General features: G+C 41.4%; 2 protein-coding genes across 7 annotated transcripts; one reads left to right on the top strand and one right to left on the bottom strand.

Annotated features, from left to right (window-relative positions):
- Positions 1-11,984: 11,984 nt before the first annotated feature.
- Positions 11,985-49,533, top strand: SLC11A2 (solute carrier family 11 member 2). 6 transcript variants are annotated; one of them, XM_039241352.1, is made up of 17 exons: positions 11,985-12,020; positions 27,571-27,642; positions 29,561-29,709; positions 30,264-30,389; positions 31,212-31,331; positions 32,749-32,855; positions 33,391-33,461; positions 33,569-33,636; positions 35,215-35,370; positions 36,029-36,187; positions 36,999-37,085; positions 38,424-38,543; positions 38,701-38,850; positions 39,791-39,864; positions 40,473-40,626; positions 42,404-42,457; positions 48,248-49,533. In XM_039241352.1, exons 2-17 carry the CDS (start codon positions 27,609-27,611, stop codon positions 48,323-48,325), a joined length of 1,707 nt encoding a protein of 568 aa, XP_039097283.1. In that variant the 5' UTR covers positions 11,985-12,020; positions 27,571-27,608; the 3' UTR covers positions 48,326-49,533. The 6 variants fall into 6 exon arrangements, with proteins under 6 accessions (XP_039097283.1, XP_039097286.1, XP_039097284.1 ...); XM_039241355.1 differs by lacking the exon at positions 11,985-12,020 and adding an exon at positions 13,298-13,358; XM_039241353.1 differs by lacking the exon at positions 11,985-12,020 and adding an exon at positions 13,630-13,694.
- Positions 49,534-53,111: 3,578 nt separating this feature from the next.
- Positions 53,112-68,146, bottom strand: HIGD1C (HIG1 hypoxia inducible domain family member 1C). The gene is made up of 3 exons (XM_039241363.1): positions 68,010-68,146; positions 63,366-63,500; positions 53,112-53,529 (listed from the first exon to the last, which is right to left on the bottom strand). Exons 1-3 carry the CDS (start codon positions 68,101-68,103, stop codon positions 53,465-53,467), a joined length of 294 nt encoding a protein of 97 aa, XP_039097294.1. The 5' UTR covers positions 68,104-68,146; the 3' UTR covers positions 53,112-53,464.
- Between the last annotated feature and the right edge of the window lie 3,226 nt (positions 68,147-71,372).

Genomic DNA, 71,372 nt, shown 5'->3' with positions numbered 1-71,372 from the left:
ATTTATAATGTGAACTAGGAAACTTTGTGAAGGTCCACTCCCACTTATACGCAGATTTTTTCAATAAATACAGTACAGTACTGTAAGTGTATTTTCTCTTCTTGGTGATTTTCTAAAATTTTCTTTTCTCTAGTACACTTTATTGTAAGAATATAGGATATAATATATATAACAAACAAAATATGTATTAATTGACTATGTTATTGGTAAGGCTCTGGTCAGTAGTTAAAGTCTGGGGGGAGTCAAAAGTTCTACATGGATTTTTGACTGCATGAGGGATCAAGTATTACCCCAACCCCTGTGTTGGTCAGAGGTCAACTGTAATTGGTTTCATGTGGCATTGAGTTTTGTTTTATTCCCCTCAAATTTGTTTTCAAAATTCATCCATGTAGACCAAGTTCATCAATTTTAGCTGCTATGTGATGTTCCATCACATGAATACACTCCAATTTGTTATTTGTTACTGATAAACATTTATGTTGTTTTCAGTGTTTCATTATTACAAACACTGTCTTGTAGGGAACAGCCTTGAACAGACCTCCTTGTTCTTATGTATGAGAGTTTCTCTTAAGCAGTGTTTTCAGAGTGTTTTTGTTTTGTTTTTTTTTTTAACCATAGCTCAGTAAGAATACATTTTATGCGGCACCTGGGTGGCTTAGTCGGTTAAGCATTCATCTTCGGCTCAGGTCATCATCTCCATGGCTTATGAGTTCAAGCCCACATCAGGCTCTGCACTGACAGCGTGCACGTGCTGCCTCGAAAATAAATAACAATTTTTTTAATGCATTTTAGGGGGACCTGGATGGCTCAGTCGGTTAAGAATCCGACTTCAGCTCAGGTCATGATCTCACGGTGCTTGAGTTGAAGCCCCGTGTCAGGCTCTGTACTTACAGCCCGACAGCCCAGAGCCCGGAGCCTGTTTCAGACTCTGTGTCTCCTTCTCTCTCTGCCCCCCACTGCTTGCTCTCTGTCTCTCTCTGTCAAAATAAATAAACATTAAAAAAATTTTTTAACACATTTTATATCAAGACTCATTTTATATCTGAAATAAAAGTTTAGTGAAATAATACCTACTTAGGCTATCGGCACTCTATTTCCTGTTCTACTCCATTTTTGTAAAATGCTGGACACGACTCATTAAATTGATTTCATGACCCACTACTGGATTGAAAAACACAGTTCCAAGGCAGTAGACTTTCTGGATGGAAGGATGTATAATTTTCAACTTGAGTAAATATTGCCCTCCAAAGTGGTTATATCAATTTTGCAGGACATGTAAGTCCTAGTTTCTCACCAACACTTAACATGATCAGACTTTTAATTATTGCTAATCCAGTAGATGTGCAATGAATCTCTTTGTCAGTTCTCTTTGCATTTCCCTGGGTACTAGAGAGGTAGAATAGATTTTTATATGCATCATTGTTTGAATGTCTTCTGGTAATTATCTGTTCATACCTTATGTCCATTTTCCCATTGGGTTGTTTATTGTCTTTTTTATCATTATTGGTTGATAGGAATCCTTTACAGGTGCTAGATACCAATCTTTTTCTGATATGCATGTACATTGCAGATACCTTCTCCTTATCTCCCCATCTGTTACTTGTATTTTCACCTTGTTTAAGATACCGTTAGAGGGGCTCCCAGCTGGCTCAGTTGGTGGAGCACGTGACTCTTCATCTCAGGATCATGAGTTCAAGCCCCACATTGGGTGTGGAGCCTACTAAAAAATTTATACATATATATATTTATATATATCTTTTTTCTTTTTTTAAATGATTAATGTTTTATTTATTTCTGAGAGAGAGAGAGAGAGAGAGGGAGAGAGACAGTGTGAGCAGCTGAGGGTCAGAGAGAGAAGGAGATACAGAGTCCGAAGCAGGCTCTAGGCTCTGAGCTGTCAGCACAGAGCCCGACGTGGGGCTCGAACCCACAAACCGTGAGACCATGACCTGAGCTGAAATTGGACGCTTAACCAACTGAGCCACCCAGGTACCCTTATATGCCTTTTTATATATATCTTTTGTATCTGAGTTTTTAGTATTTGTTACAGATTTGTTATGGTCAGTTTTATCAAAATTGGCTATTATAACTTCTACTTTTTCATAATTTGGTTTTTTAAATTCTATCCTTGGATCATAAAGATAATCTATATTTTTTTCAGATAATTTTGGAGGTTTTGTTTTATTTTATTCTACAATTTCACGTCTTTAATTCACCTGCAGTTTATTTTTGCCTGTTCCTTTTCTGTCTTCTGAAACTTGTGGGGCTCACCATTTTACTCCAGAACATTTCTCATTCCAGTAATTGTCATTGGCGCTCTAGGCCAAAGACCCTCCTCTGAGTCTTTCTCTTAGCAAGAACAGAATGGAGATATACATGACCTCCAGACTTAGAAAAGTAGCTGTTCGAAGGCCTGTATGGAAGAAACAAGTGACAAAAATGAGGTAAAAATAGTCATCGGAAGGGACCCCTGCAAAAGGTGATGTGCAAGGATGATTCCTCCTTCAGACCAGGAACCCGAGGATCTGGGAAGAACTGTGTTTACAGAGAGATAGAAGAGCGTCTCAGAGCTCTGGCCCTGAAGGAGAGGCTTCTGACAGGCCCTGTATGTCTTACTTTTGAAGCCCTTCCACATCTACCACATCTACTGTTTAATTTCACCTCTTGTCCTTACCTGCAAGTCCTGTGAGCTTTTTCCGTCTTATACTAGAAAACTGTGAGACTAAGGCACATAAAGGCACCCAGAAGTTGTTGGTGGGTCTAAGATGAGAACGCAGGTCTCCTGGCTATCAAATGGAAAGGGTTCAGGTGGAGTTCAGTGGAAACCAGTTTGTGAGAGAAGGCTCATAAAAGAGGAGGGTTAGCATTTCCAGAGGAGCAGCAGTCCAAAATGACAACAGGTAGCCTTTGATTTCTAGTGTAATCACTGCAGTCATAATCATCATCAAAAAGCCTTTATCAGTGCCTGCTTGTAATGGCAATTATAGTAGACACTGAACTACGTTTAGAATATATTTTTCAGGAACATGGTCTAAGAATTCATACTCTGCAAAAATGAATATAAACAGATTAGTGAAGGACATAGCCATCTGACAATTAAAAATACAAGTAGGCCAATCTAGCTACTGTGGATAGTTAAAAATTACCATCAAACATGCCAGAAGTAGTGCCATTTAAGGATAAGTGCATCACTGGATGAAGAACAGTGCCAAGTAGGGATTGCTTACAGGGGTTCCAAGTTCAGGGAAACTGCCCCGAGTCAATTAGGGAGGGCAGGTCTCTTGCTTTCTGACTTCTCTCACTCCCTTCCACCCTTCACACACACATACCCCACCCCAAGCTTTTCTCTTCCAGGCGACATAACCCTTGCTAAGGATTGAGATCAGAGGAATGTTTCCTTTGTGTTCGTCCTTGGCTTTGGATAAGGGACCTTTATCCAGCCGCAGCAGGCACCACCCTCAGGAGCCACTTTGTGCCACCTGGCACGTCTACGGCAATTAGGGCAAAAGGACAGAGGTAAGGAAACCCCTGGAGGGAAATTCTCCCCACCCAGCTTGAGTAGGGTCATCCAGGGTGTCCATCCCATCAGTCTTGAGATCCGCTGTCCTACTTGGCTCATTCTCCCACCAGCACCACTCAGTGAGCCTCCCTTGGGTCCAGTTTCTATGGGACAAAGGAAGCCCCTGCCTCAAGTCTAAGCACATGTGCACACTCAGTGAGATTCACAAATATCCTGCCTTGAAGAATCAATAGTAGAAGGACTTTACAGATTTTGCAGTTTAATATCACTGTTCTGAAAATAGATTTAATGTAGAAAAAATTAATGTGGTCACATGCACATGCAAACATAGGTTAATAAATGTACATGTACTGCTCCAGGGGGAATTTATTGGCTGTGTCTCAGGATCTTTGCACTTGTTGGTCCCTCAGCCTGGAAGTTCTTTCCCAGATGCTAATCCTGTGGTTTGCTTTCCCACTTTGGTGAGATTTCTGCTTCAAAGTCACCCAGTGACATCTTCCCTAACCATCCTTTGTCAAATAACCCTTATCTCCCACCTCTGGCTCTTACTGCTCCTTACCTTACCTTTCACATTTAGTTTTTAATAGAATTTATTACTTCCTCACTTATACTAACTGACTTGTTTGCTTATTATTGGTCTCCCCCACAGAATGTAAATTCTTTGGGAGCAGGAAATTTGTATATCTTGATCATTACAATATCCCAGTGCCTTGAACAGCACTTGCACACAGTAGATCCTCGGTGCTATATTTATTAAATAAATGAAATGAAATGGAACAAACATACATGTTTGTGTGTCCTTACTCCACTATTCTATGGTGAAGTTAAACAGAAGAAACCATGAAGTCTTTCAAAACTAATCCTATTCAGCTTTAGAAACTTGGTCATTCTGAATCTCTGACCCCACCCCTGGAGAAGACTCCCCACCAATCTCTTTTTCAGTCCAGATGACTCCAGTAGGGCGGACCGCACCCCCTAGCTCTAATGGTCAGCTTGTGTCCCACACACCCCTGGGCACTGTTTTCAGCTTGGGACTTGGCTCACGACCCATGCTAGGTCATCAGACAGAGCCCTCCCCAACACTTTTGCTGGAACAATAGGGAAAGAGATACCCTACCTCCAAGCTGTGAGGATCATGTTGGCCCAGAGCAGATGGTGGCCGTTGTGGCCCCACGCAAGGAGAACTTGCTTCAGAATAAAATCATGCTAGCACTGAGACAGAGTTGAGAGAGAGAGAGCTAGAAAAAGACAGATGGACAGTAGCCTTAGCAATATTATCTGAGTCTCCAGATCCAGCCCTGCTTCAAGCTAGATGTGCCTTTGGATTTCCCACTTATGTGAGTAATTCAGTTCCCTTCAAGCACACCAGTCTGAATGGGCTTCTATCAATGACCATCAAACAACAAAATGAAAATCATGTCTTGGGCACATTTAGCTGTATAATTTATGCCACATCAATTTTCACTTTTTTACTGAATGACACCTGCAGGTTTTTACCTAAAACTTTTGAACATTTAAAAAAAATTTTTTTTTAATGCTTTATTTATTTCTAGGAGAGAGAGAGACAGCGTGAGCAGGGGAGGGTCAGAGAGAGAGGGAGTCACAGACTCTGAAACAGACTCCAGGCTCTGTGCTGGCAGTCAGCACAGAGCCCGACACGGGGCCCGAACCCATGAACTGCGAGATCATGACCTAAGCGAAAGTCGGACGCTTAACCGACTAAGCCACCCAGGCACCCCACTTTTGAACATTTTTATAGGTTACAAAATAATCTTGTGTGTGTGCATAAAACTTAATTTTAATACAATTATGTGAGATAGGGTATATCCTTTTAATTGGTTAAAACTGAAGCTCGAGAAATTAAGCAATTCATTCAGCATCACACAGCTAGCAAACAGCAGAGCGAGAACTCTAGTGTGGGTCTTCTGGTTCTAAATCCAAGGCCTGTTCTATAGGTTTCCATCTGCTTTCTTAAGTATTTGTAGAATTTCTTCATGAAATTATTGATTTATTCTTTGTCTCTCTTAATAGAGGAGAAGCTCACTTAAAGATAAGACTTTGCTGTTTGCCTGCAGTCCCTCTTTTCGTTCCTAGGCAGCTCCCTGGAATGAATGAGGTTCAGAGTAGGGGCTTGGTTCTCACTGACTGTAAGGTTAGAGTTGGCCAGTCGGCTTTCTGTCATCAAGGAGCTTGTAATCAGCTGACTGAAATAATACAAGTGGTGCTTTTCCACCTTTTTTTGACTGTTACAGTTAAGAAGCCACACATACACATCATTAAAGTTTTACAAAGCAATAACTCCCTTAGTACTTAAGACATTTTTTGATATTTCCTATTTCATGTTTTAAAAATTCGGATTGTGACCCCACTACATTAACTTCATCATTCAGTAGGATGGAGTGAGACTCAGTTTGAAAAACACTTTTACAGGTCACATGTACATAAAGTCAAATCCAAGCTAAAGTTCAAGATCACAAATGTTTATTGAGGGCTAAAGGATGTGCTAAGTATATTACTCAGTGCAGTGAATGATATATAAATAATGTATGTACAGCTGTCTTTATGATGCTCATAATCTACTGGCAGAAATTAGAGAGTAAGCTCAAATTATTAATAAAGGGGAAAATTTGAGCCAAAAAAAGCCCTCACAAAGATTCAGGAGCAGTAGAAGTCATATCCCATGAGAATCAGGAAAGGCTTTAAGGGAGCAGGTGGCATTTGAGTTAGGTCTTGAAAAATGGATACTAGAGGGGCACCTGGGTGGCTCAGTTGGTTAAGCATTTGACTCTCGATGTCATTTCAAGTCATGATCTCACGGTTTGTGGGATCAAGCCCTGCATCAGGCTCTGTATTGGTAGCTTGGAGCCTCCTTGGGATTCTCTGTCTCTGTCTCTCTCTCTCCCCCTCTGCCCCTCCCCTTCTTGTGCTCTCTCTCCCCAAATAAACAAACTTAAAAACAGATTTTAATAAAAAATACTTTTAAAAAATGGAGACTAGAACTGTGAGTGGAGGTAACAGAAGGAGCCAAAAGCATAGGGTCAGGCAACTCCAGGGTGTGTTCAGGAAAGAAAATATGAGATTCAACTGGAAGGAAGAGTTTGCATGGTGAAGAGGTGGAAGCTGAGGTGGAAAGAGGGCTGGAACCATGGTGTGGGGAATCTTGAATGCCAGATGAAAAGTCTATTCTATATTTAAATGTGATAATGTGTGTAAAATATCCTCCACAAGGCATGAAGTAGTACTCAGTTAATGTGATCTCCTCTTTCCATCTTTACTCTGTAGGCAATAGGAAGTTTCTAAGTGGGGAAGAGAAATAGTCAGATTGGCTGGGGGAAAATTGAGCCTGTTGAGGTCAGAGCTATGGGGGCCTAAGCAGGAAGGCAGCAGTTGAAATAGAAGGGGACAACTGACCTTGTGCAGGTAGGCTACATAATTACCATTATTTTATGTAAGGGAGGATGAGGAGTCCATGATGACCTTCAGTTTTTAAGTCCCAGGAACTGGGAATGTAAGGAAATTGTAAGAACAACCTGGTTTGAATAAAAAGGAGGATAGTTGGGAATACAATAATGTTGACTTTCTAGCTGGACATGAAAGGAGAAAATCCAAGAGGCAGGTGTAGCTCCGGGAAAGAGGGCACAGAGAGTAATGGCCTTTGGGAATCATTGTCAAGAAGGTGAAATGGTGCCATGGCTGTGAAGGGATACTATCACAGCCTTGGACTCCTCTCCGAGGACACACCAGTGAACGTGTATTTGTCGACGAGAAATACAAACCACAAAAGCAATTCAGTGGGGGTAGTGCTATGGGAAAGGGAAGAATATAGCATAGTATGTCGTAGGACTATATAAAAAAACATGTCTCTCTCAGACACTTGGGCTCATGGAAGGCTTTTGGAGGAAGAAGCATTTTTTTAATGCTTTATTTACTTTTGAGAGAGAGAGAGTGTGTGTGTGTAAGCAGGGGAGGGTCAGAGAGAGAGGAAGACACAGAATCCGAAGCTCTGAGCTAGCTGTCACCACAGAGCCTCACACAGGGCTTGAACCCATGAACCGTGGTGTCATGACCTGAGCTCAAGTCGGACACTTAACTGACTGAGCCACCCAGGTGCCCCTGGAGGAAGAAGCATTTAAAGTGAGACCTCAGTGGTGAGTAGGAATAGGCCCAGCTGAAAGATGCCTAGAGCACGGATGTTCCAGCAGGAGCACAGCAAGTGAAAAGGTAGGGAGCCGAGAGAGAACATTGGTGCATTTGGGGAACAAACAGCAGAGGGAACATCCTTCTAAGGTTAGTATCAGAGCCACTTAGCATACCATATCAACACAAAGACTTAATAGCATATTCATGGCTTCCCAGCTGGCTGGACCTGAAATCCAGGTCTATTTTACTCTTAAGAGGTTGTTCTTTCTGTTACTCCAAGCTGTCCCATAGTGTCTCTAATGCTGAGTGGGTCTCAGTATTATTACACTGCAGTTGCAGGAATTGTGTAGACTTAGAGGACTAAGGGTTCAACCTAAGGAAGGCCTACATTTAAGGAGTAGGAAGAAGAAAAGTAGTAATTGAGGAAAGTAGAGGAAGAGCAATCCAAATAGGAGAACTACCCAGAGAGCACAGTATGATGGAATCCAAAGAAACAAGAGTTGGAAGAGGACATTTTGAACGTGGCAAGAGCTGAAGAGTTTGTGGGTTCTGACCGTAGACGGCCAATGATGGTATTGTTTAGCTAACAAGAAAGTAATTACTGGGGTAGCTCTCAAAGGCTGCAAAAATAAAGGAGTGTTCAGGAAGTAGAGTGAGTGCTGATCACTTTTTTAGAAACCTTGATTTTGGGTTGCAGGAAGAAGTAAGAAGGGAAGCCAACTCTGAGGTGGAGGCACTAGGTTTATTAGGAAGTGCTCTTGGGATCACCACGAAGGGAAGCGAAGGAAGCACATCTGCACAGAAGAAGGTGGGCTGTGATGCAGGACACAGGCTCAGCCAACCTTCAGAACGGTTCCTGCTTGGGGTGACAGGGATGAATCTTTACACTCCCACATAAATCAGCCGTTCAGTGTGGCCTGCCTAAGAAAGAGGTATGACATGACAGCTGAGGGCCATTTGCTAGCAATGTGCCCACTTCAAACAGCTGGGGTCACAAGTCCTTCATTCTCAAGGGGAGGGGGGGTCTTGCCTGTGCATTTCAGCGCTTATCACAGGACTAGCCTTACAAGGCTAGCAGATTCAAGAGAGGACTATTTTTAGGATAGTAAGACTCAACTTTGGAAATAGATACATTAATGTAAACATATCCTAATTATTATTCTGTATTGCTTTGCCAGGCAATATGTTAGCCATAGCATATTAAAAAGTGGGCTAGGGGCGCCTGGGTGGCTTAGTCGGTTAAGCATCCGACTTTCACTTAGGTCATGATCTCGCGGTTCGTGGGTTCGAGGCCCGCGTCGGGCCCTGTGCTGACTGCCAGCTCAGAGCCTGGAGCCTATTTCAGAGTCTGTGACTCCCTCTCTCTCTGACCCTCCCCTGCTCACGCTGTCTCTCTCTCTCTCTCTCCTAGAAATAAATAAAACATTAATAAAAAAAATAAAAAATAAATAAAAAATAAAAAGTGGGCTAATACAAGGGATATAGAAATGCTGATGCATAGGAGCACATGTACCCCAATGTTCATAGCAGCACTCTCAACAATAGCTAAAACATGGAAAGAGCCTAAGTGTCCATCAACAGATGAATGGATCAAGAAGATGTGGTTTATCTATACCATGGAATACTACATGGCGATGAGAAACAATGAAATCTGGCCATGTGTAGCAACATGGATGGACCTTGAGGGTGTTATGCTGAGCGAAATAAGTCAGGCAGAGAAGGACAAATATCGTATGTTTGCATGTATAGGAGGATTAGGAGGAACTTAGCTGAGGAAAAAGGGGGAGAAGAAGGGGGGAAATGGTGGGGGAAAGGGAGAGAGGCAAACCATGAGAGACTCTTGAATGCTGACAAAAACTGAGGACTGATGGATGTGGGGGGGAGGGGGGATGGGCATGGAGGAGGGCACTTGTGGGGATGAGCAGTGGGTGTTATGTGGAAACTAATTTGACAATAAACTCTTTGTAAAAATAAAATAAAATAAAATAAATAAATAATATAAATAAAATAAAATAAAATAAGGGAAAAAAAGTGGACTAATATATTTATGAAACACCTCCCATATAGCTGGCCTTTGTTAGCAGGTGTACGAAGATAAGATAATCATCTGTATTGAGAAACTAACAATTTAGTGGGAGAAGGATGCACCAAAAAACTCTGTAAGAGGCTGTGCTTATCTTATTTGTGTTTGTATCTGTACCACCCCATCTATGCCTGGCACACAGTAGATTCTCAATAAGTATACACAGACTGAGCCAGTGCTAGAGTAGAGTAAAAAGTGCGTGGATCAAGGACAGAATATAGGGCTAATGCTGCCTGGAGGAGTCAGGGAATGCACCACAGAGGCAGATATTTTGTGGGAAGCTTAAATAATAATAATGAGTTTTCCAAGTAAGGAAGGGGAGAGGTGGGAGGAGTGAATTCCTGGCAGCTGTTTCAGCGAAAACAAAAGCATGAAAAAGAATACTTGGAGGGTGGGTGGATGGTAAAGCATGGAAGGAAGTCTTCTATTACAATAAAGGGCACAGGTAGTACAAATACGTATTACATCTTAGAGAAATGAGTTGGCTAGTGTGGTAATGTGGATATTCAGGGAATTTACAAGAGATCGTTTTTTGAGCTAGATTTGAATGGAAGGAAATTGTTTTAGGTGTACACAGCAGAGGCAGAATGGTATGGTAGTTGTGCTCGTTCAAGAACAGATTTGTGTTCAAAGCGTAGCTCTACCACTAACTGTGTGTACTCAGGCCAGAAACCTCCCAAAGACTCAGGTTCCTAAATTGCAAAATATAGTTCCTGCCTCACAAATCTGTTGTGAGGATTAACTCATGTTTGTGACATGTTAAAAATGGGGTTTGTTATAGATACATTAAGAGTGCAATTAATGTTGTCAGTGAGAACTGCGGACCTGGAAGGCATGAGTGGAGTATATATACAGGGCCACACTGTTGAGTAAACGAAACAGGAGCTATGGTAGAGTCTCACTTTCGAATCCATTCCTGTTTTTCGAACTCCTAAACTAACATAGGGCTTTTTCGTCCAACATTTTAGTTCATGGATGATTCCATGTGTACTTATTTTCCTGCGAAGGGGGACAGATTGGTGCCCAGCTCAATCTAAGGCAGCTTTGCCTTAGGGAACTTGTCTGAGATAGAAACAAGGACAAGGAGCAGGTCACATTGTAACGATATGACTTTTAGAGTTTGCTGAGATCCAGGGCAGGAGATTTCATAGATCTTCTGACTCTACGGCTGTTCGGCTGTTCGGAGTAGGAAGCAGAGCTACCTGCTAGGAGCCTATGAATTGATTACTCTTTCCTTTCTTTTCCATTCTAAGACATTTCTTTCTATTGCACTTATTCTCATAGGGTTTTTTTTTTTTTTTTGTGGTATTAAGCAGATTTTCTTTAAACGTATCAGAAAACTTTCTGAACACAGCAACTTCTTCCTCCCAGGACCCCACTTCTTTCTTCTCTCTTGCCCTGCCCCCCAAGTCTCCTTTCCACCTCTGCCTCCAGCTGGCCTACTAAACAATTTGCCAGAGGCATAATTTCCTCATTCTTTTATTTCCCCACCTCCCAGATTGAGAAATTCTGGGCTTGCTCTGGCTTTGTTTTTTTACAGTCTCAAGTTTTTGTTTTTTGTTTTTTCTTTTTCCTTTCCATCAGGTACACCAGTCCTTCGTTTGCATGGCTTTGTTGTCAACCTGTGGATCACTGATTTACCAGGCTGAGCCAGCGGGTCCCTCAGATCCCAAGGGACAGACTGGGCGGTGCTTTTACGCACACCGTGAGACTCCTCATAATTGCATCAGTGCTGCACGTACCTATGGAAAATTGTCAGGCTTGGGGTTAATTGGTTTCAGCTCACACCTTACGGGAGCAGAGTCCTGGTACACATGCTGCTGTGGTACAAGTACCCTAGCTTCGCACCAAGGGGAGTGGCATCCTTAAGGAAAGCAATTCCTTTTACTCCACCCCTTTCATCCTCTGCCACTCACAGACTGGCCTCCAGCTCCTGGCCGGTGGATCAAAGATAAAATCTTAGAATAGAAGTTTTCAAACTCAATCAATTGTCCACTAATATCCAGGAGTGGCAGATATACGATGCTTCCCTTTTCATGGCCGGTCAAAGATGAAATGTGATTATGCTTGGAAGGGAGTGGCTTGCCTCTTGAAATTCCCGGCTGTGTCTGGTTTAGCAGCGTGGTGTTGCCCAGAGCAGCCCAAGTGCCCTTATCTAACTAAGGGAGGCGCACTTGTCTGCATATATAGAGTCAGGAGCCGACACTCGGAAGTCTAGTCCAGCCTGCACAATGAAGAAGCAACCTCAGAAGGATGAAGCTCCACACTGTGAGCTCAGTAAGTAGCCAGCAACCGTGCGGAGGCCCAAAGAGGTTGCTCAGCTGAGCAGACCTGGTAGGGTGACATGAACGGCTCCAGCCATTTTACTTTCTAGTTGCAGCAGAAGTTCCCCAAGGACAGGTTCTGGTCTGGAAGGACTCCATCAAAGCCTTTCTGAAACTACCCAGATGTGCCAGAGAGATTCTCAGAACTAATTTGTGCATTTTCTTTTTCTCTCCAGGAGAAGTTCTGTGTGGAAACCAGCCTGTACCAGATTAACTGAGGATGCTCAGTCCAGTTTTTTTGTCCCTGAATTTTTTACTTTGCCCTTGATTTGGAGTTTTCTTTTGGCAGTTCATTCACCTTCCTCCTCTCTTGGACTCCTTTTACTATCTAATAAAATTTTCTCCTAGCATTTTTTTTTTTTACGCGAAGAAGTTGGAGGGGTTTATGCTTCTTTTCCTCTCTAGCTACAATTTGGTTAGATAAGCTTGGTTATCTTTAACGTAAGCTGTAGGGAGGTGTCTAAGAAGGTTTCTGGAAGCTCTAAAGGACATTGTAGAAAACGAGGGTGGCTCCTCACACTGTTTTTCTTCCCTCTAAAGCACCACTAGTCTGGCCATCATCTTCAGGGAAAGACTGGCGTGTGAGGCTGGGGCTGGGGTTGCAGTGGGATCGCTTTTAGGTAGGCAGAGATACAGCTTGGGGGAAGAAGCGAGCCAGGCGAGTAGGATGGAGGAAAACAATTCATTACCGAGGCTTTGGGAGTGAGGCATCTGATGCGGTGGAACTGGCTGCACTAGCTGATGTCTTGCGGTTCCTCCCGGGTGTGGGTTGCTTTCGGTGAAGCAGCAAATACTATGGTGTGGCTCTGGGGACGAGACGAAATGGTCCTGCCAGGTTGGCTAAACTTTACAGAGTGGAGCTGTACCTCGATGAGCCAAGTTTAGAAAAAAGGGGACTTGACTGCCAGTACCTAATGTGAGGCAGCGGGTAACTAAGGTAGGAAACTGATCTGTCCTGGGACTGGGCGCGCCAGCGCCAGGGCCCCCAGGTCCACCCTCAGTGAGCACTACCGGCGCTCGCAATGGCTCCGCGGGAAGCAGCTCCCGCCCAGGCCGCCGCGGCCCCGCCTCCAGCCTGACCCTGCGGTGGGCGGACCCTCGGGACGCCCTCGGCTGGCCACGCGCGCCGGCAGCTACCGGGAATACGAGGAGTCCAGCCAATAGGAATGTGCGACCGCGGTCCTGTCGGCCAATCGCGGGGCGTGTAGGGGGTTGGCCGGCTCGGCGCTAGCTCGCGGGATATGGAGCGGCCAGCGCGAGGGCGTCCTGTCTGGTCCAGGTTGCCGAGCCGGTAAGGCGACTGGCGGGCGAGGTCAGGGGTCACGCGGCCGCACCGCTTTCCCGAGGCCGGCCCGGGAGGGCTCGAGGGTGGGCCAGGGAGCAGGCGCCGGGGCCAGTATGGGGCGTGCGGGGCGCCGTGCGGGGCGGCGAGGGGAGGTGCGGGCAGAGAGGGCCCGAGGTGCGGGGGGCCGGACGGAGCCGCCTTATTCGAAGGAAGACGGAGAGCAGGGGGCCAGAGAGCGAACGCCCGAGGTTGTGGGGGCCTCGCCCCTTCCCCGCAGCGGCCTGGGAGAAATGGCCGAACCCCCGGCTGGACCTGCCGCCGCTCCGGAACCCGTGATCCAGGGTGCGCTGACCCGCTTCACGCCGCGGAGGAGGCGACCGGCGCAGGGCAAGGTCCCGGCGGTCGCTTTCTTATCTGCGGAGCCCTGGGGCTGCGCCCGTTCCTGGGCCTCCCGCCGCCCCTCTTCAACTGTAAAGACCACTTTAGTGCCGCCGACATCCACGGAGCGCCTTCGAGTGAAGGGCCTGGGCAGGCCGCTGAGTACTCGTGTGTAGATTGGTGGTAGGGCTGTTTGTGCCGCCTCCAGGCTCCAGGTACTTGTATAGGGGTCATTGTGGCACACGGTATGTAAGCGGGGTGGATGCCCTCCGACCGTTCGGTTGCTTGTATCCCTGCTTTTAAAGCTGCGATCTTCCGTGCTTGGATTCCTTTCCACACGCCTCCCCCCCCCCCCGGCCCCCATTCCCCGACTCATGTACCAGATGATTTCAAAGAGCCTCATTAGGGAAGACGTTGAAGAACCTGGGCTTGAGTTTTCCTGTGTGTAAACGGAACATGCTTTCATACTGGCGGTTGCTTTCAGAGGAGTGCTGTGAAGTTAGAGGAACGTGGCATACCTTTCAATGGAAGGGAAAAGCAGAAATTCTGTGGAAGGAGAAGCAAGGGCAGATAGGTCTCCAGACACTTTTGCTGGCCATTATTTTAGTGAATATTGGTGAAACCCTGGGACGCTTTACCTTGACCCCTGTGAAATCCAAGGCCCACCAGTTCACACTATGTCTGGGCTGTGTAAGCACGTCTGTGCTTTGAGCAAGCTGCTTAGTCGCCTGGTTCTTTTGTTTCCTGGAACTTAAAATGGGAATTGGTAATATCAGTCTTACAGGGTTGTTGGTGTAAAATAAGTTGATACAGATAAAGTGGCTTCGTTCTTGGCGTGTAGGAATTTTTATTACATGTGCCTTCTTTACCCTAAAGATTCCCGTCTAAACAAGTCTGACTTTATAACTCACCCTTTGCTCAGAGTCCTGTGAGCCTATTGTGAATGAACCCTTAGGCCCTTGTTTTCCATCCATAGTGTCAACGTTGACCTGAAGGCATAGTATAATTTCAGGTGATTAGAGAGGCTTTCTACTGGGTGTTTTAGTTTAATATCATTAAATAAGGTTGGACACTGTCACTATACTAGGTATGGCTGGGATAGCTGTGTTGAGTAAATGAATCCTCAGAACTTTTTGGGCTGTTTTTGTTTTTCATTGGAAAATACTTCATTGACAGCCTTGGCCTGGGCCCAGTTTATTTTGGATCCAGTAACCAAAAAGGCCATGATTGCAGTGTACTTGGCTTCTCATGTTTCCGGGATGACTGTGGGACTTGAAAGGGGAATTTCTGGGCAGCTTGGCAGCACTTCTTGTTAATGAATGGGGAAGCTTGGTATGAATCTAATCTTACTTTACTGTTAGGAAATCCGCAGTGGTTCCTTGGATTACTCTACAGAGCAGCTGTTAGGCAAGTTTACTTCAGTTTTGACTGTTGAAGTGAAGGTTAGGGATAGGGATAGAGGTTAGAGAATGGTATCCATAAAGTAGCATCTTTTGGGTGGGTGCTGTGGAGTGAAAGGCGTCTTTATTCCTTGTCTCCTCCCCGTGTACATAAATACAAGTGTCAGCAGACAGATTTATATCCTCTCCATGAGCTTAAAAATCTCTCTTGTTTTAAAACTTCTTTTTAATGTTTATTTGTTTATTTTGAGAGGGGGGAGGGGCAGAGAGAGAGAGGGAGACAGAATCCTAGGCAGGCTCCACTCCAGAGCTGGGTACAGGGCTCGGACTCACGAACTGTGAGATCATGACCTGAGCCAAACAAAATCAAGAGTCAGACACTGAACCGACTGAGCCACCCAGGTGCCCCTAAAAGTCTCTCTGAAGTTCTCTTGGTGTTATCTGGAAGGTACTGTTTTGTCTTCCGATTCTCCCCTTCCATGAAAGCTCCTGTTTATACAGGTAGCAAAATCACAAAATGAGAAACTCTGAATTTATGAAAAGGAGTATGCTGGCCCGATTTGGCTGAAGTACCGATGGTATGAGTTCAGTTATTTACCTTTGGAATTAGACAGTTTAGTGCTTCCCATACGGCTGAAAGTTGGATGTGGGTTTGGTGAGAGTAGAGGAGTGTCTTCCTCAAACCTCTGTACTTGTGCTTGAATAAGGAGGAAAGGGAGTGACATCTTCAAAGAGTTGAGTATTTGAGGCAGAAAGGGAAGCCTTTTGCCCTAATATCGTTGTCATCCTTACCATCTGAGTCTCTGTGGTCTGAATAAAATATTTTGGAAAAGAAGGCAGGGAGCATTTGAATGTGCAGAATATAAGGATTTGGAAGACCTAGGCCCCTCTTGTCACTCTTCAGATGCCATTTATTCCTTTGATAATTTAACAAGCATATTCAACAATGAACACTTTTTGGCCCCTGGAGACACAAAGAAGAACCCTTCAGGGATCACCAGGGACATCATGGATAAGATACATTGTTTGTATTATAAACTATAATAAAATCAGAATGGAATATAAAACAGTTGGCCGGGAATGATAAAAAATATACTTACTGTCTGGTTCCTCTTCCACTTTTAATTTAAGGCTGAAGTCACAGTTTTTGTGTGTGAGGTCCAAAGTTTCAAGTCTTTACTGGAAACTTGAATTGGGAAGTTGAGGTTCTTAGGTCATCTTGTATGGGTTATTTTTGTTTTGGTCCCATTTATCACTAGGAATCAAGTGACTGTTAAAACTCTTACGTAATGACAGGAGAAGGCTGCAAGTTAATTATTAAAATTTTAAACAGGTTCCACAGAACAGAAGGAGGCAGGTGTGCAGCTGGAGAATCTTGTAGTAAGTGTCTGTACAGTTTATAATACAATAAATTATAATAAATATATAAAATAAATAATTTTTCTTTGCTTTAAGAAAAGACATGTTGAGGAAAATACGTACTCAGGTTGTTAAGACCAGGCTACGTCCGAGGGGCCAGTATGTGTCACTGGAATGAATAATCATTCGTCACATTTACCAGAGAAAAACTACATGCAAGTGTGAGGGCAAAACATTTTTTCTGAGGCATGAGTGAGTATAGACTTATTTAAGAGACTTTCTTATTTCGATATAAAGGGGTCTTTGAAGTTGTTCACAGAGCTTAGAGCTGTGTTGCAGGATAGATGTGTGAGGCGGGGAGGCCAGGTTGGTTCCCCCAAAGGGAAACGCACTGCTGTATACTTCTGGTTAGGAAGAAGTCAGAGGAAGCTCTCGGTATGAGAATTGGGAGGAACAAAGACCCAGCTACAGTCTCCAGAAGTAAGACTTCAGTGACCCTGACATGTGAGCAGCTGAAGCTGGTTAAGCCTCAGCAATGAGGAGAGGAAGTGTTCTGTAGTAGGTAGCAGGCCCTTCTAATCCTGGTCTCTGGCTGGTAGGTGATATTTTTTTTTCTGAAAGATCAGGACTTCTGGGCAGCCTGACCGCCTTTCTCCCAGCTGTTATCATCTTTGACACCCAGGCAGTCACTTTCATTATCTTTCTCCCTGTTTCTTACTCGCTCTCTCCTTGCCGCCTAACATTTTCTCTTTTTCTTCTTCTTTTTTTTTTTTTTTTTTTTTATCATTAGACGTTCCCAGTGTCAGGTTTTTCTTAACTATAAAACAGATTCTCAGAAGTCCAGCTCAAGTGAGAAACGGCAGACTTGTTGAGATGAAATTGTGGTTCTCTGGTAGGCTAAGCAAGATAACCCCAATTTTGAGATTATTACTACGATATACAAAGTCAGTAAAAAGAAAAACAGCCCACACTGGTATCTTAATGGCCCAATGTGCCACAGTGAGAAAGTGACACACACACGCAGAAGCCCTGATGCGTATTAAGCACATTGTACAATGGGAGTACTGTTTGTACTTTATGAACTGGGTGTGTTTCTGTGGCTTTGGCTGAAGACATTCTAATATGAAGACATTCTTTACTTAGGTAGTGAGGATTAGAGTTTCGAGGCCTTTTCTTAAACTAACACCACAGGGACTTTTCATTTTGTTCCTTTGCAGAGGTAGGTGTAATCAGTCTTCAACCTGTCTTTTCTTCATTATTCATTTTATATCAAATTCATTTTCATAAGAGAAAAATAGGGTACACTTATATCTAAACTTTAAAAATTCTAAACTTTATATCCTCGAGAATAATTTAGAAATTCACGAGGTTTTTCATAAAATTAATCACTATAGAGGTGCTGGGTGGCTCAGTCAGTTGACTGCCTGACTTCGGCTCAGGTCATGAGGTCATGGTTTGTGGCTTTGAGCCCCACGTTGGGCTCTGTGCTGGCAGCTCAGAGCCTGGAGCCTGCTTCGGATTCTGTGTCTCCCTCGCTCTCTCTCCCCCTCCCCTGCTCATGCTCTGTCTCTCTCAAGAATAAATAAACAGTAAGAAAATTAATTATTGTAGTTGACATACAGTGTTACATCAGAGTCAGGTGTACAATATAGTGACTTGATGATTCTGTACATTATGGGGCACTTCCGTGGTAAGTGGAGTTACAATTTGTCACCATGTAATGTTATTACAATATTATTGACTATATTCCCAATGCTCTACTTTTCATTTTCATGACTTTTTTATAATTGGAAGTTTGTACTTTTTTTGAGAGAGAGAGACAAAGAGAGAGGGTGGAAGTGAGTGAGGGTTGGTGGGGAGGGAGAGAGAGAGAGAGAAATGGGGCTCACCCGAAGCGGGGGATCATGCTCACCCAATGCAGGGCTCAAGCTCACCAATGCAAGACTCGAACTCAGAAACCATGAGATCGTGACCTGAGCTGAAGTCAGATGCTTAATGGACTGAGCCACCCAGGCACCCAGAAGTTTGTGTCTCTTAATCCCCGTTCCCTATTTTGCCCCTCTTCCCTCCCACCTCCACTCAGGTAATGATCAGTTTGGTCTGTGTATTTAAGAGTTTGTTCATTTGTTTGTTTTGCTTTTTAGATTCCACATAGAAGTGAAATCATATGGTATTTGTCTTTCCCTGTCTGACTTATTTCACTTGGCATAATACCCTCTAGTTCCATACATGTTGTCACAGATGGCAAGATCTCATTCTTTTTTGTGGGTAAGTAACAGCCTGTCATGTGTGTATGTGTGTGTATTTATCACTTCATTATCCATTCATCTATCTATACACACTTGGGCTGCTTCCATATCTTGGCTATTGTAAATCATTTTGTAGTAAACAGTGCACAAGAGTTCTCTTTTCTCCACATCCTCACACTTTCTTGTTTTTTTGATACTCGCCATTCTGACTGGTGTGAGTTGATATCTCATTGTGGTTTTGATTTGCATTTCCCTGATGATTAGTGGTGTTGAGCATCTTTTCATGTGTCTGTTGGTCCCCTATATGTATTTGGGAAAATGTCTATTCAAGCTCTTTGTCCATTTCTCATCAGAATATTTGGGTTATTTGGTTTTCAGTTGTGTAAGTCCTTTATGTATTTTGGATATTAACCCCTATCAGATATATCATTTATAAATATCTTCTCTCTTTCTGTTTTGTTGATGATCTCATTTGCTGTACAAAAGCTTTTTATTTTGGTGTTCCTGGTGGCTTGGTTGATTAAGCATCCAACTTTGGCTCAGGTCATGATCAAGATCATGGTTTGTGAGTTCAAGTCCTGCATCAGGCTCTCTGCTGTCAGTGCGGAGCCTGCCTCGGCTCCTCTGTCCTCCTCTATTCCTTCCCCTCCCCCGCTGGTTCTCCCCTCCCCCCAAATAAACAAACAAACTTAAAAGAAGAAAAAGCTTTTTATTTTGGTATAGTCCCAGTACTTTATTTTTGCTTTTGTTTCCCTTGCCTGAGGAGACATAGCCATAAATATGTTGCTGAGGCTGATGTCCAAGAGATTACTTTCTATGTTTCAGGAGTTTTATGGTTTCAGATCTCACATTTAGGCCTTTAAATCATTTTGAGGGGCGCCTGGGTGGCTCAGTCGGTTAAGTGTCCAACTTCGGCTCAGGTCATGATCTTACAGTTTGTGGGTTAGAGTTGTGCTGAACGCTTGTTCAGAGCCTGGAGACTGCTTCAGATTCTGTGTCTCCTTCTCGCTCTGCCCCTCCCCGCTCAGGGTGTATCTCAGTCTATCTCCCAAAAATAAATAAATGTAAAAAAAAATCATTTTGAGTTTTTTTTGTGTGTGTGTGTGTGGTGTAAGAAAGTGGTCCAGTTTCATTCTTTTGCATGTAGCTGTCCAGTTTTGCCAACACCATTTATTGAAGAAGCGTCTTTTCCTCATTGCATATTCTCACTACTTTTCTCATAGATTAATTGACCATGTAAACATAGGTTTATTTCTGGGCTGTTTATTTTGTTCCATTGACCTTTTATGTCTATTTTTGTGCCAGTACCGTGCTATTCTGGTTACTGTAGCTTTGTACTATAGTTTGAAATCTGAGAGTGTGATACCTTCAGCTTAGTTCTTCTTCCTCTTGAGGTCTTTGGTGGTTCCATACGAATTTTAGGATTATTTATTCTACTTCTATGAAAAATGGCATTTTGATAGGGATTGCCTTGAATCTGTAGATGCTTTGGTTGCTATAGACGTTTTAGCAATATTAATTCTTCCATTTCATGAGCATGGTGAATGTTTCCATTTGTTTGTGTCATCTTCAAATTGTTTCATCAGTGTCTTACAGTTTTCAGAGTTATAGGTCTTTCACCACATTGCTTAAATTTATTCCTAGGTATTTTATTCTTTTTGGAGTGATTCAATAGTGGGATTGTTTTCTTAATTTCCCTTTCTGCAATTTCATTATTAGTATATAGAAATGCAGCAGATTTCTGTATGTTAATTTTGTGTCCTTTCATTTCCTAGTTGTAATAGTTATTTTGCTGGAGTCTTTAGGATTTTCTATATATATAGTATCATGTCATCTACAAATAGTGCCAGTTTTACTTCTTTACCAATTTGAATGCCTTTATTTCTTGTCAGATTGTTGCAGCTATGTCTTCCAATACTATGTTGAATAAAAGTGGCAAGAGTGGACATCCTTGTCTTGTTCCTGATCTTAGAGAAAGGCTTTCAGCTTTTCACTGTTGAGTATGATGATAGCTGTGGATTTGTCATTTATAGTTTTTATTATGTTGAAGTATGTACCTTCTAAACCCACTTTGTTGAGTTTTTACGCTGAATGGATATCCTATTTTGTCAAATGCTTTTTCTGCATCCATTGAGATGATTGTATGGTTTTATCCTTTCTCCTGTTAATGTGATACAGCATATTGATTTGCAAATACTGAACCACCTTTGCTTTCCTGAACTAAATCCCACTTGGTCATGGTGAATGATCCTACTAATGTGTTGTTGACTTTGGTTTGCTAATATTTTGTTGGGGGTTTTCGCATCCGTGTACATCAGGGGTATTGGCCTGTAGTGTTTTGTTTTGTACTCTTTGGTTTTGGTATCAGGGTTATGCTGACCTTGTAGAGTGAATTTGGAAGTTTTCCTTTCTCCTCTATTTTTTGGAATAGTTTGAGAAGAGTAGTTATCAAGTGTTCTTTAAATGTTTGGCAGGATACACCTGTGAACCCACCCGGTCCTGGACCTTGTGTTTGTTTGGAGTTTTGATTACCATTTAATTCCTCTGCTAGTAATTGGTTCACATGGCTTTTCTAAGCTGTTTCTTTCCCTCTCATTCTCAGCGGGGGCAAATCGAGTTTTGGAACTGCTGCGATGGACATTCTCAATGGAATAACTCTGAAAATGCTTTTTTTTGTTCTGGAATGGAAAAAGAAAGTAATAATGTCTTATTTTAAAAAAGTGGCTAGTAATCTTCCTTATTAAAATACATAGGGTTCAGAAAACAATAGGCTCTGTTCGAACCACTCGAATATTTCAGAGTTTTATTGACTCCCAATCGCCCAGGGCAGGAGCTCACCTTCACGAAGAACGTCTTATGCAGCATAGGTGTTAGATTAATAATAATAGCTTAGTGGGAATATCAAGTACTTTAGCCTTAAAGGAGACTTTTGGGGAAAAGGGAATTTTAGAAGGATCTAGAAATGTTTACATTTCTTCAGACAAATTGAATTTTTCTTTTTATCTCAACTCCTTGTTATCCTCCAATAAACAACTTGGGTATCACTTTTTAAAGCCTTGATCTGTGCATCTGGCAGTTTCAACTTTGTCACCAGCATGTTGCTGGCACTGAAAAATTTTCTGAGGGAACCTTCAAGGAGAAAAAGGTGGCTTTGCCAGTCTATTTTATGTTATGTTGTTTTATTTTACTCCTCACTGGGCTTTGGTGGGGTTTCGTGGTGTAGCACGTCTACACCACGTGCAGGTCTAAATCGAGATAGGTATGTTCAGCCCTTCCATGCTTTGCAAAAGCGATTCCTGACTACCTTGGTGTGAATTTTGCCAGTCAGCTTTAAACATTCCTGATCACATGTATTTAATCAATTGCTTCCACATAAACACTTTAGGTTCCCTCTGTGAGAGTGCTTTTCCTTCTTAATGCTGTCTTTGATTTTGTTTTTATAGGGGCAGGAGATTAAAAGGAATGAATTAGAGAAATGTTCAAAAACATTCCTCTCTATTAATTTGAGGGAGACTTTTGCAGTGTTGAACACAGCTCTGAAATCCATGAAATTGTTTTGTTTTGAAGTTTACTTACTTATTTAATGTTTGTTTATTTTTGAGAGAGTGAGCGAGCAAATGCGAACCAGGGGAGGGGTAGAGAGAGACCGAGACATAGAATCCAGAGCAGGCTCCAGGCTCTGAGCCCTGATGTAGGGCTCAAACCCACAAATCGTGAGATCATGACCTGAACTGAAGTTGAATGCTTAACTGATCAGATGGCTTAACCAATTGACCCACCCAGGTGCCCTAAGTTTGTTTATTTTGAGAGAGGGAGTATGTGCACCAGCAGGGGAAGGGCAGAGAGAAAGAGAGAGAGAATCCAAAGCAGGCTCCATAGTTTCAGTGCAGAGCCTGACTTGGGTCTCGAGCTCATGAGCTGTGAGATCATGAGCTGAAATCAAGAGTGGGCGCTTAACTGACTGAGCCACCCAGGCGTCTCTGAAATCAGTGAAATAGTTTTGAGGGCCCCTATTCTCAGCAGGGAAATTTTATAAGAAAAAAGTATTTCAAATTCAAACTTTTTTTTTTAACCATAGGGAAAGAACATTTCTCTCTCTCTTTCTCTCTCTCTCCCTCTCCCCCTCTCCCTCCTTCCTCCCTCTCCCCCTCCCTCTCCCTCGCATACACATGTGTGTATATGTATTTTTTTTTAAGTTTGTGTATTTATTTTGGGAGGGAGAGAGAACCCCAAGCGCCTAGGCTCTGCACTGTCAGTGTGGAGCCCAACTTGGGGCTGGATCTCAGGAACCATGAGATCATGACCCTTAACTTATATGTGTTTTAATGTACAGTATTTCATACTTTTTTGGTGGAAATTTAAAAACAGATTTGGGGGGCACCTGGGTGGTTCAGTCGGTTAAGTCAGTTAAGCACTCAGGTCATGATCTTGCAGTTCGTGGGTTTGAGCCCTGCTTCGGGCTCTGTGCTGCCAGCTCAGAGCCTGGAACCTCCTTCAGATTCTGTGTCTCCCTCTCTCTCTGACACCCCCCTGCTCATGCTGCCTCTCTCTCTCAGAAATAAATAAAGCATTAAAAATTTTTTTTTAAAAACCCAGATTTGGGCTATCTAAATTGTGCTTCAAAAAATGAACTGTTCTTCCAGAGTTCTTGTGAATACTAAGAGAACACATGAAATAATGTTAATTAGATGTTCAGTATTGATTATAGCTAATGTGTTTTGGGGGGATATCCAAATTAAGGAGTCAGGAAACTGCTTCCTGATGTGGCAGCTTCTCATTTTTGCATTCAAATGAAACTCCCAATTCATAATATCAGAGCATGGCTGTTTGGGCACCAAGACAAAGTGGTTGTAAGTTAAACTTAAGACAGTATAGTGTGGGGCACCTGAGTGGCTCAGTTGGTTAAGCGTCCAACTTCGGCTCAGGTCATGATCTCACGGTTTGTGGGTTGGAGCCTCGTGTCGGGCTTTGTTCTGACAGCTCAGAGCCTGGAGCCTGCTTCAGATTCTGTGTCTTCCTCTCTCTCTGACCCTCCCATGCTCATGCTCTCTCTCTCAGAAATAAAAAAAAAAATCCCAAAAAAACCCAGTATAGTGTATGCCCTCCAGGCGGGCAGCTGCAGATGGCTGATTATCCATTATAGAAGTTTTGTCAGAGTTAAGCTACACATCCTGAAAGTATTTGTTTGGAAGCTGAGTGAATCCATAGGACCTTTACGTTCAAAAAAATAAATACAAGGACATGACAAAATGATTTTGTTTTATTTATTTATTGTTTTTTAATTTTTAATGTTTGTTTATTTTTGAGACAGAGAGTGTGAGCAGGGGAGGGGCAGAGAGAGAGGGAGACACAGAATCTGAAATAGGCTCCAGGCTCTGAGCTGTCAACACAGAACCCGATGTGGGGCTCGAACCCATGAACTGCGAGATCATGACCTGAGCTGAAGTCGGACACTTAACCGACTGAGCCACCCAGGTGCCCCGAAATGATTTTAAGTGCAAAATAGTATATGGTGTATATTCAGTGAGAGGTCTTCCTTTCACCCAACCTTATTTGTGCTCCCCCTCTCCTTTATCCTGGGGACACCGTTACTAGATTTTGGTGTGTCCTTGGGAGGTAGTCCATACACGTACATATGTATATTATCATCCCTCCTCTTTTTTTTCTTCTTGCCATATAAATGATTCTATACTGTCTATAAATTGGGTTTTTTACTTGAAAACATGTGTTAGAGATTATCTCTTATCAGTACACTTAGATTTGCTTTATTATAATAGCTGCACGGCATTCCATCCTGTGAACGTACATAGTCTATTTACCCAGTTTTTGACTGATATCTAGATTGTTTTTAGTCTTTTGATATACAAACAGTGTTACAGGAAGTTTCCTTGTACATACTTCTTTGTATGAGTGTCTCTTTAGGATACATTCTTAGAGATAGAATTGCTGGGTCAAGGGTTGTGTACCCTTTTAACATTTTAGACAGAAAATGTAATTTTATTAGCCTTTTTATCTTGTAAAACATTTGTTTAAAAGTAATCTCTGTGCCAGGCGTGGGACTTGAACTCATGACCCCGAGATCAAGAGTCACATGCTCTATTGTTCTACAGACTGAGCCAGCCAGGCACCCCTCTTGTAAACATTCTTACAACTTTTTTTTTTGAAAGAGGGTGGGTATGCACAAGTTGGGGAGGGGTACAGGGTGAGAGAGAATCCCAAGCAGGCTCCACTCTCAGTGAGGAGCCTGACATGGGGCTTTATCTCACGACCCTGGGATTATGACCTGAGCCAAAACCAAGAGTTTGACACTCAACTGACTGAGCCATCCAGGCACCCTATTCTTACAACTTTGGTAAGGAATGGGATAAAACAGTTACAGTACATCTAAGCAGGAGTGCCATTTTTTCTGTTGTTGCTGTTTGACAGGAGGAAACTTGCTGGCTTTGGAAGAAGGTGACACTTTATGGTTGAGGGTGAGCTAGAATATTATCAAAGATATATTAATCATAATTATCAAAGTATTGCTGGATTGATTCTGATTGCTTGTATTTCAACTTGATCTTTTTATTAATATAGTTAAATGACTGAAACGATCTGGTGGTATGGTCCTAGGGAGCACAGCTCTCTTAACATTAACTCACTGCTTCCATAGGAGTCTTAAATTTTCATGGCGATTTAAACACCAGGCTTAATTGACCTTCTCTATTCCCTGCCCTCGTTATGTTCTGTAGACACTGGAAACAGTGGAACTTCTAGTTTGTTGACTGAAAGTTTTGATGAGAAAGATGGAATCTATAATCGCTTTTCCTTTCTTAAAATAATACATTTCTGAGATTTCAGAGAGAAGACCAGACTTCTTATTGGCTCTGTATGTAATTAGTGTAGGAATAATCCCTTAGAATACAAGTAACAATTGTAAAACATTTTATCATGAAATATTTCTGTCTAAAATTATTTAACAGATGTGTTCAACACTTATGTGCCTTAAACAGGGTATCCGTTATCACTATAAAAGTAATCTAGTTTAGTCAGTTCTTAGTGAGTAGGGCCGCATTGGAAGAAACTTGAGTTAGTCTTAATAACAATATATTTATGTATTATAATTATATATTACATATTATATGAATGTTATATATAATTAATATTAATAGTTATTAACAGTATTAACACCAAAATTTATTATATTAATATACTAAAATATTAATATCATTTTAAATAATAATAATGTTCTCAGAGTTGATCAAAGTATAAAGGACTCTTTACCTCATACCAAGTGGCCCAAGACCCTTTTCCTGTAAGAGCCACAGTCCCACAGCTGATTTGCGGTGCCTAATTTATGATGGGTTAGGATAACCTGATAACCTAGCCTCTTAGAATTCTATGTAAAATAAAAAGGCTCTGGATGGGGTCAAGGGGCCGTGTTATGATTGGAATCCAAGTGGCTACTGCTACTCTGAGTGGTTAGCTAGGGAAATCTCATTTAGGTGAGGTGCTAAAGAGGGTTTGAATGTCATCAGTATTACTGGCATCTGTTGGCTAGTGTTTCCCCATATGGTGGCTTAAAACCCGTTATGAGAGACATGGCTAGTTGTCCATTGCAACAAAATACTTGATATTGGTGATAATAGAGGTAAAAGATTGTTTTCCAAATTAGCAACTGGTGGTATGTTTTATATCCGGGAAGATAGATGAAACCTAAAACCCTTCAGGTCTGAATTCTGTAATTCTTTAAAATAGGGACAGAATATGTTGGTAGATAGAGTATTTAAAAAAGAAAGTAGAGGAATGTTTGGACAGGAACAAGGGACAAAAGATGAAGACTTTATACAGTAAAAGATAACTAAGGAAAGGTTTTATAACTTTTCCAGGAGGATAGTTTTTATTGGGATTTAGGCGGGAGTCAGGGTTAACAATAAATATTGGCTTGTCTTTCTGCTAAATTTGAAATAAACTGAGAAATAAATTCCTTAATCAGTAGATCGAAATGTTAAAAAACCAGCCTGATTGGTGGGGTTAACTGGAGAATACTCCGTAGACCAGTGGCCGGATGGACTTGTTACCATCCTCCGCTCTCCCGGTTAAACTTAACCCATCAGGATGCTGGGCTTCTGGGACAGGCACTCATCCCCAGTGCCCCCTACCCCAACCCAGCCTTGCAGGATGGAGAGAGAAGTGCTGGCATCCGGCAGACTCTGCCTAGTCCTCCTGGTACCTCATCTCTCCCTGAGAGCCCAGGAGAGGAGGCCCGTGGTGATTAGTTTGTGCTCCCAGTGGTTGACAGGTGAGGGAATGAGAAATGTTACGGGAGAGGTCTCTCTCTCCTCAGGGAAATATGAGGCCCGGAGATAATGGCCCTCCTCAGCTAGTATGGTGGTAAGGTACTTTTCTCCCCGCTTTCAGAAAATTGAAGCATGAGCTCAATTATAATGTTTCTTAGATCAAAAAGAGTTACAGATCTTTGTCCTTAAAAACTTGTAAAGGCAGGCGGACCAATCTGGTTTTAAGTATTTGAGTTATTCTGGAAGCAAAAGGCAGAAACTGGGGAATTGCCTAGCAGCCTCTCTGTGGATGCTTATTAAAAAGCATTTACCTACTTTCCTGAAATACCTTTTGCTTCAGTTTGGTTTTGAAGTCTCATTAGCAAGACTTTTATATTTTTTATTAAATATCTCAGTCATACTCTGAAAACTGTAACTATTTTCAAGGTTATCTAGTTTAGTAGAATAATTCTTTTCATATAGTATGGGGTCAGTTATGCAGAGTAACAAAACGCTGGTTCTGAACTTTTTAGTTTGTTCTTGCTGATTCCTCTCTTCCTTTTCTCCTTTCCAGAATCCTATTCTAAGAACTTGGACACTCAGGCATCCACCATGGTATTGGGTCCTGAACAGAAGATGCCGGATGGTAATTTACAGCTTTGTGTTATTGTATGATTTTTATTTGGAATTAAGTTTATTTTTATTTTAATTTTTTAAAATGTTTGTTTATTTTTGAGAGCGAGAGACAGAGACAGAGCATGAGCAGGAGGGGCAGAGAGAGAGGGAGACACAGAATCTGAAACAGGCTCCAGGCTCTGAGCTGTCAGCAGAGCCTGATGTGGGACTCAAACCCACAAACCATGAGATCATGACCTGAGCCAAAGGCAGACACTTAACTGACTGAGCCACCCAGGCGCCCCAGAATTAGGTTTAAATCAGTAATGGAAATTGACCATATTTTCCTTCTTGTCTTCTGTGATAACAAAAACTGTCCTTAACTCCTCTTCCCTAGCCAACAGTATCATCACAGAGACCTGCTCCAGTCAGGTCCAATCCAGTCACCATCTGGTAACCTAGAGGCTGTAAATGAAATAGATTTATAACTACAGAGATCTGTCTCCTATCTTACTTGCAGTTCTGAGATGAGCCAAGATTAGTTACAAGTTTGGTTTCTATAGCAGTAATGATTGCGAGGGCAGTATTAATCACAGACCTGGCATTAAATTCTTTAGAATGCTTGGCTCTTCACTGCAAATACTTAACGTAAGTAGCAGTAAAATACCGAGCAAGCACCTTAAACTGTATTTCATTAGAGCTTCTTGAGTGCTGTAATCCTTCCTAATTCTAAATGTCCCCTTTAGAATTTTCATTCCTTTTCTTTAAATTTCTTCATTAATTCAGGGCCACTTCACATCAAGTGGGTCAGCTCCCTATAGAAAGAAAGCTTTTGTTTTTCTAATTGGAGGTTGCAAGGATTTCTTGGAAACCCTAACATTAGAGAGCTCTGTGGCTCAAAGTAGCAGTTTGATGCCTACCAAACTAGGCTTTGTGTCCTTCTGGCAGATTAGCCCTTTTCTCCCAGACCCTCCCCTTCCTAGGGCTTAAGACTAACTGCGAAATTCAGGACTCAGGGAAACACTGATTACCAGTCTAAGATGAGCCCTCCTATCATGAGGGCGCCCACACTCTGTGACCCGAAGCTCTTCACTGGAGACCTTAGTCAGGAGGCAAAGGATTCCTGCTTGGTGGTTTCCCCGCAGGTTCAGATTTTAGCTTGAACTGTGGCAGGAGTTTTCAATTTCCACATTGATTGAAAATCCTGACAGAGTTGTAATGTCCAAGGATGATTCTTATAAATCCTACCAAACAAATGATGAGTTGGTGACAGAACTAGACAGACTTAGTTCTTTTCTTCTAAAAGTTAGGATTTTAGGTTACCAGTCTGGGAGTGTTATATTTTGAGCCCTAGACATCCATGGTTTCAGAAGAAAATGAAATGGTTCTAAAAATTGCCACCTGGGAATAAAGAAGTGTGAAAGTAGGAAAACCATGGCAAGATGAGTGTTAAAACTGATCAAGAGCAGAGTGGGGAAGAGGGGTGAGAAGGAACTTTGTTACTGTAAGCTTTTTTATTTCCCGAATTTCCATCTCTGTGAATATATTGCCTATTAAAGAATTAATTTATTTGGGGGGCGCCTGGGTGGCTCAGTCGTTTAAGCATCCAACTCTTGACTTCAACTCAGGTCATAATCTCACGGTTTGTGAGTTTGAGCCCTGCATTGGGCTCTGTGCTGACAGCGTGGCGCCTACTTGGGATTTTCTCTCTCTTATTCTCTCTCTCTGTGTCTCCCCCCCTCCCCAACACTGGTGTTCTCTCACAAAATAAACTTTTAAAAAAAGGAATTAATTTATTAAAAATATAAATAAAACATTAGAAATACATTGAGTAGAGTCAGGTTGGTCTTGTACTTTTAGGTATTAAAAGATTTAATTTAAAAGTTACTAAGGATGAGTTGTTAGTGTATTTTGTTCATTTTTATTTCTTCTCAAACCTGTTAATTTAGATGATGCTTCTGGAGACCATGGGGACTCTGCCAGCCTTGGTACCCTCAACCCTGCCTATAGTAGCTCGTCTCTTTCCCAATCCACTGGGCACTCCCAGGAGCCCTTCACCACCTATTTTGATGAGAAAATCGCCATTCCTGAAGAGGAGGTTAGTGACACATCTTTGGAGGAAAACTTTATTTAGGGAAAAGTTAGGAGTGAAACATCTGCTGGATAACTCAATGTCAACAGCCTCACCTCTGATTTTGGCAAGCAGTCTCTGAAGACAGCTTCTGTAATCAGAATAAGTAGAAACTGTTCAGGAAAATGAGGGCCTTGAAAACAGTTGCCACTTGTACTAGTGAATGTTTTTTTATCTAGAAGTATGAATTTCATGTTCTTTTTTTTTTTTTTTTTTTTTTTACAGTGTCCCTTTTGGTTAGTGATTGGGCACAGGAACACTGATAGGTTTTAGACTGAGAGGCTGATTGATGGAAAGAACAAGTAAAAGAAAGGGCTCCTATTTGGACAGAGAAGTGGCTAGCTTATTGATACGAAGTGGGTAAGGTAGAAGTTGAGCTTGGATATACCCAGTGTCCGACATCCTAAATCTTTGAATCTTGTGAAGTTGATATTGTTGCTTTATATGTGACAAAATAACAGATAAATTAGATCAGTAATTTGGAGGTGATAATTAGTGTGATCTCTTCCTCTCTTGTATAGTATTCTTGTTTTAGCTTTCGTAAACTCTGGGCTTTCACGGGACCGGGCTTTCTTATGAGTATTGCCTACTTGGATCCAGGAAACATTGAGTCTGATTTGCAGTCTGGAGCAGTGGCCGGATTTAAGGTAAACATCTGGCCCTACCCCTGTCCCTTTTAAACCCACAGTACACCCTCATATCCTTTCCCCCGACTCTGTTGGATGTCCGCCTCGGGGGTTACATGCAGATACGTCATTGGCAGTGACACTTAGGTGAAAAGTACTTTCCCTGTGTTTGCTTTTTTTTTTTTTTTTAAGTGTGTGTTTATTTTTGAGAAAGTGTGAATGGGGGAGGGGCAGAGAGAGAGAGAGAGAGGATCTGAAGTGCACTCCTCACTGAACAGCAGTGAGCCCAATGTGGGGCTTAAACCCAAGAGCTGTGAGATCATGACCTGAGTTGAAGTTGGACTGCTCAACTGATTGAGCCATCCATGTGCCCCCTTTTTAAAGCGAGCAGAAGAGGGCAGAGAGAGGGAGATACAGAATCCAAAGCAGGCTCCAGGCTCTGAGCTGTCAGCACAGAGCCCCACCTGGGGCTCAAACTCACAAATTGTGAGATCATGACCTGTGCTAAAGTTGGACGCTTGACCGACTGAGCAACCCAGTCACCCCTTAATTTATTTTAGTTACCTGTTTGGTTTTAAATTTTTATTGTTTTTTTTTTCTTAATCTACTCCACATAATTTCCTTGAACAGAGGAGAAACTGTAAGTGGGGGAAACTAAGGCTCAGAAAGGTACAAGCTGACCTAGCAGGTTATGTACAGAACCTGATACAGAACTCAGGTCATTTGGTTTCAGACCTGGGCCCTTTCCTGAATGTTGTATTTCTCATTCACGTTGCTAAACAGCCAAACAAAAACGCCCCAGTTGTCTAATGAGTGTTATGATGGGATTTTGTTCTTCCCTAGTTGCTCTGGGTACTTCTGTTGGCCACCATTGTGGGGCTCCTGCTCCAGCGCCTCGCAGCTAGACTGGGAGTGGTCACGGGGCTACATCTTGCTGAAGTGTGTCACCGTCAGTATCCCAGGGTGAGCAATGTGTTGTGCTGTTTGTTACTCATCTTATAGGAACCTGTGTGTCGGGCGATGTGTACTGGCCTGAGGGCTTGGGAGTCAGGGGCCCTGAGGGTGAGTCCCAGAGGGAATCTTGTAGTCCTTCTTGTTGCCAACCCATATTTCTATACTCCTTCAGAATTTAACTTGAGATTCGCTTTTTGCCAGAAAGCTTCCTTTGAAAAATTCTTTGAATAAATATCTCCCATTCATTCTGCCTTCTGGCATCTCGCAGTGCCTAGCCCATGGAGGGGTGTGAGTGCCCTAAACACTTTCATTCATACGTCCATATTACTATTATACTTATTTTCTTTTTTGATTGACTTTGTCATCAATTTGAGAAATAAGGTTTATCCTTTTACTACAGACTACATGTGGCAGGATCTTTGGATTTGTTAATAATTCTATTTTTCAATTTACCCTGACCCTGGAGGTTATACTTTTTCTACAGTTTTTTTTTTTCTGGACATTTTGGCCCTTTCTCACTGCTATCTAAGGCAGGAATGGACTCTGTGTGTACAAGATAGTTTTAACCTCAGTTCATTTTTAGATAAGATACTGATCTGCCTCTGGTTTGTCCTAAATGTTTAATTCTTTTCCTGGCTGCAAGAAGCTATCTTTATCTCCTTTTTTCCCCCATCTATGCCTCTCAAAAAAACCAAGGCAATTTATAATTTCTTATAGCTTCTCTTTATCTTAACGGTTGTTTTTTTTGTGTGTGTGATAATATTTTTGTATAGTAAATACCTGAAGATTTCTTTTTTCTTGGCCTCTGTGAACCAGTATTAACTAAATTTGTCTGCTGGCTGGATTATTTGACCAAATTAGTTTCGTACTTATATGCCACTCAGTTCCAATCAGTTCGCCTTGAGTCCCTTTTACATATCTGTCCTGTTTCACTTGCTCATGTATTATCATTACAGTAAGGATGACCCTAGCCTTTTCTTTTTCGTTTTGTCTCTTTAGCCATGGTCAAGATATTTTCTTCTGTGGTCATTTTCTATTCTCTCCTGAACAATATTTTGACCATATGAACATCCTCATTTTCCCCTGAAACTTTTAAGATTGTTTTTAGGCAGGAAATTAAGTGGAAATTAATGAATGGAAATTCCATTCCCCTGTTGAGTGGAAAGGAAAGAGAAAAAATTAGGATCAGCCTTTGCCCTGACCTTGGCTCATAGGTTCTACCACATAGAAAACACTCTTGCTTTCTCTGATGGGGGGCCACAGTGCAATGATGGGCAGGGTGGAGCCCAGTTCTGTTTCTTCATCCCTAAACTGACAGCTATGACGGACTGTGGAGGGGTCAGTGCCAGATGTGAATTCTAAACTATAAGGAAAGTTCTTAGAAATGATTAATTAGAACTATGTCTTTCTGCTGTTTGGTATTTAGGTCCCACGAATTATCCTATGGCTGATGGTGGAGTTGGCTATCATTGGCTCAGATATGCAAGAAGTTATTGGCTCAGCCATTGCCATCAATCTCCTGTCTGTAGGAAGGTGAGAAGGTTTTCCTCCAGAGAGTAATATTTTTCTAGATTTCAAAACAAGTGTAAAAACAAAAACCCAACTCATTTTCAGTTTTCAAGCTTCAACTTGAGTATTATTTTTTCTGTGGAACCTTTCTGGAGCCACCTTCTCTCCCAGCAGCCTGTAGGGTCTCTCTGTTCCATGTTTTCATGTTGGGTTATACATCCTGCTATTATACAGTATGTGATATTGTGTGTTACAAGTATTTATTTGTGTATCAGCTTATCCCACTAGACAAAGAGCTCCTTGAGGGGGAAGACCTATACTTCTCAGCTTTGTATCTGAAATGTCTGACTTAGTAGACAATCAGTGTTTGAGTGAATGTAATTAATTCAGTTGATGCTGTGACCCTAAACTAGCTAAGGCCTGACCTCCCACCACTGTCGCCTCTCCCCCAAGTCCTTGCTTCTCTAAGAGTTGTATGTCTGGAGAGCTGTTGGAAAGGAAGTGTTTCTCAATGTTTCCTTTTCTTTCCTTTAATTTCCATTTCTTACCTCTGACCTAGGGTTCCACTGTGGGGTGGAGTTCTCATCACCATTGCAGATACCTTTGTATTTCTCTTTTTGGACAAATACGGTAAGGAGAGTGGGGATGGAGGGGTCAGTCAAAGAATCTTCTTTCCTTCACGTGGCTGATAGAGAAGTCTGCCTTCTGTGAGCTCACTGTTGCATTTTCCCTTTCAGGCTTGCGGAAGCTAGAAGCATTTTTTGGCTTTCTCATCACTATTATGGCTCTCACATTTGGATATGAGGCAAGTGTTATAGTGCTTTAGTACTTTCATTAGCTTTTTACAACAATAAAAAAGATTTTTTTTTGCCTTTTATTTTAAGATCGTATAATGCTAGGATGGTTTAATTGTATCCCATGTATTAACAAAAAGCCGATTCAGCCTAGGCCAGTTTTGGAGGAATAGGATCTGCAGCAAAGGCGAGTCTCCAGGAAGTCCTGCTGGGCCTCCTACTTCAGAAATGACTAGATTTTTTAGGACTTCCTACACTAGACTCCCTGGTTCCAAGTTGGCCATCCCAACAATAGAGCATCTTGGGAGAGAGTTAGGGAGGAGGTTGGAGGGTTATTCTTAGCTCTTAACTTGGAGGGGTTCTAGTTTTACTCATCCTGGCTTATACCAGCTGCAGCTTCAACTTTCTCTGTATTGCACCAGTTAATGAACTGTAATGGGTATAGTGGATCTTTCCTGCTTTGTGCCCCAACCCGGATACTCCTAGGAAACAGTGTAATTTTATGCAGTAATAGTGCCTTTCTATGTCCAATTGTATTTTTAAATATTTATTTATTTTGAGAGAGAGTGTGTGTGCCTGTGCATGCGTGCAGGGGAGGGGCAGAAAAGGAGAAAGAGAATCTCAAGCAAGCTCCATCTGTTAGCACAGAGTCCCACTTGGGGCTCGGTCTCATGAACCTTGAAATCATGACCTGAGCTAAAATCAAGAGTTGGATGCTTACCCAACTGAGGCACCCAGGTGCCCCTATGTTCAATTGTTATAAACTGGTTTTTGCTTATTGACCTCACTGAACTTTGAAAAATATATCTAATCTGTGAATAGATTATGCAATAGGTTAGTCTAAGGGTTCTAAGAGAAATGCTGAACCAGGACAAAGTATGTATGAGAAGTATTTATGACTGAGTCTCACAGCATACATTAGTGGCAAACATAAGTGATTTTTAGATAAGCATAAGTGAATAGAGGCATACGTGTGGGTAATCAAGAATTGACTATAGGGCACTTGGGTGGCTTAGTTAAGTGTCCGACTTCGGCTCAGGTCATGATCTCAAGGTTCCTGGGTTCGAGCCCCACATCGGGCTCTGTGCTGACAGCCAACTCAGAGCCTGGAGGCTGTTTCAGATTCTGTGTCTCCCTCTCTCTCTCTGACCCTCCCCTGCTCATGCTGTCTCTCTTTCTCTCTCTCTCTCTCTCTCTCAGAAATAAATTTTTTAAAAAAATAATAAAAATGAAAAAAAAAAGAATTGACTGTATGCTTGGGTCTGTCTGACAGGAGTGATTGTGAAGCTGCTATCAGTGAGGCCCTTAGCAGCTCTCTGTTTCTTTAGAATATTAATTACATTCTCGATACATCTACTCTGTATATTTAAAATATGATGTAAAATATCCAGGTACCCCAGTCCTGAATTCTCAGACCTCTGGCAGCAAGCACCTCTTATGCCTCTTGGTTTTCTGGTGGTTCTGTGTTCCTCATTGTTCTAGGTAGTGGTTGAAGAAAGTGTTATAAGGAGCAATGGATGCTGGGTGTTTCCTAGTACTATGTTACTCCCCTGGTCGCATCTCCTAATAGTTGTTATGTTGGTATATAGTATGTTACAGTGAAACCCAGCCAGAGCCAGGTACTCAAGGGCATGTTCCTGCCATCCTGTCCAGGCTGTCACACCCCACAGATCGAGCAGGCTGTGGGCATCGTGGGAGCTGTCATCATGCCACACAATATGTACCTGCATTCTGCCTTAGTCAAGGTGAGCGTGGCCCTTACCTCTCTGCCCCCCGGATAGTTGATGTTTACTTTAGTTGCAAGGGACACACACGTAGTTTAAAACTGTTAGAGCCCTAAAGGAGAGAAGTATTTTTCCACGGGTGGCTGTTTATAAACTCCACACACTTAGACTGTTTTTATCACAAAGGTGACCAGAAATAAGCGACCCAATAGGAAAACTGGGACTAAAGTTCTCCATAAAAGGTCCAAAAGTATACCAAGTCTCTTGTGTTTAAATCTCAAAAGGCTGAGTGACCTTGAGAGATCAGAAGTAGAGAGCCCCACCAAGCTTTTATCAGCCAGTCTTGTACAACAGTTCCCTGGGAGATTTCAGAGACTTTTATAATTAAGGTTATTAGGACTGGAAATCAGATTGTTTTACATGTCAGTGGTTCTTCTAGCCACAGTAACTGAGAGCTCAGTAGCACATAGTCATCATTTCCTGTTTGGGGAATGTACAGTGTTGTCAAAGTGTCACGAAGTTCTTACTCATTTCGTGAACTAGGATGTTAAGTGCGTTTTCTCACATTCCATATGGTTGGTTGTTTTGCCCTCTAAATCTTTCAGCTAACTCAACCTCATGCAGTATTACAAGGAGATTTGTTCTAACTAATTAACAACTACTGCTATCCTCTCTCTAGTCCAGACAGGTAAACCGAGCCAATAAGCAGGAGGTACGAGAAGCTAATAAGTACTTTTTCATTGAATCCTGCATCGCCCTCTTTGTTTCCTTCATCATCAACGTCTTTGTCGTCTCCGTCTTTGCCGAAGCATTTTTTGAAAAAACCAACGACCAGGTGGTGAGTAAGCCAGGGTCATGAATGGTAGTGAACGTGAGGATGAAGTGAAGGAGTGGGGTAGGCAGAATGACGGTGACTTGAAGCTCCAGGGAAACAGATCTCCACCCTCAGGATGCCTCCTAACCACTGCACTGGTCAGGGTCTGGAGTCCGAGGGCAGACTAAGCCTAGGCCCATTTTTCCCAGCTTTTGGCACAGCAGGGAGCTTGCCTCAGACTGAAGATTGCTTCATGTTGCTGTGCTAGTGGCTTCATGTCTGTTTGGCTCTTTGTCATCCCCTCTTGTTTCCTGTTTATCAACTGCCAGCCTGCTTGCCAGTCCCGCCATTTGGTGATAAGGACAGGTGGGGAGGAGTCAACAAACAGCAAACAGAAGCTGGCCAGCATACACTGCTTTGCATTTTTTTTTTCCACTCTTGCATTTTGAATTCTCTGTCATCTTGATTCCTGATTGCCTGTCTGTAGGAGCTCAGATTTTTGGCTCTGTTTTGACTAAGGAGTCCTCTCCTATTTCTCAGGGGCCTTCTCCTCCAGTCATCACTGAAAGTGAGCCAGCATTCACGTACTACCATGCACACTCTTTACTCAGTAAACATCTTTGATGGCATGTGGGTGTAGAAACATTTTGGAAGAAGGCCCCTTGTGATATTGGTGCCAGTCTCTGCTCCCTTTACAGCGTAGCCAGTGTCTTACCTCCAACCTGTGTCTCATAGATGACTTGAATATGACGTGTAGTTTGTGATTTGCAGGAGAGTTCTTCTGATCTGGTCCTTGCCTCAAAAATAAAAAGCTCCTACACTGCTTGCATTCCAGGTTGCAGTCTGTAGAAACACCAGCAGTCCCCACACCAGCCTCTTCCCTGACGATAACTCGACCCTGGCTGTGGACATCTATAAAGGGGTAAACCTATTCACATCTGTGATCATTGCTCCTCAGTTAATAGTCTTGGACTGGGATTTGGTCTTTTCTGTGGGTTCACTTCAGAACTGAACTTATCTTCTCTGGAGTGCCATTTATTTCAGAGGTCTAGATGCCTCTGACAAGCATTTTTGGATTCCGTGGGAGGGAATAGAGGATCCGCTGAAAGATAAAGATGGACAGTTTCAGCCATTCCCAGAGTTATGCTGGTAGTATATTGTTTCATAGGATTTTTAAAAAATTTCTTTAAAAAATTTTTAGATTTAAGAAACCAACTTGACAATAAACTATGAAAGAAAGAAAAAAAAGAAAGGAAATGGAATAAAAATCACAGAGGAAAAAAAATAAAATTTTTAAATTTATTTTTGAGAGAGAGAGAGTGCACACGCACGTGCACACAAGTGGAGGAGGGGCAGAGGATCCAAAGCGGGCTCTGCACTGACAGTGGCAATCCCGACACGGGGCTCAAACTCACAAACCGCAGAATCATGAAGTTGAAGTTGGATGCTCAACTGAGTGAGCCACTCAGGCACCCAGTTATAAAATATCCTATAAAGGATATTGATTGGGGAAGACTAAAGAAAGTGTTCCTGGTAAAGTATTCTTTATTAGGACCTCTCAGTCCCTTTTATGTTAGTTATATTATGAACCTGCATGAGTAGAATACATAGCTTATGTAACATTTCCCAAATTTACTTGACCTTTTTCTTCACTCCTGTTACTATCTTCCAGAATAGTGTGTTAAGTAGTATAATTTGGGAAATGTGGTATACACTTTTTTTTTTTTTTTAGCATGTTTAGGATCTAGGTTGAAGATGAACTAGGCTTTAAGAACTTTGAGAAGAGAAGAGAGTAGGCAGAGGAATGAAAGAATATTTCATTTAGGAAAATTTAGGTTAAAGGCCTCTAAAGTGAGGTCCGGTCCCAAGTCTAGCTTCTGGTATAGTGCCCAGCACAGCCCTTGGTGTAGGTTGGTGCATAGGAAGGAGGAGGGAGGGGCGCCTGGGTGGCTTAGTCGGTTAAGCGTCCGACTTTCGCTTAGGTCATGATCTCGCGGTTCGTGGGTTCGAGCCCCGCGTCGGGCTCTGTGCTGACTGCCAGCTCAGAGCCTGGAGCCTGTTTCAGTCTGTGACTCCCTCTCTCTCTGACCCTCCCCTGTTCATGCTGTCTCTCTCTCTCTCCTAGAAATAAATAAAAATATAAAAAAAATAAAAAAAAAAAAAAAAAGGAAGGAGGAGGGAGAAATGCTGCAGAGAAGTTCTGTTTGGGGTGTTGCCTGAGCAGATGATTGACACAAACTTTCTCCCTTGCTTCTGCCAGGGTGTCGTGCTGGGGTGCTACTTTGGGCCTGCTGCACTCTACATCTGGGCAGTGGGGATCCTTGCTGCAGGCCAGAGCTCCACCATGACTGGAACCTATTCTGGCCAGTTCGTCATGGAGGTGTGTGCTCTTGTGACCGGTATACATTAGAGGAAGGAAACATGGTCCTTTTGTTACTTCCGCTTACTCCCGTGTTTCCACGGCCTTCCCGGATCTCCCCAAAGCTTCCTCTGTTTCCTATTCTAGACACTCATCCTGCTTCTGTGTTTTCTTCCAGGGATTCCTGAACCTAAAATGGTCACGCTTTGCCCGAGTGATTCTGACCCGCTCTATTGCCATCATCCCCACTCTGCTTGTTGCCGTCTTCCAGGATGTAGAGCATCTAACAGGGATGAATGACTTCCTGAATGTTCTGCAGAGCTTACAGGTGAGGAAGGAGCTGAGGAAACTCCCACTCCCATTCCATTTAATCAGGCAGCGTTCTGTATTGCCCTTAGGTACCCAGTCTGTATGGCTGGGTGCTGGGGAAAATTGAGAGGAAGAAAGAGGCACAGTCTCGGTCTGCAGTAAATGTATGGAATCCCTGGTATCTAAAACCCTTTTAGGGACGCCTGGGTGGTTCATTCAGTTAAGCAGCCCACTCGACTTCAGCTCAGGTCATGATATCACTGTTCATGGATTTGAGCCCTACATTAAGCTCTATGCTGATAGCAGAGCCTGATTGGGATTCTCTGTCTCCCTCTCCCCCTCCTACTTGCTCTCAAATATAAACAAACAAAAAATGAATACATAAATAAAAACTTGTAGGGTGCCTGGGTGGTACAGTCAGTTAAGTGTCAGACCCTTGATCTCGGCTCAGGTCATAATCTCAGTTTGTGAGTTCGAGCCCTGCGTCCAGCTCTGTGCTGACAGTGCAGATCCTGCTTGGGATTCTGTCTCTTCTTCTCTCTGCTCCTCCCCTGTTCTCTCTCTCAAATAAATTAAAAACTTTTTTAAAATAAGTAAAATCTGTTGGAAATGGTTTGTTTTTAAAAACCTGTTGAATGGGAATTATTTGCTATAATTACGCATAGAGTATAAAATTATTGTTTCTTAATCCAAGCAGATATTAAATAACATAGGACACAGGTCCTATGGAGGTTAAGACAAGGAAGATATAAATGTTTTTAAGGATCTAAAGGATCATGATCAATGCTGAATTAATGATGGCTCTCTAGATTTCAGCGTGATACATGAACATGTTGGGATGATAGGAGTAATTTCTCATGGGGGAGATGAGGCAGGGTGTGTGTTTCCCTTGTGCTAACATGCCAGGTAATATAAGGATTTCCAGTGGCCCTGTCTGATCTTTGTTCTTTCTTTTCCAGCTTCCCTTTGCTCTGATACCCATCCTCACATTTACGAGCTTGCGGCCAGTAATGAATGACTTTGCCAATGGAATGTGAGTGTACTTGTCTCAGTTCCCCAAATCTATGTGGGGAAGTGGTATCTTCATCCAACAGGCCAGTCAGAAAATGAGTCATGTAGGAAACTGAATGCCTTGGGAAGTGATTCCTAGAGCTGCCCCTCAATCTTTGGCTTAGCAAATGGAGGCTCTGAATGTAGTTAAAAGAAGGCAAGCACATTCCCCATTTCTAGGAGAGAAAGTTCAGCTCTTAGGGTTTTAATTTTTCAGCTTCAGCCACTGAAGCTGCCTTAATTTCATGTTAAGTGATCTTAATGAGAAAGGCATAAACTAATATATTTTATAAGCATCTTTAAAGGGTGTGGGGTATTTGAAATTGTCTGTTGCATCTCTAGGAACTCAGGACTTGTTGCATTTTTAGGAACTTAAATATTAGGGATTATTTGATAGTCTTTCCCCTGCCTCTTTCTCCCTATTGGTGTCTATTTGGCTCATTTAATCTAATTGGGACATAGTAAGAACAATTTTCAGTTCATTTTGAAATGCCTCTTCCTTCTGTCCTGTTTACCCCACAAGACAAAGTGTCCTTTTCTACTTATGGATAGGTTGGACTATTCCACCAGTGATTGCTGATTCTTTTACAGAGGCTGGAGGATTGCAGGCGGGATCTTGGTCCTTATCGTCTGTTCCATCAACATGTACTTTGTCATGGTTTATGTCCGGGAACTAGGGCATGTGGCATTGTATGTGGTAGCTGCTCTGGCCAGTGTGGCTTATCTGAGCTTTGTCTTATACTTGGTAAGTCCATTCAGGAGGGAGCAGGGGTATGTGTAGCAGAGTTGGTAGAGACGGGCTTACTGATACCAAAATGAAAGGACCCAAAAGAGTACACAGCCATCTTATCTCCAGGTCATTGGAACAGTTTACATGAAATTCCTAATAATGTCAGCTGTGGTTAAACAGTATTTTTAACCATAAAATTTAGACTCTTAAAGCTGTCATGTCACTTCTGCTGATTTCCATTCTTAGCAATTTCTAATAAGAGAGTGTATTGTGTTTGAGGAACTAAAAGAAGAGCAGAGGAAGTAGAGAGCAGTACGAGATGCATGTGATGCCAGAGCTCTGGGATGGGATACATGTGAGTTCCCAGCCCTGCTCAGCTCTGCCGTTTCATAGCTGTCTCATAAAGAAAGAACAGTGATACTCTCTCATTAAATCACACTCTAGAGTGATTTTAAAAATGATGGTTATGCAATTGGAGCTTCATAGAAAATGAATACAGAATAATGTGTTCCAAGATAATCAAGTTCTTTATCAAAAGTCTAGGGTGATAGTTGTGTTAGATTGGTACCATCATGGGGTCGCCTGGGTGGCTCAGTCGGTTAAGCTTCCAACTTTGGCTCAGGTCATGATCTCACGGTTCGTGAATTCAAGCCCTGAGTCGGGCTCTGTGCTCTCAGCACAGAGCCTGCTTCAGATCCTCTGTCTCCCCTCTCTCTCTCTGCACCCCTCCCCAACTCGCATTCTTTCTTTCTCTCTCTCAAAAATAAATAAACATTAAAAAAAAAAGGATGGTACCATCATAGTTAAATTCTTTTCTCTATTTTCCAAATCTTTTGTAACATTACTTACAGTAACAGAAATAGTTCTAGTACCAAAACAACAAATCCATCTACCTGTTCCACACAGGTTTCTCTGAAAAATGTAAGTGTAGAGGATTAGGGGCAGCAGAAATTCTACCATGTCTGCTGCAGGGAATGGTTAAAACCGGACAGAGGCTGGAAACCTGATCTTTTGAACACTTACCTAGTTCCCATGCCAACGTTTGCCAAAGGTTAGGTACTAGATTGAGAAAATCACTTTAGTGACTTGAAAAATTATGTCCTGGATTGATGTATCATTTCTTTTTTTCTCCCCAGTAAACCTGGGGCTCACTAGGATTATGCTGAGCCTATAGTCTGGGGATTTACTGCAAGGACACCCAAGTAACTGAACATACCCTTGATAGGAATTATTTTAAAAATTCACTGTAGAAGTTAAGGGAATCCTTCCTTCCACAGATTGGTAACGAAGGGGTCTGAGTTGTCCTCATCACCCCGAGACTATCGAGGGTGTTGAAGACCCATTTTAAGTCTGAGGGCTGATTCCAGGGTGGGTTACTACTATTAAGCCCCTCAGACATGTACTTCATAGAGCAGTTCAGGATACTCTTCCAGTTGTATTAGTCAGTCTGTCTGTCATTCCCTCCACCTCCACCTTCATCATGAGGAATGGGTCTTCAGGGAACTCCAGTTGGGTCAGAGAAACAAACAACAAACAGAAAGCAGTAGGAGCAGGGAGCTTGTATTGAAAATAGTATAAGAAAAATGTTGATGAGGGAAGGCAGACTCGATATTTTGAAGGGGGCATGGGGTTGGGAGAAGGACTTGCTCAACCTTGGTGACGGGAGATGAGCAAAGCTAGATATGCAGGGAAGAGAGCAGGTTTGCGTCTGAGCAGTGCGGCGTGAGCGTCATGGTGGGTAAGAAGGCTCTTCGGAGAGGCTGGTGAATGATGACTCTACTTCATCTTTCAGGGTTGGCAGTGTTTGATTGCACTGGGCATGTCCTTCCTGGACTGTGCGCATACGGTAAGCATCTCTAAGGCCCTGCTGACCGAAGAAGCCAACGGTGGCTATACTAAGTAAACACTGGATCAGTCTGTCTGTCCTCCACAGGTAGCCATCAGAGCCAGTGTGTTTCTATGGTTTACTGTGTGAACATAGACAAAAGTATGTGCTGTTGCACAGACTGCAATTAAGACTCAACTGTCTGTTGGGAAAGACTTTGTTTCAATATATGAAAGATGGATTTTTTTTTTTTCTTCCTGACCTCCTAACCTGGGAACTGGATTAGATAGAATCTTTGAAAAGCTGACATTTGCTGCTATCATTCCCAACACTAAACTAAATCAAGGGCCAGCTTGTTTTATCCTTTTGAGAGAAAATCAATCATGAATGCATGATTCTTAGCCAGGCTGTGTTTTAAAAATTTTTTTTGGAAAATGTAATACACTTTTCACAATACAAATTATAGGGTGGGTATGTAAGTTTTGTTTATCAAAAGATACTGGGCTTTAAGAGGCTGAGACATACTTTTCGTACCCATACCCTGTTAGTTACTTTAATTATTTAAAAAACTCACCTAAAGTTGTTTCATCCATGTTAAATATAAAATCATGAAACTTCTCTACCTCTTTCAAGTTCAGGATTCTTTTAACTTCTTTCCACTTTAAATTCTTGGTGGAAGTTAAGAGGGATGAGAAAGAATACAGTTAGAAGGTGATAAATGAACGAATAGCAAAGCTGACATGCAGGTGGTGCTTATTAATCACTTTGGAAAATCACTGAGCAGATTCTCCTCAGAGATGGAAAGCTTATCAGGATTTTCTCGGGAGTCCTGATTTTCATAAGTGTCATCTTAGTACCGAGCTTTCCTGTCCATCCTTCCTCTTGAGCACATACAGCTGTAAAACCTTCACTTTGCTCATCCAGGAGGTTGGTTATAGAAAACAATGGTAGCATTTATGAACTGACATTCTCATGAGATTTTGGAATGAGGAGAAAAGACTTGAAGGAAAAGAAGAGCCATCTGTTGTATTCCTAAAAGCCATCTCCTACCAGAACTGTCACGTTTTTCCGAAGCATGCCCAAGACTGCTTGCAAGGCAATCTCAGGAGCTGTGGACCTAACTGTTGCAAAGCTCTCCCTCCCACAATCACTGTGGTTGCAAAGTTCTCTTGCAGCAAGGTTGCACTGGGCTACCTCTCTCCAGCCATTCCCTCAGAGGGAAAAACTTTTGAGACCAGATGGTGGAGCTCTGAAGTCAGAGGAAATGGGTCCCTTCTGCGTGAAGCTGCTGCTCTTCAGCCACTTCTGATACTTTTACATGTGGAGCCTGAGATTGTGCGATTATATCAAATCAAATCACATTTGTCTGGTGGAGATACATAATCAAGTCTTTATAGCCACTGACTTGGTGAGAACAGTAACGGGAATGGCATTGAAGGACTTCTCATTTATGGAGCTTTCCTTCTGGAGTCCTGGCTGGTTGATATTTTGTATTCATCTGAGCCCCTAAAAGCATTATTGCTGATCATTTTGCACACAGTCAGAAGCACAGACTGGATGGATTGTCTTTTATAAGGCATTAAGGATAAACCACTATTTCACTGACCAGACCTTTTCTTAGTCCCTCAAGTAATCTCTCACAGGATCATGAAGGACACATTTCCCTGAGTGTTCCTCCTCATGTCTTTCCCCTCTCCCTGTCGTCTTGCCCCCAAGCTGGTCTAAGGGCGCTCTGTAAAGATGCTGGAGACTGACATATTGATCTCCCATCTGCCGTACTAGGTGAAGGTGAACTTGACAAGAAAAATTCTTTGTAAAGACAGTACAGTAACACTGTCCTTTTCCCTGAGTCTGTGTGGGTCCAGTCAGTCTCAGACTCACAATACGTATTTAGAAGTTCAAGTAAAGCTGCTTGTTTTCTTTTTAAAGAAATGATGATGATGGAAATTTTCTTCCCCATTAGGTGGCATTTTTAGAATGCTGTGTGTGGAGAGTTTTACATAAGTGTTAAAAACACTCCCAAACCTTATTCCATGTGATCCCCTTAGAAAGAAAGTGTACTTCAGCCAGTACTCTGGGTGCAATAAACAATGCTTCTGAAGTCTTCCAGTGCCACCATGCGCAGTGTGTGTGTGTAATGTTAAGGGTATACAATTGTACCTTTGTAAATCCGTCCTTGTTCTTCAGAAATGTGACATGAAATAATTGTGCTGCTTCAGCCTCTTGGGAATTCATAGGGATGGGGCAGAGCTGTAGTTTGGCTCCTGTGAGGTCCTGCTAGTCATATTACAAGTGGTTACAACTGAGTTGTTAGTGACCATTTAACAGTATGTAAACTTGGTTTGTAATTAAAATTTTTTTCTTTTTCCTGTTTGGTTTCCTGGGTATTTTTTTTTCACCTTGAAAATACCTAACTTCTGAAATACTGAAACATCAGCCATCACCTGGATTGACATATTAAGCCCACATTGTCAGTGATTTTCTCTTTTTGAAGAGATGGAGGTATATAAATAGGTTTAGTCCCCAGAAGACTTAATGGACTGCGAACACCAAACATTAGTATCAGTCTACCCTCTTAGTCACATACTGTGTGTTTTGCTGTTGCCAAAGGTCACATCATTGCCTTATTTAAACTCGAAAAAAAATTGTTATTCTGCCTTTCTTTGCTCTAAGCTGAACATTTTTCTGTCTGTAGTCTTGTCTCACCGTTGAAATAGGCTTTTATATTCCATTTATGCTGCCAATAAAAAGTATAAGTGTTTGAGAAGAGAAACCAAAATTGTTTAGCTTGAAAACTGAAAGTATTTTGGCAGAATGGATATAAACGGAAATATTGGCACCATTTAATAAAAACAAAGACAAAGCTCAGGCCTAATAAACTACTAGCCCTGTCACCATACAAATGAGAGGAAAATCTAAGCACTTCATTTATCCCAAGATTGTCACTTGAACTTCATTTTCCCTTTCTCTGTCGTAAGCTTTTCCTGTCTTTCTTATAGGAGCTGAATACTATGACACCATAGGAATAATCTGGGAATTCTGCTCTCCGTGTTGTCTATCCTCATTGATCTCTCCCTTCTTATCTTGGGTTTAATTTCCAAACTAAAACAGGACGCAACAATTTGAAGATCCTGATTTGAGACATTTCTTTTAACTCTGCCCTCTGGAATGCTCTCTACCCCTTTATTAGATAGGACCAATGAATCTAAATGTGTCGGCTTCCCTTGGCACCTTAGCTTATGAATATTAAAAATGGCTAATGCTGACTACTGTGTGCTCATCCCGGTCTGAGCACTCATACGACCTCCTTTAACTGTTCTAACAAGAGGATCAGCCTTTATATTGTTGAGGCAACTGAAAGGCCAAAAAGTAAACTTCCTCAAATCTCACATCACTGGTAAATGAGCAACTGGCATTTCAACTTGAATAGCCTAACTCCTGAGTCCCGGTTGTCATTACCAACCCATGCTATGTGATACATAGTATACTCTTCGTGCAAGGTTAAGACACCAAGCTTTGGTGTGTGGCAGTACCAGGAACACATCAAAGCATTTCCCTTGATACTCTGATTAGTGATAGACTATATTTTAGCTCAGAGGTTGCCAACTGACAGACTAATTTTGTTTGGCCTGTGCTAAATTTGAAACAACTCTGAATGCTTTTTGGTAGACACAGAAGGTGGACAGGGCCCTCTGTGGTCCTACCCAAGTAGTAGCTAAGAACTACTATGAAGCTTACTCATTTGCATTATCCCTCTGCCCCTGTGACAGTAGTTGGCTTATTCCTGTGCTATTCAGCCCCACTTCTTACTGTCTCCAAGCAATTTGACAAACTTCTCCAGTGAAGGAACTCTGTCTACAAGTCATCTAAGTGAGTCTGGGGATCGTAGGACTCATAATGCAACCCTTGCTTATTTAATGAGGAAGCCCACCAACTCCGTTCTCTAGTGAAAGGCAGCAATGAATTTACAGTGTATCTGACAGTTACTCTTGGTTACTAAACCCTGAAATATAAGACCCTGAAGTAAATAAAGAGGCTTATCTGAAGGGCTGTTTCTCTACTCTAAGGTCAGTGTTAGTAACTTCCTAGCCCACTGCGCCTAGAACAGTTTATTTTGGGCTTTATTTGGTGTCCTCTTCGCGCGGTCGTCATAAGCTTGTGAGGTATACAGGGCAATTTGTAACGTGTTAAAAAAAAATTCTGTTTGTTGAGGTGCCAGGTGGCTCAAGTCAGTTAAGCGTCCTACTCGATCTCAGCTCATGATCTCATGGTTTGTGGGTTCGAGCCCTGCAACAAGTTCTATACTGAGAGTGCAGAACCTGCTTGGGATTCTCTCTCTCTCTGCCTCTCTGTCTCTCAAAATAAATAAATAATCATTAAAAAGTAAATATTAAGAAATTAGATTTGTTGAAGACTAACAGCATATTCGTGTACTTGGCATTTTCAAATGTAGCATTTATTCCCATTTTACAAATAAGGATAAGGCTCCAGAAGGATACATGAACTTGCTCAAGGTCATAGGAAGTGGCAGAATTAGAGCTTGAACCCAACTCTGGTGCTTTTCCACTGTACTATAATAGGAATATTTTCTTCCTGTGGATTTATAGTCCACATTCGCCTTAACTCACAGGTTGTTGATGCCAAGGGGTGATAACATTCCTAAAGCTCTAAGTAATAACAATAGGTCTGAAACGAGATTCAGTGATTATCTCACAGTATATGCAGAGGAGAGAAAAAGAGTAAAGTACTTCACAGATCTCAACACAAACCATAGGGATTCAGGTTTCCAGGAAGGTGGTTTGGCAATCTTTTTTGTTTTTTTTTATTTTATTTATTTTAGAGGGAGCAGGGGAGAGGGGCAGAGGAATAGAGAGAGAGAATCTCCAGTAGGTTCCATACTCAGCATGGAGCCCAAGACGGGTCTTGATCCCACAATGCTGGGATCATGACCTGAGCCGAAATTTAGAGTCTGATGCTCAACCGACTGAGCCACCCAGGCACTGATGGCAGTGTGTTTTGAAAGGCAGTCCAGTGACTCGATTCAGCCTGAAAAAACATTTGGGACTCAGGTCATCTCCCTGTTGCTCTTAGCACATGCTCTTTTCTTTTTTTTTTTTTTCTCTTTTTGTAGTTAAAGAATTTGCTCACGTGCCAGAAGATCGTGGGGCCTGGATCTCGGGCTTAGGATTTAGACTGAGCTCAGGATTTAGAATTAGTATTTGATTCTAATATTTATTTTAATTATTTTAGAGTTTATTTGATTTCTAAAACATAGTACTAGAATGCAAAAGTGCTCCGTGTGTTTGTTTGCTCTTCTTATCACAAGCACCCATCCTGAAGCAAGTGTGTCACAAGAATAGTCAAAGTGCACATTTTGCTGAGAGCATTTGGCATTATCTCAGTTCTTAACTATTTCTGCTCCTAGCTAATATTTTATGTAAACCATTTCTGTAAGCCATTTCTTTTCTGGAAAAAAAAAAAAAAAGCCTATATTGATGTGCATCTGATTATAGGTACCCATGTGCTGGTTTCAGTATTTAAATACTCACAAATCAGGAGGCGCCTGGGTGGCTCAGTTGGTTAAGTGTCCGACTTCCACTCAGGTCATGATCGGTTGGCTTGTGAGTTTGAGGCCTGCATCCAGCTCTCCGCTGTCAGCATGGAGCCCGCTTCGGATCCTCTGTCCCCCTCTCTCTCTCTCCCTCCGCCACTCACATTTGCTCTCTCTCTCTCTTTCTCTCTCAGAAATAAACATTAAAAAAATAAATACTTGCCAATCAGTCTAACCATTTTCCATTTTTTTGTCCTTAGTACCATCTGGGATTGACAGCTCAGCCTGAACTCTACCTTCTGAACACCGTGGATGCTGACTCACTTGTGTCTAGATGACTGACAGCCTGAGAGACTGTTTCAGAACCACTTTGTCTTAGCCCTTTTGTGCCAGGTGTCCTGTTAACATATCTCTGTTAGTTCAGAGGTGAGTTTTGTTCAGATGTTTTGAACAAAAGTCAAAGATTTCCTCATGGGAAGGGTGTTAAAAGCTGACAGCTCTAAGTGTAGGACAGAGACCCACCCACCTCACAATAGTCCTACGATCTCCAGAGTTAAATGATTGGCCCATGGCGGCCACACACCCCTATGGGCTTGTGTCTTGACTTCTGGAATTTTAAAAATATATATGTGTATGTATTTATGTAAACCTGAACACGTCAGTTTGGGTAGAGTTTTAAGGTTATATGAAATTGATAGGTCTTATTTTTTTAAAAGCTACAGGTAAATTGGATATTTTTTTGCTCTGGGTCATAAGTGAGAAAGGAAAGAGAGGAATGCTCTTTTTCAGAATGATCTAGTCAAATTGACTTAACCTTTTAAAGTGACACTTGACTATGGCTAGTTAAATTCGATTTCAGTTTTAACCAGGTCCTTAGCAACTACTTGCGACCAGCCCGTCATTTCTAAGGAAAACGATTCTTTTCAGCAGATTTATCCTGGTTATTGTGTGCTTTATAATTATTATTCTCTGTTGCTTTTCTTAAAATCTTTTCAGATGTGTGGTGGTATTTCCCAAAGAGCTTAATACCTTATCATAAGATTCAGAAACCATACTCTCACCAACGATTGGTTTTCCATGAAACATTATAACTCAGCCTATTCTAGCATTTAAGCTTTAGGTGTAAAAAAAGAAACTTTCTTCTTCTTTTTTTTTTTTTAAAGAAGAAACTTCTAACATTTAACTTTGTAAGTCCCAACAGAAGATGATTGAGGTTGTTTTCTTTCTAATGTTTGTAGAGCCCTACCATGTCTTTTCTTCCCATTTCTCCCATTAAACTTCCACAAACACCATTTCTAGGTCCAAGGTCTATTTCCAGGTTTTCAGGAATGGTCAATATGTCTAATGTTGAATTTCCTTGAATGCTAAGCATTTTATTTTAAGATGTTTATACCCACTAATATGAGAGCAGAACTAGACCAGGACTTGGATGGCTAGTTCTCGTGTCATAAACTGCCTGCCTTTTTTTGTTTTTTTGACTCCTGTTCTTAACCAGGACTTTTTTCCTTAAGATTTTTTAAATAAAAAAGTTAATATTTAAAAATTGGGAATTTTTTGCATAATTATCCAATGGAAAAGAAGATTTTCCTCACGGGGCCCACATTCCTGCACGGAATTGCAATTGGCTGGAACTGAATGGCGGCTGTCCATTTTTAATGGACTGTGTATTTCAGGGTGGCACAGACTCTTTGGTTCATTTCCTTCTAGCCCCAGAGGCATTGAGTTTGCAAACCCTGCAGCTTTTGTTTGACTCTGAGCATCATTTTCTTCTTTCAGCTTAAAAGTAAAATCTCTGACCTCTCTTATTTTAAAATTTAGTATTTTTCAGTAAGACTTTTTAAAGTTCCAGATATTGCTTATCTTCGTTTATAAAGAAAGACTTGGTCCTCTAAGTGGCAGGGAGTTTTCTTAGGTAATACTTTTTAAAAATTCTCTCATTTCTATTTCAGAGGCCCTTGAAACTTCTGGTAAGAGTAGCATCCTTACGTTTGTAGGTTAGAGTCCTTCTGATCTTAAAAATGAAACTGAGTTAACATCAGTTATCAGCTTTCACTCGAAAAAGAAATTTCTTTTTGAGAGAGAGCGTGAGTACACATGCACACACAGGGGAGGGGCAGAGGGAGAGAGAGATAGAAGGAGACAGAGAGAATCTTAAGCAGGCTCCACACCCATTGCAGACCCTGCTGTAAGGCTTGATCTCATGACCCTGAGATCATGACCTGAGCTAAAACCAAGAGTAGACCCTTAAACTGACTGAGCCACCAGGTGCCCTGGAAAAGAGATTTTTTAAATGAGTTTCAGTACTTTAGTTTTTTGTTTTTTTTTTTAACATTTTATTTAATCTCAACACCCAACATGGACTCAAACTCATGACCCCAAGATCAAATGTCACATGCTGTTCAACTGAGCCAGTCAGGTGCCTCTCAGTATTTTAGATTCTTTATACACAGATAGTAACTCTAGATGAATCGATTTGGATTTTCCTCCCTCCCTTGGAAATTCAATTTCTCAGTTTCATTACCAGAGTGTTAGGAGAAAGAAGAAAAAGGTTAAAAAATCCTGTTTTGCCACTCATAAAAAGATGAAGTGCTTGGTTAAACAGAGACTAAGTACTTGGGGGAGTAAGAAACAGACTAGAGTTTACAAAAGTTTTTAAGTTTGGGATGCCTGACTCGGTAGATCAGAGCATGCAACTCTTGATCTCGGGGTTGTAAGTTCGAGCCACAGGTTGGTGTGGAGCCTACTTAAAATAAAAATAAATTTTTAAAAAAGTTTATAGATGTATCCATCAGGTCATACAACTCCTGTAATCAGAAAATTTGATAAACCAGGTCACTCTAAAATCAGTAGAGGAGATGGATTTCTAAAGAATGAGTCTTGGGTAAACTTCTTTTCTAGGTTAGAACATTTAATCATTCTCTAATTTATGACTTACAGTCTGGGTTTTATATGTTTATATAGCTATTAACATATTCAGTCATAAGATTAACCTAGAAGCATACACTCACCCAATTCCTCATGTTTAACATTATGGAGTCAGTTTATAAGAGGATGCTCTGACAACGTATATCCAGAATGTCAAAAAAATACAATTAAATAATAGTTACTAGGCAGCTGCTGCTACATAACCACATGTCCACCTAATAGAAAAGGCAGTCAGAGGGGTGCCTGGGTGCTGAGTCAGTTAAGTGTCTGACTTTTGGCTCAGGTCATAATCTTACAGTTTGCAGGTTTGAGCCCCGCGTTGGGCTCTGTGCTGACAGCTCAGGGTCTGGAGCCTGTTTCAGATTCTGTGTCTGTCTCTCTGCCCCTCCCCTGCTCTTGCTCTGTCTCTCAAAAATAAGTGTGAAAAATTTTTTTAATTAAAAAATAAAAGGCAGTGGAAACTAATTTGACAATAAACTATTTGTAAAAATAAATAAAATAAAATAAAATAAAATAAAAAATAAATAAATAAAAGGCAATCAGAGTGTATTGAGGCAAATGAAATAATTTAGCAAGTGAGGCATCAGGGGTTTCAGTAGTTAATAAAAAGAGCCTTTTCAGCTTTAAACATTATTATATTAAGCCTCCAAGGTTTTGCCCCAGAAGTGTTGTGTACATTCAGGTATATAGGGTCTTCCTGCAACGATCCCTCTTCTTAACCCAAGCTAACGTGGATAAATGAGTATCCTGTTTCTTAAGTTTTCTACATAGATGATTTTACATTTTAATTTAAACACAGTTTGTGAGTTCTCATGCATAGCTACTCTTAGTGAATAAATATTTTGCATTTCTTTTTCAAGCAATAAATATATTCAGCTCTCTCAGAGTAAAATTACAAAAATCTAGAACCTATTGGGTTTTATGAAAAAAGCCCATTTCTAATTAAACAAGTCTACTTTTAATGCAGAGTATATATTGAGAGTGGAATATTTCCAGTAGCCTGAATAGAAATATGTCTTCATTGTGTAATAAACACAAAGGGTGACATTTCTATGCCAGCTGTTCTCAATTTCCCTGACCTCCATGCAACAGATTAGATCCAGCTGCTGGACTATTTAGTGGAATAAAGTCATTAGATTCTTTCCTTACCTATTTTCCCAAGAGGACGGTGTTGACCAAAATATGCACACTTGTTGGTGGAACTAGAAGAACTAGAAGCGGCTCATGATAGGTAAAAATGACAATTTTAAAAATAATTACCAGTGCCAGTGGAGAAAAGTGTATATAATACACAGAAGAGTGGGTTAATACCTAGAATGCAGACTTATTTTCAGATATTCCTACATCTTTTCCTTTCCCAAATACTAGACTTCACCTTCCTGTCAGATTAACCCTCCATGATAGGAGACATCAAGGAAAAGGAAATAACCACCACAGAAATTTTATAATGCATTCTTGATTTTATTTCAGTGAATGCTTTTTTCATTTGTTTGTGTCTGCATTTGCTTCCCGCCCCCTCCCAGTCCCCATCCCCTAACCCAGTCTTGGAGTCTTACAAGGTAGATCTGAGTCACAACAGTAAGGACTTCAGCAGACTAGTTAATTTTTTAGAACCTTAGGGCAGTTATAGAGGACTTCAAGCTCACAGGTATAGTTAACATTTAATGTCTGTTTTGATTTCTGTGTTTTCTGGTGCCGTACCAGATTAGCAATAGCGCTGGACTAACTCCTTTCACCCTTACAGTTGTCATCTGGGGTAAAGGAATTTTTTTTTTTTTTTAGCAATTTATCTTTGTATTCCTAGAAATGCTTTCAAGTATAAAAATGAATACAGATATTTAAATGTTAAACATTTATGTTTGTGGTAAAATAGTCAAGTTTTTAGATAAGAGTGAAGCACACAGTGGTTAACCAAATTTAAATAACAGCATGACCATTCTCCTCCGATGTAATTGTTTCTCATTCTCAAAAGGAACTTATGAAAGCTTTAATTACCTTGCCCTATTTGGAGAGAATTAAGCAATGAATAGAGCATCACATTTTTTTTTTAAGGTTTATTTATTTATTTTGAGAGATAGAAAGAGAGGAGGAGGAGGGACAGAGAGAGAGAGACACACAGAATCTGAAACAGGCTCCAGGCCCTGAACTGTCAGTACAGCCCACAAACCCATGAGATCATGACCTAGGCTTAAGTCGGACACTTAAACCACTCAGCCACCCAGGCTAGACCCTCACATTTAATACAGATATAGATAATTTTTCTGTAGCCATTATAATTTTCAGATTCATTTGGCATAATATATTTTCTGCCACTAACTAGAAAATAAAAATTCTAAAAGTCAGAAAATCATGTCCTCAGTTCTGAAAGACAACAGGGATATTTTTGAGTTGACAATGACTCTTGATTTGGAAATCAACATAAACAATTGAGACTTGCTATACAAGGCTATGAGAATCCTGTCTCATACTTCTGCAGTATAATTTACTACATATTGAAAATTCATTCTTCAGAATAAATAGTTTTCAGAAGCCTTCTTGTCTTGTATGTAGCTTCATTTTTTGGACACATTGAAGAATCGAGGTCTAATGTAATCCTTATACATAGAATAGAGAACACCTAGAAACAAAAAGATATACATCAATATAGTACTTATGGGAAATAGACACTGAATTTCTTGTATTCTGCTTGTATTTTTCTAAAACTGTCCCTCAGTTTGGGTGCTTTTTTTTTTTTAACTGAACTCTACACCCATTATGGGGCTTGAACTCACATCCCCAAGATCAAGAGTCACATACTCTACCAACTAAGCCAGCCAGGGGCCCTGTTATCCCTTATTTTAAAAAAACAAAAACAAAAAACAAGTGCCTTCCATCTTACTTTCGGCTTAGATTATATAAGTGGCTCCAGAAAAGCTCAAAAAAGTTAGAGCCCACTAAGATCAGTACAAATCTAAATCTGAATTTATAAGGTTACCATGCCATCCTAAAATTTGAGTTTTAAAATATTGGTGAAAAAGAGAGACTGGGGAGATTTGGCTAGATAATATGATCGAAATAATAGACACCTCAACTTAGCAAACCCCTATTCAGTGTCTGCTTGTGCTCAGTTTCTCAAGAGAGACAAAGGTGCTTCTAGGGGTTTACAGTCTAGTGGATGAATTAGCTATGAGTTTAGGCAGATGAGGTGGATGTAGGTCTTTCACCAGGATGAGGTCCTAAGGCCATGCAGAAAGGGGTAAGAGAGTCAGGGGAAATAGCACGTGGAATAGAGTGGTTTTGCTCAGTTGTGGGGATGTCAGCAAATGTTCATACCAAGCAAGTAAGGAGTCTGCTCACCTCCCATTCCCACCTGTAACCAGTTGTCAAGGCTCCAGCTGTCTAGAAGATCATCTAATCTAAATCCTCCATTTTCTTCTGCTTTCTTTCTGATACCTCTTGTTAATATCTTCAGAGTGCACAGAGAATAAAGGGGAGGTAAGTTAGTTGTTCTCTTCTGAACCTAGTAGCCACATGAGGCAGCTGTTCTGCATAATTTTCTAACGAAATAGTATAACTATCATAGATCCATAAAGTCCAAGGCACAAATATGCTTACTTGAACATTGTCATATCTATGGAAATAACATTCTCCAATGCAGAGAGAATTATAGAACTCCTTTTCCTGTGCTTATTAGGCACAGATAATTCTTACCTCATGCCTACCTCTCAAATGCTGGTGTTCCCTGGAGTTCCGATCTCAACTCTTTTCTCACCTCACTCACACCTGTTGCTTCACTGGTAAGCAAGTTATAAGATCTCTCTTTTAAATGTAAAACTCATATTCGTTATACTATGTATGGCATTTCCACATACATGGGTAGGTGGCTGCCAAACTTTTAAATTGTGCATAAATCAATAATTTGAGCATGCCCCTCAAAATGTTCATTTATTTATAAACTTATATAAATGTGCTGTTGGTCAGTGTATATACCAGTAAAGCTTTTCGGCTTTTAAGATAAAAAATATATTCTTCCCACATACCCATGGTTCTCCTTCTACATCTGCCAGGGAATGAGTACTCTAATTTAGAGACATCTGCCATAGGTACCTCAGTATAATATAGAATTAAGAGTTCAGGCTCTGTAGTTGAGAGCCCATGTGATTGTGAGCAAGAAAGCTTTCCTCTCTAATCCTCAATTTCCTTATCTGTAAATGGGATTATAATGTACCTACCTCATAGGTTATTATTAAATAAAGACTTTGGTCTTTGTCCAGAGTTCCTGGCATGGAGCTTCTAAAATGCTTGGGATTTCCCAGTATAGGAATATCTTTGTTATGCATGAGCCTCTTGGATCATACCTGAGTTTATGTTAATGCTGTGATCCATGGTGGCCTCCTAGATAACTTCAGCATATGGCTAGTCATGCCAGAAAGAATAGCCGTATGACTAGAGGGTTCTTAGACCTCCAGGGGGGAATAGGACTGGAGATTGTATTCTGTGATAGGGCCAGTGATTCAATCAACCATGCCTACCTAGCGAAGCCACAGTAAAAGCTCTGGATGCTGAAGCTCAGTAGAGTTTCTGGGCTGGTAACCACATGGATGTGCTGGAAGGGTGGCATGCCCTGATTCCACAGGAAGAGGGATACAGAAGCTTTGAGTTTGGGGCCCTCCCAGACCTTACCCTGTGTGTCTCAATCCAGCTGGTTCTGATCTGTATAATTTATAATAAAACTGTAATTGTAAGTGTAGAGATTTCCTGAGTTTGCAAGTTGTCCTAGTGAAATATCAAACCTGAAGGAGTCTTGGGAACCCCTGATTTGTAGCTAGTTGGTCAGAAGTGCAGGTGACCTAGGAACCCCCAATGGCTGGAGTCTGAAGTAACAGCCGTCCCTTCAGGGACCATGTCCTTAAACCTGCAGCATCTAAGGTGAGCTGCAGTTGTTGGTATCGGTATTGAATTGTATTACAGTACACCAGGTGGTGTAAAGAGGTATTTATTAGGATTAAATCACTATAGTGTACATCTGAAACTAACATAACACTGTATGCTAGCTATACTGGAATGAAAATAAAAAATAATAAAGTTTACTTACAAAAAAGTTAAATGAGGTAGTGATATGTAAAGCAGTTAGAGTGGGTTGCACATCATAAACATTCATTAACTATTAGCTATTATTGTTTTGTCCAGTATGTGCTTGCTCTCCTACCAACCCTGTTCTGCTTCATTCCTGACCTTAGTGAAAGGTACATCTTGTATCTGATTGCCTAAACCAGAAACCTAGGAATCATCCTGCACTCTGCCTCCCTTACTTTTCTCACTCGCTTAGTTGCTGAGTCCTCAATGTTCCTAGAATCCATCTCCTCCTGTTTTCGCCGTTACTGCTTTAATTCAGACCCAGTTCATCATCTCGTCGGCCTCTCTGTCTTTATTTTTTCCCCTCCTTTACCAATCATCTCTCATCATGTTCTTTTCCCTTTTAACATTTTTTTTCATGGTGAATATAACATGCATGGAAAACAGTAGACACAGTTTAAACAGCTAGATTAACAAACAGTTGTAGACTGAAATACCTATAGTTGGGGGTCAAGACAATACAGCAAGCATCCTAGAACCCTGATTCTATCTGGCTCTCTTTTCCATAGATCACCACCGTCCTGACTTTTATAATAGGTTTTTTCCTTGTCTTTATAGTGTGACCATCTGTTTAAACAGTTTCATGTTGCCTGTTTTTGAGCTTCTGTAAGGCAGGCATCTTAGCTGCCATTCTGACTATGTCACTCCCTTGTTTAAGTCTTTCACTGGCTGACTTCTTCTTGCTAACTTCTCAGCTCGCAACCATATAAATCTGTTGGGGATTTGTTTTCTATCAGTTTAACTAAGCTGTAATCTATTTTTTCCAGAATTCCCATCCCTGCATTTTTTCTGAGTTAGCTTGGCTCATAAGAGACATTATGCTTGAAATTTGAAGGTGAAAGTTGAAGCGGTAGCTCCTCTATTCTTTTCACGCTTGGAATGCTCATGTGGGGTCACCAGGCGCTGTTACAGCTTGTGCATGTTGCTTGTCTGCTGGCTCACCTTGCCGTCTGGGGCAGCAGTCAGACCAACAGCTCCTTCAGCTCCTTCTGGATCCCTTCCTCTAGCTTCTGTGGCTCCGAGGCCAGTGGATTAGCTCCATGATTGAGGGCGCCAGCTCCTCCTACAGGTCACGCCATGATGGAAGTTGGAGTCAGTAAGAGACTGACTCCGGTTTCTAATTCTTTGTGGGTTCCAGCTCTTCCTTGCAGATTCCGGCTTATTTTTGCTTCCCAACTGCTGCCTTGATAAATTTAGGCTCCAGTATTAGAAACATAAGCAACAGCCTAACATGGACTGTTTAACCAGCTCCCAAAGTTAAGGTCATGTTTCTATAATAACTCCCTGTTTATTATATCACTACTAGTAGTCTTACTTCTCTGGTTGAACCCTGACTGATAGACATTTTGGTAGCAGAAGCTTCCAGAGGAACATAACCATGAGTGTAGGTTCTCTGAATTGGTTCTGGGTCATCTCGAATTGGTTCTCTGGTGTGATGTGATTTAAAGATATTAATGGCCATTTTTTTTTTTCCAGTAGTAAAGACAATGCTAGCAGCCCTGGGCATGCTAGCAAAACATTTTTGTAAAGATTGTTGCCTATGGATACTCATAATCAGGTGCCTAGAGAAAACAAGGCTTTGGGTGATCAGTACTTACTGTCATAGAACATTTAGTGGAAAAGAGAAGTATAATTAGGTTGGTTTCTTCTAAGTGTGCTGGAGAACTTGGGAAAACAAAATGATGGGCCTTTAACTCCTTGGTTAAAGTCCTATGAGGGACCTGAAAGCTTTATGACTTCCCAGAAAGAAACTCAGCTCCTGTAGCTGCGAGGCTGATATTTTTTAAAAACATACACAGGAACTAATCCTGTGAGTGGCTAATCACTACAATAATAAAATTCCCACCCTCACAAAGCCTCTTTGTCAAAGTTAGGGCATTGCTTTGGAAAGAGTAGGACCCTGAAAATTAGGATAGGGACACACGGGCAGATTTCAGTGAAACAGAGTCCTTAAATCCCTGAGACCCTAGTCTACTCCTTTCTGAGAATGACTGAAACTTGGACTGAAAGGTAATCCCCACTAAATGAAGTTGCAATGCCAGAGCTTTCTTGGTATACTTCCAAGGTACAGCAGTGATTGTGTACTGACAGTCAATCTTCTTTACTGGGGCAGTTTTATTCCCCAGGGAAATCTGGCCATTTCTGGGGCTATTTTTGGTTGTCGCTCTAGGGGTGGGTAGGTGCTATTTGCATCTACAGGGTAGGGGCCACGGATGCCGCTAAACATCCTGTAATGCACAAGACTGCCCTCCACAACAAAGAGCAGTCAGTCCAAAATGTCAGTCGTGCCGAGAATAAGAAACCCTGACATTCGGGAAGGTATCCAAAGGCTTAGGGAGATTGGAATGTTAACATAGATTTATCCTGCTCACTCACCCCCTAAATTTATCCACTCCCTTCACCAAGGCTGTGAGAAATACATCTGTGAAGGGAGTCCTGGCATCCACGGGGAGTCCTGTGGCAGCTATCTTCTGTAAGCCAGAAATGACAGTGGGAACTGCTAGGCTTCCCAAATTCAGTGGGGATGGTGGGACCCTGAGAAGCAGGGGGGTCCAGTGGCACCATTTAATTGACAGAGACAAGGAAAGCATGATGACTGTAATAGGCAGCGAAGACTAAGCAGTAATCAGAATAGTCTAAGCCACAAAGACCTTTGGCATTGTCTGGTTGATTATGGTGTCCCTAGAGTTGAAAGTGGTGGATAGCATTTAAGCAGAAAAGCTCTAGGTTTGGTGAATAAAAGTTTAACTTGAATCATCACAGTAGACAGCCATGCCCCCCCACCCCCAGCCAATTCCCAGATTTGAGTCACTTCACAGACCCAGAGTCCCTTGAATAACAGAGAAGTCAGATCTCCTTAAGAAAAGGCACTGTTACACAGCTAAAAAGTAAATACTATAAATTCCCCATGTAGCCTTTCCCAACGGGATCTGTGGTCATTCACCAAGGTGCCTATGTATAAGGAATGGCAAATAATCACATTTGTGGGAGATTACTAAATATTGATTCTGAATTGATACTAATGCCTGGAGAATTAGGGTGGTCTACCAGTCAAGCTAGGAGTTTATGGAGGTCAGGTGGTCAGCGGAGTTTTGCTATGGGTCCATTTTGCAGTTGGCCTGGTGAGTACCTGAATCTGCCATATGTTATTTCCCTAGTTCTGGAATGTGGAATTGGAATGGACATGCTCAGCAACTGTCAGAATCCTCACATCAGTTCCCTGACCTGTGGTGTAAGGGCTATTATGGTGGGGAAAGCCTACTGTAAGCCATTCTACCAAAAGAGTAAACCAAAGCAATACTGTATTCCTAGGTGGGATTATAGAGTTCAATGCCATCATCAAGGACTTTAAAGATGTGAGGGTGGGGATACATACCAGTTCAGTTTGCCTTTTTGGCTAGAAGACAGATGGACCTTGGAGAATGATAATGGATTTCTATAAACTTAATCAGATGGCCCACTAGTTGCAGCTGCTGTCCAGGTGTGTGGTTTCATTGCCAGAGCATATCGATACAAGCATCTCTGCTATTTGATTTGCAGCTCTTAATCTGGTCAGTTGCTTTATTTTGTGTACCTTTTAATAAAAACTATCAAAAGCAGTTTGCTTTCACTCGGTTGGGCCAAGAGTATACTTTCACTATTCAGTCTCAGGGCTCCCTGAATTCTCCAGACTATGTCATAATCTGGCCTGCAAGGACCTTGAACATCGCTTCATTCCATAGGACATCACATTAATCCATTCAATTGATGTGATCTATCAAGGGGAGATTAGGTTACTACTGTATAATGGTAGGGTAAGCAGGTGTGCGGGGGAATGCATGATATCTCCTGGGCATTTTTTAGTACCCCCATGTCCTGTGATTAAAGACAATGGAAAACTATACCCAACACAAGCAGGCTGGCTAATGACCCAGACCATTTAGGAATGAAGGTGTGGATCACCATTCCAGTCACATAACTGTGAATAGCCAAGGTGCTTGCTGAAGGCAAAGGGAGTATGAAATGGCTAGTGGAAGGACTTAGTTATACTACCAGCCATGAACATCCAACCAGTTGGAGAAACAAAGTCTGACAGTTAGGAATGTTTCTCCCTTATTTTGATATGAATATATTTGTGTATACATTAATCCTTTTTTTTTCTATTTGCTACTTCCATTTATCTGCTTCTAATGTAAGATGTGTTAATAATAGTTAATCTTATGTTTCAGGATTTAGGTTACAGGATCTCAAAGGGGAATGTGACTCTACTCAAAGACAAATCAACACCACCCAAAGATGGATAAAGGGATTTTTATATCCTCTTTTGGGACAGAATTAGCATGTTTTTGGTTATATGATGGATGTATAATTTTGCCATTGTCTTTATTTGAAAGTTAAGTGTATTAAAAGAGGTGTACATGGATGCCAGGTTGACAAGGCGTGGACAGTGGTGAGTTGGCATTGTGTCAACTTAAGCTAAACTATACCTACATTTTCCAGAATTCCTTTCCATTTATTCCCTGAGTTGCTGCAGAAGAGACATTTTGCATTAAGATTTAGAAGGCAGAAGTGAAGCAGCAGCTAAATGCTTTTTTATTCTTGGAAGGCAGCACATTTTTGCTTATCTGCTGGTCCACTTTGTTGGCATGAGGCAGCAATGGCTGTGGCTCCTGCTGAATTTCCTCCTTCACCTTTGCCAGGTTCATGTTTATCTCCAAGATAAAAGGCATCATTTTCCCCTCTGTGACTCCTCTCATCGAATGTAGGGGCTTAGAGATGGTGAGAAACCCACAAGGGTTCCAGTCTATCCTCATCCTCAGCTCATCCTTGTAGGTTCCAGGTTTTTCTTGTTTCTTTCATTTTACATCTACATTTTTTTAGTTTTTAAAAAATATTTATTTTTTGGGAGAGTGTAAACAGGATGGAGAGAAACAGGGGGACAGAGGATCGGAAGCCTGTTCTGTGGTGACAGGTTGATAGCAGTGAGCCCAGTGTGGGGCTCAAACTCACGAACAGCGAGATCATGACCTGAGCGAAAGTCGGATTCTCAACCGGCTGAGCCCCCCAGGTGCCCTTACATCAACTTTTTCATTTTTTTTTAATGTTTATTTATTTTTGAGAGACAGAGCGTGAGCAGGGGAAGGGCAGAGAGAGAGGGAGACACAGAATCCGAAGCAGGCCCCAGGCTCTGAGCTGTCAGCCCAGAGCCCAACATGGGGCTCGAACTCATGAACTGCAAGATCATGACTTGAGCCAAAGTCAGACACTTAGCTGACTGAGCTACCCGGGCGCCCCTACTTTTTCATTCTGAGTGCTTGCCCTGCCCACTTCAGGCACCTGCTGCAGATACGTAAGCGAGAGCCTCACAGTAGCTTAATTCTGGGCGCCTCTAATAGATCTCCTATTATATATTACTGTTAGGAGTTCTGTTCCTCTTATCAAACGCTGATTGATTCACTTACTATACCGAGCTTTATAGAGTTCCACTAATGTGCCTTGCTTCTGTGGCTTTGTTTTTAACTCTGTCTAGAATCTTTATCTCCTTCTCTGCCTAGCTAATTCCTCCACAGTCTTGGCTCATATGGTTTAATCCTTAGAGAAGCTTCTCCGTCCAGGAGAACTCTCAGAGACTCCTGAGAGTCCAGGACTCTCGGCTCAATTAAATGCCCCTCCTTTATGCTTGTGTTTCTGTAGCAACAACCTGTGCTCTCTCTGTCATAGTATCCGTGATTTTATATTGTTTTCTCCTGTTCTTGGTCTCTCTGCCTCAGGAGACTAAATTATTTAAGGGTAGGAACTGAATCTTATCTCGATATCTCTAGACCAGCACATAGCAAGTGCTCAATAAATGCTAAATGATGAAAATGAGCACTGTAACTTTGTAGTGAGGTTTCTTGTATTTTATTCAACACCTGTATATCACAGCTCATGGTAATAAGATAATTACAAGCCCCACACTGCTCATTCCAGAATCCTAGACCAACTCTTGGGCTGATTCTACTCTGCACAGTGTGAAAGAGAACTAAGAACATTGTGACTTGCTCTCATTAATGTAGACCCCAAAAAAGATAATTTAGGTCCCCAAAGTAGATTTCCTGTTAGAACTATCTGGTTTAGCTGTTGATATAACTGGACTTAACCAGATAATTTTATGCCTTTTCTTTGGATTTGACTGTGTTAAGTATAACCTAATTTATAGACTAATTATAGCAATAGATTGCCTATTGCTCAGACTGGGACTAAAAGGAGAACAGATGTTGAGATTGTGGGCTCTAAAAAATGTATTCTTCCTGGTTAAGCTACATCAGTAATTATATCTGCTGTTCAAATAGGCCAGGAACTATGACTGCTGCTCTTAGGTGAGCAGTAAAGGCTGGAATCTAGAACCAGTGCTTTAGTTGGTTATAAAGGGTACAAACTATTCACTGCTCCTATCCAATATAAGATAACAGAACCCAAAACCTAGTTCTCTACCTTTTTAAAATGTTTGTTTATTTTGAGGGGCAGAGGGAGAGAGGGAGAAGGAGAATACCAAGCAGGTCCCGTGCTGTCAGCACAGAGCCCGATGTGGGACTTGAGCTCACAAAATGGGAGATCATGACCTGAGCAGAAATCAAGGGTCAGACTCTCAGCTGACGGAGCCACCCAGGTGCCCCCGTTTTTTAAACTGCACTATAATTGACCTATAACATGATATTAGTTTCAGGTGTACAATGATTTGCTCCTTCTATATGTTGTAATAATCACCACAGTAAGCCTAGTTAACATCTGTAACCATGAATAGTTACAAATATTTTTTCTTATGATGAGAACTTTGAAGATCTACTCTCAGCAACTTTCCAGTTATAGTCACCATGCTGTCCATGATACATGACATTCGCAGGACTTATTTAAAATTTTTTTAAACATTTTTTCATTTTTTGAGACAGAGATAGAGTGTGAGTGGGGGAGGGGCAGAGAAAGAGGGAGACGTAGAATTTGAAGCACGCTCCAGGCTCTGAGTTGTCAGCACAGAGCCTGACATGGGGCTCAAACCCACGAGCCGTGAGATCATGACCTGAGCCGAAGTTGGATGCTTAACTGACTGAGCCACCCAGGCGCCCCAGGACTTACTTATTTTATAACTGGAAGTTTGTACCTTTTGTCTACTGGTTGTTTTTCTTTCAGTGCTTAAAATACCAAGAAATTAAAGCCTCTTATGGGGAAGCATCTTCACCCAAGTGAAGTTCACGGTCTTTCTTACCATTCCTTCTCCATTATATCCTCTTGACCCAATTTTCATTTTCCAATATGATTGAATAAAATAAATAAAAATATTCGCAAAGACAGTGAGCACAAGATCCAAATTAAGCAGGTTACCTAGGGTCACAGCTCCTACAACACATCCTTGGGCAGCAACTCTCATGTGAATAAGATGAATGGACATTTTCTGGTCTCTTCTGTACTTTAACTTGTAAAGACCATAGGATACCACAGTCATAAAGCCTGCTATTCCTGTGAATTAAAAAAGTAGAGGTTATGTAAATAGAAGGCTAGAATCCCCAAGATTTAGAGAGCTGAATAAGACTGTCCAAAGGATCAGTACTTGGAAGATAAACAGGCAGGATACCCAAGACTACCTTAAAAAGAACCATGCTGGATTAGATCCACAGGTTTTTAAATAGACCCTTAACATTTGTGGATTCAATATTTGCAGTTTTTGACTCTTCCCAGAAACACCTAGTAATTTCTCATTTTCCTGAGGTGTGATTTCAGATTGTGCATGCTGAAAGACTTTCTGGGGGACAAGTCACGTTAGCCAGTGGGAGAGCCAACAGCAAACATCCCAGCATCCATAGCTTTCGAATGTTTGCCTTTACTCCTCTCTACTTGTCATCCAATAAGAAGTAAATCTAGTAAAATGAGAACATTTTGATCTGTAAAGAAGATCTTCTGTAAAAATGAGATATTTAAATTGTAATGAGAGATGAAAAGGTATCAATATTTGCACAAGAAGTGTGTGACCCCAAAAAGAACTGTGACTCTAGGAAGCTCCAGAAGCACACACAAGTACTGTTGTGTTCCCTGCCATTGCTAATGGCAATATACTGCTGTGACAACCAAGATCTTGTGTAAATTGGCTCTAAGACAGAAAACTGATCAACTGAATTGGAAAGGTTCTAGAAACTACAGCCATACCACCCTGAACGCACCCGATCTCGTCTGGAAAGGTTCTAGAAAGAGATTTAAAACACTGTGAGAATTCATGACAAATCACAATAACCAAATAACAGATAAAGGAGTAATTATTTAATAAATACCATTGGTACAATTTGTTAGCATGAGGAACTAATTTGGATTTGTAGCTCACAGCAGACCCTCCAAAAAAATTCTGCATGAGTTAGAATTAAATGTAAAAACAAAACAAAAATGCTGATAAAAACTAGGAGAAATAGCAGATTTATAACATCTAAAAGAAGGTAAAATAGACTTAAGAAAAAATGGTAAGGACAAAATGCCATTTTGATATAAGAATAAAGGAAACTTTTGCATAATGATAACATGAGTCTATTTTTAGGGGTTTCTCTTCTATCTTGTTGGTCTGTGTATCCGTCCCCACATCAATACCACACTGTCTTGATTACTGTAACTATATACTAAGTTTCCCTATCAGGTAGAGTGATTTCTCCCACTTTATCTTTTTTTTTTTTTTTTAATGTTTTAGCCATTCTAGGACTTCTGCCTTTACATGTAATTTTTATTTTTTATTGGATTTTTAAAACTTTTTTAACAGTTTTTAAAAACAAATTTTAATGTTTATTTATTTTTAAGAGAGAGAGAGAGAGAGAGACAGAGCATGAGCAGGGAAGAGGCAGAGAGAGAGGGAGACACAGAATCCGAAGCAGGCTCCAGGCTCTGAGCTGTCAGCGCAGAGCTTGACACGGACTCAAACTCACGGACCATAAGATCATGACCTGAGCCGAAGTTGGATGCTTAACCTACTGAGCCACCCAGGTGCCCCTGAAAATATTTTTTTAAGTTTATTTATTTTTAAAAGAGAGAGAATCCCAGTGACGTGGGGCTCAAATCATGAACCCAGAGATTATGACCTGAGCCTAAATCAAGAGCTGGAGCCCAACTGACTAAGTCACCCAGGTGCCCCTTTATGTGTAAATTTTGGAATAAGCTTGTCTTATCTACAAAAAACCTTATGGGATTTTGATAGGAATTACATTAAACCTGTAGATCAATTTGGGGAGAGTCTTCCAATCCATGAACACAATACTACCTGTGGTCTTTACATTTACTTAGGTCCTTTTTTATTTCTTTCATTCACATTTCGTAATTTTCAGCATACAGATTGCATATATGCTTTGTGAAGCATATATCTAAGCATTTCATGGTCTTTGGAGTGACAGTAAGTGAGGTTTTGTTTTTCAGTTTCCATATGTTTGTTGTTAATATATAGAAATGCAGTTGATATTTATGTAGGATAGCAAGTTTTGATTAGTTATATTGGCACATGTGTGCCTCTCTGGGTGGATGAGGATATATTTATTCTTTCAGAGCCCATTTAATAAGTGGAAGTAAGAGTCAGAGTAATTGCACTGACATGTATATTTTATAGGCTGATTAGCAAATGAAATCAAAATTAAAATGACCAAAACAGCAAGAAACAAGTAATAATAGAACAGTGGTAGGCATGTTGAGAAACAGGCACAATGCTGAATGCTCTGAGTTGAGCCAACTCTGGAAATATATAATAAGGGGTATTAGATTGCATGTACTTCCTGCCCTGGAAATTGATACTCCAAGGAAATAAAGCAAAAGAAACTTCAAGAAGTTGACACAAAGATGCTTATAGCTACACTATGTATGAAGAAAAACTGAACCACACAAATGGCCCAAACAGAGGAAAAACTGCCATAGCTGTGAAAAAAACTATAAGCATGGGAAGTACTAATACACAGAAATGTACATATGAAATGTTAAGTGAAAGAAGAAAAAAACAGTCTTCTGTCAACACAGAGTTTCACTGTATATAATGTGTGCAGAGACCTTACCAGTGATCATAAAATAATTTTAAGCAATATAAGATTATAATGATGGACATTGTTTTAAGATAAATAAAAATGTTTTGTGAACTTTCTGTACAGCTCACTCCCTGCAGCAGGAAATACATAGTAGGTATTAAAATAACAATAGCTAAACAAACTATTCAATAATATATATTCAAATTTTATCATTTATTTTTCTAGCAAAAACTTGATTCTCTTCCCTTATCAAATCAAGGCTCTGTTCTTAGTTAAATTGGTTTTGTTTCTTTTGGAGATTAAAGTCAGAACCTTTACTGTTTTCTATGTAGTGTCTCTGTAGTTTATATATAATTGAATTTAGCTGTAAACACTTTTATCTTACTGCTTTAATCACCCTAAATGTCTCTGGAAAAAATAATTTAATTTGCAGTAGGCACCGTGATTAATCTCTGTTCATGACAGTAATCTGTTCAAGGTACATCACGTTCTTGAATTGTTTTCCTAGTTAAAAATGCTAAGGAAGATGAATCACTATAACAGTATTTGCTTCCATTTCTTGTGGGTGCTATTATCAAGCTTTAATCAAATCAAATTAAACTTCTAAACAGCATATTAGTATAAAGTAAAATTTTGATTCTTTTTAATATGTGAATAATGACACTTATGAGGTTGCTACATTTTCAATGATAATAGAAACATAATGACATACCTATTCAGAAGGTTTTAGGGAATTAATCATTTATGTAAGTGTAACTTACATAATGTCTCATTTAAATAAATTATTTTTATAACTTCCAGACCAAATGAATACCAGGAAAGAGGCATGGCTGCAGTATGCAATAATAATGCTTATATCAGCGTAAGCAACCAAAGAAGAAAGAGAAAACTTAGATTTTAAAACATATTATTGGTGCTTAGATTGTGTATGTGTGTGTGTGTGTGTGTGCTGTTTTTTTTTTTTTTAAGTCCACATACATATAGTATTTGTTCTAAATATAAGCATATTAAGTCTGTGTCAGGAAAGGATAAAGAGGTTAAGACTCCAGGTGCAGGTCTAATTATAATACCACTTTTTAAAAAAATATTTTTATTTATTTCTAGGAGAGAGAGAGACATCTTGAGCAGGGGAGGGTCAGAGAGAGAGGGAGACACAGACTCTGAAATAGGCTCCAGGCTCTGAGCTGGCAGTCAGCACAGAGCCCGACGCTGGGCTCGAACCCACGAACCGCGAGATCATGACCCAAGCGAAAGTCGGATGCTTAACCAACTAAGCCACCCAGGCGCCCCATAATACCACTTCTTTAATCTAGAGTTTATTTAACCCTCAACCTCAACATCTGAAACATTTCCGGAAACCAGCAAAAAGGGCCACTGAACATGAACATCACAAAGTTTATGCTCTCAGGGGTACAGATAGGCCTCAGCTTTTTCATTCAGAGCTTCTTTACTCTGAGTTGACTAACAATTCTTTTAAACTCGGGTATCTAGCTTCTGGTGCCCCAGAATACTAGTAGCAGAAGGTTTTGATTGCACTCAACATTAATAAAAGAGACAGAAAAATCTATAAATGTCAGACACAAGAGCTTAAAGGTTGGAGTTAGAATGGAAAGAGACAGATACATCTCAGTAATAACTCTTAGACTTTCATTATAATAAACTGATACTGCTAATGATCCTCCTCATCACAGAACTGTTAAAGTTCATTCAATCAACTCCAGTTTGAGTGGCTGGGAACTAGTAATTTGAGAAGGACCTCGAATGAAAAGGAGTTAAATAAGATGTGAACCTTCATAATAAAAATAGCTAACATTTACTGGGGATTTGCCATATACTAGAAACTGTTCTGAAAGTTTAACTTATGCTTAGAGAGGCTTAACTCCAATTATCCTAAAAACTCAATGATGTAAAACATTTCCATTCTCAAAGATACTGGGTAAGGCATTACTGTTAGTACAAACAGTTCTCCAGTGTCAAGGCTTGTACTTACCTACGGGAACAAAGGGGAAGTCTCTAGATTTCCTAATCAGTCGGGCGAGTGGGCTTTCATCCCCATCTGCTGACCACTGGTTATCTGGAGACATTTTTCTCTCTATTAACAATAGGGGATAAATGTGGTTGCTGTCAGTCATCAAAAATCCATTTACCTTCTCCCAATATAGTGTTGATTATGTGTTTTCAATTTGTTTGATCTGCCTGCCTGCTCCATTAAAATAAATAGTCCTGTTTCCTTCACCTTTTCATTATGGAATCCTTTCATTTTGTTTGGGATAGGGGATGAAAGGAAAAGAGAGGTGATGGTAAGCAGATTCCATGAATACAGAATGAAGACAGATCATGACTGGGTTATTCGGTCTTTCACTGCTCAGCATTTGAGAACACTGGGAACCTCAGAACTTCTGCAAAAACAGTAAGGCTACGCTTTTACAAAACACCATTTTAAAGAATAATGGCAGTGCTAACATAGGCAAAATTACTTGCAGATTCACAGGTGATGGGAGAATGATCACTCCAGTTCTTCAGAATGTGCAGGGCATTTTACAGTCATTGAGATAGTTACCAAACACATACCGTGTGCCAGGTGCTATGCTAAACAATAGAAATAATCCTCCTTGTCTATACAGGAATGAGGAAACTCGCAAGAGCCACTATAATCACAGTCAACATGGTTTAGCAGCACCTCAGTCTGTAATCTGTGCAGCCCACTATTTTCACCTCAAAATTCAAATACAATGGCTTCATCCTATAAATCGGCTTTCATCAGAAAACATACCACGGTAAGTGGCAGAAGCACTATACCTTTGGCGTACCCCACCACCTGCTGTCTGTCTCCGAGTGTTGCTTGAGCAGGAAGCCGTAGATCAGAACAGGCTTTGTAAGGCTGGGACACATTTATGTGCAACCCTACTTATTGATAATGAGAAAGCCCAGAAACAACCCGCCCCCCGCCGCTGGGGGGGAGGGGGGGTTGTGTGTGTGGCCCGCTGGTATTGCCAAGGTTTCCACATCTCCTTCTGGAAATTCACTAGTAACACCACCTGGACCACAAACATTGGGTTTTTGAAGACAATAATACTAAGGAAACATTAAGGCTTTTGAAGAAGATGCTTTTACTGAATTCTGCCTTCCCAGGGAGCTCCCAACTTCTCTCTGCGGCTGTGAGTTCCACTACCTAATTCCAGGACCCCAAATCAAGAGGAAAGTGGGCCGGTGGTTACAACACTGGGCTTGGGTGGGGGTGGGTGTTAGCCACCTGAGGCCAACAGTCATGACTTTGAGTATGGGGCATCTGGGTGGCTCAGTCTTTTAAGCCTCTGACTTCAGCTCAGGTCATGATCTCCCGGTTCCTGGGTTCAGGACCCCCATCAGTGCAGACCCAGAAGCCTGCTTCGGATTCTGTCTCCCTCTCTCTGCCCTTCCCCAGCTCGCACTTGGTCTCTCAAAAATCAATTATCAAAAGAATATGCGCTTGCTTAAGGGGCGCCCCCTGTGGCCCAGATCCCGGGCTGAGGTTCCGCGAGCCTGCACCTGGGGTCACCTGGAGGCGGGGCCCTCACACCTGCGGCTCCTGCAGAGCCTCGAGCCGCTGGAGCGCCAGGCTGTGAGGCACTTGACGTCACTCTGCCCCCCGCCAATGCGGGCGCAGGAAGGTGCTGAGTGAGCTGCTGTCCTGCGCCTGTGCCAGGAGCCTGAGCCTTACGTGGCTCCCGGCGAGTTGGTGGAGGACGCTGCTTTTGCTTCTGTCGTGACCCTGCAGCCCTCGGGTGCTTGAGGCCACGGAAAAGCCCTGGCTCACCGCCTCCTTCCGGCTGCCTCCACAAAGATGAGCGCGGAGCACCAGGTAGCATTCACGGTTTTTTCCTTATGACTTTAAATTTTTAAGTAAATTCAAATTTACAGAGAAGTTCCCAGAATTGTAAACACACACACACACACACACACACACACAAACCCCCCACAAAAAAAAAAAAACGACGGATGTCCACCCAGCTTGCCTTTTGTTAACATTTAGCCACATTTGCTTTATCATCTTTCTCAAAAAAAATTTCTCTCTTCCTTCCTTTCCTCCTGAGAACCATCTGAGAGAGTCACATATTGATGCGCCCCAACTCCTAAAAACTTTTGTATGCATTTGGGGCATTCTTTTTGTAACCATAATACCGTGGTCAAAATCAGGATCTTAGTATTGCTATAATACTACAATCTAAAGATTTTATTCGTATTTCACCAGTTAAGGTCCCAATGATGACCTTAATAACAAACATTTTTTTTTCTAGGCTAAGATTCAATCAGGATTACATATTGCATGTGGTTGCCAAGTCACTTTATCCTTCCTTCTCTAATCCGAAACATTTCCTTAGTCATTGTATTAGTTAAGATTCTCCAGAGGAAAATACCAACAGGAGAGATATATACCTACATATATATTTACACGCATATACATGTGTATGTGTGTGTGTGTGTGTGTATATATATATATATGAGCTTGCGTATCTCCACATGCATGTATGCATGTATATATACTTATATATGAGGAAATTTATAGGAATTGGCTCATGTGATTGTGGGGGCTGCGAAGTCTCACGATTTTCCATCTGCAAGCTGGCAATGGTGTAAGTCCTTATCCAAGTCCAGAGGCCTGAGAACCGGGAGCACTGATGTCTGAGGGCAGGAGAAGATGTGTGTTCCAGCTTAGGCGGGGAGCACATTCAACCTTCCTCTGCCTTTTTGTCCTCTTCAGGGCCCTCAATGGATCTGATGATACTCTGCATTGGTGAGGGTGATCTTTATTGGTCTACCAATTCAAATGCTAATCTCTTCTGGAAACACCCTCACAAACACACCTAGAAATAATGTTTTACCAGCTATCTGGGCATCCCTTAGCCCAGTCAAGTTGACATGTAAAATTAACCACCCAAATCTTCTTTTTGTCTTTCATGACCCTGATATTTTGCTAATGGAGGCCAGTTATTTTGTAGGCTGTCTCTCAATTTAGGTTTTTCCTGATACTTTCTCAATCATTAGATTGTGGTTATACATTTTTGGCAGAGTGATGTCGTGTTCTTGGTGGGCAGAATCCGGAGGCACATAAGTTAGTTATGGTGGTAGTATCTTTGATCCACTGTTATGCTGACAAATGTTTAACAGCTGGTTATCCAGAGGAAGAGAAGCCCTGATTTCGTAATATTTGTCAATTTCCATTTGTAAATACTCTCACCATGGCCAATTTCAAGCTACTGTAATGTCATCACTGAACACAAAATTGGGAAGAGGTGTGCCCCTGAGTTGGTATGAGTTGACTCTGGCACACCACAGTTCTGAGCATTCGGATTAAGGTGGTGTCTGCCTGTTT

This window comes from Hyaena hyaena, unplaced genomic scaffold (genome assembly GCF_003009895.1).
Source record: "Hyaena hyaena isolate Hyena2069 unplaced genomic scaffold, ASM300989v1 scaffold_192, whole genome shotgun sequence".
In the NCBI taxonomy this organism is placed as follows: Eukaryota; Metazoa; Chordata; class Mammalia; order Carnivora; family Hyaenidae; genus Hyaena; species Hyaena hyaena.
The sequence above is the reverse complement of the archived record's forward strand: the minus strand, read 5'-3'. Positions and strand labels throughout refer to the sequence as shown.

Bases quoted from the DNA above. Each gene is read 5' to 3' on its own strand.
- SLC11A2 (XM_039241353.1), top strand. From the start codon at position 13,643: ATGGCCGAACCCCCGGCTGGACCTGCCGCCGCTCCGGAACCCGTGATC. The intron at 29,710-30,263 runs GTTAGTGACACA...TCTCTTGTATAG, and splicing joins TCGCCATTCCTGAAGAGGAG to TATTCTTGTTTTAGCTTTCG. The intron at 35,371-36,028 runs GTGAGCGTGGCC...TCCTCTCTCTAG, and splicing joins TGCATTCTGCCTTAGTCAAG to TCCAGACAGGTAAACCGAGC.
- HIGD1C (XM_039241363.1), bottom strand. From the start codon at position 68,103: ATGTCTCCAGATAACCAGTGGTCAGCAGATGGGGATGAAAGCCCACTC. The intron at 63,501-68,009 runs GTAAGTACAAGC...TTTAATTCACAG, and splicing joins CTTCCCCTTTGTTCCCGTAG to GAATAGCAGGCTTTATGACT. The intron at 53,530-63,365 runs GTAACCTGCTTA...TTTTGTTTCTAG, and splicing joins TGTAGGAGCTGTGACCCTAG to GTGTTCTCTATTCTATGTAT.